The following is a 72089-nucleotide window of genomic DNA, read 5'->3' as shown; positions in this document are numbered from 1 at the left end:
TAAGACAGCAAGCACTGGCATCTTAAACCAGGGAAAATCACTTGGAAGATAATATAAATGTGAGAACTTAACGGGCATTAGTTATTGTGTTAAAAATATCACCATTCTTCTTGCATAGACACAGCTGTTGAATAAATGTACTGCTCAGCATTGATCATCCATATGACATGGGAAATGAAGATGGCATATTCCTGAGTAAGAATTATGGTCTTGTCTGCACAAAAAACTGCATCCATTTAATTTAATCAGTACAGAAATGGATGCAGCACAACCAACATGTAGACAAAACACAGGGGGTAAAATGACATTGCATGAATCTATACCGGACTTACAATTTTAGCAGCCTTGTTTTCTGCAGGTACAATGCTGGCATTTTTTGTCTGAGCACAACATATAATGATCAAGATTCTGGTTATGAGGAAGAACAGGAACAAGACTGTGATCCATGACCCACTGGAGTCCATGCTGGTCTTTCCGGGAGCTGCTTAAAAGAAGCCAAAGAGGATTGTTCATCTGCAGAATTGCACTGAGCTGCTATCCGAGACGCGGCCATTATTGGAATGTCCCTGGTGCTTCAGTTATACAAAAGAAATACACTAAAATAATTAATTGATGCCATTAAACTACTGTGGTGTTGAACATATATTGCACTTGAATGCAATGAATGTTGACAATTCATTATTTCATGTTTTATGACAATACCTCTGTGATAAATATTTCTACAAATTCTAAAAGTCAGATATAAGAAGAAGTCTGCACACTATAAACTGCCACAAAACTGAAGACTTGTCAAAACAAAATGAGCTATAAAAACAATAATATTCAGGCAACGTCACTCTCATTAAACACCTAATGATGCCACAGGCATATTAGTGGGGAAATGCTCATGAGGCTTATGAGGAATTAGGAGGAAAAAAAATAAATAAAAACCCTGCCCCTAAAACCGCTTGCCAAGCTGTTTGTACATTCTGCCGCAGGCAGTTTCTTGAAAAAGATGGAGACATGAATGGAGACAGTCAGTGACTATTAGATGCTGATGATGGTGAGGGCAAGCAGGAGAACTGATGCTGGAGATTAAGGGCTGCATTTTGCTTTCAGTTACGTCTCGCATGTCTCAACATTTCATAGTATTTAAATGAATGTGTTACATAAGACATTTCTCCTGTCTACGCTGCTCAGCAGCCATATTCTCCTTTCTGGTATGGATTGTCTTGGGAAACTTGCCAAGCTGTGACAGAGCAGTGCATAAAAGGAAATCATGCTCAAAAGCTGGGGGTGGGGAGAGCTGCAGGTGAACAGATTCAGTGCAGCAACATATAGTCTCCTGTCTCAAAAGCTGAGGGTTGAAATGAAATGGTAGCCAGAATACTTCTTTACAGAAGTGCGTAGGGCTGCTAGAGACCCCAAACCACCCCATTCATTTGCTCCAGGGAGGGTGCGAGCACAGTGCAGGAGAATTGCTCATCGCTGCACTGGCTGCTGCTTTAGCAGATTGGAAGAACAAACAAGTATTTCCTCTTAAGATGCTAGAAAAGCCCCATCTAGTTTTGGAGCCCATTCCTGCCAGATGCTGAACACCTCCTTTACAGTTAGGAGGATCTGGACCTTTTAATTAAAGACATAGGGAAATAAGGGTGGACCCAGCTTCTTGTAGGAGCAAGCTATTACCTGCCTGCCAGGACCTACCCAAAAGGTCTGGCATTTCCTATAGAACTCAGTGAATGCACTCATTATTGTTAATAGTCATTATTTTATTTATTAATAGCCAAGCTCTTGGGTAGTTGTTGGCTTTTCATCTCTAGACCTCAAAGTGCTTTACAAAGGAGATCATTATCAACAAAGGAACACGGACATCTCCATTTGGGCTTTGGCAAGTAAAGAGCATCTCAGTTCACCTGTAAAGTAGCTTTGCCAGTTGAGCTTTACTCTGGCCACCTGCCCTGGAAACAATCTCCAAATCTTAAATGATTGGAGGCAGGGGGAGGGATTTTCAGCTGATGTTCAGTAACACAAACATCTACAGGGGATTAGGCAATCCTGCACAATGCTGCGCCTGGTTGGAAGATGTGGAGGTCAAGGAGACTCTCATCTTGAAGACTAAGACACTGGAGCAACCTCCAGGCATCTCCAGATCAGACCAGTATTCATTACTACAAGGTACTGCTGTGGATTACAGCACTGCGCACTTTTAATTGCTTCATCCTTGAAGACAAGATTTACTGTCCTTTCGCCATCTTCAGTTATAGTAAAACACAGGTGAAGAAATGTGCTTGGCCTGATAAAGTTTTTGGCAGTTTTGCACTGTGCACAGACTAGGATTTTTTATCTTAATGACCTGCAGCTGAAACAGATGTTTTGCTTTACTGTTTTAAAGCACTTCACAAAACTTAACACTAATTTATTCTTTCACAGTGCAGGAAAAAAAAAGTCTGTTATCATTGCTCACATAACAGAACAATGTGAAAAATGGAAACAGATGTTTCTCATTTAAGCATGAATAAGAAGGAAGTGAAAGAAAAAAGATGATGTAGTAGTAGTAGTGATTAAGAGAAATATGGTGGCTTGGTTAAGTCAAGACAATTTCTTATGGATCTCTAGTCAGTACTGAAATATCTTTCTAACAACTTGGTCCCTGATTTAGCAAGCATGTGGAAAGTGCCTAACTCCAGCTGTGGAGGTTGTCTCACATGCTTAATTTATAATATTTTTAAAAGCTGTATAGCCAAATTAATGTTTTACAGTTAGGAGCTGAGGAATCAACGGCATTGTTCCTGTATACAGTAAAGCACAGTAAAGCACTGACTGTTTTCACAACCTACAGACATCTAAATTTGAATATCAGAATAGAAGTAAAGTCAAACTGAAAATACCTTGTTTCCTGAAACACGAAGTGCTTTGATCTTACTGCGGCACGGAGCATTGTGAGACCCAGAAGCAGCAACCAGGGACCCATTACGTGCTCCCCACTGAGAGCCCCAGCTTTCCCTGAGGGCTGTGTCACCTGGCAGGAGGGACCTGCTCTGCTTTGGCAACCGCCTCTCACCTCTCCCTGTCCCAACAGAAGGAAAGGTCCAACTTCAGCTGCAGGGCCTTTCCCTTTTGGAAACCTCCAGCGATGCAGGTTTCACTGAGAGAAACACAACCCTTTACCAAGCCACCACCAAGAAAAAAATTACTTGCTAGGGGGTGAACTGAACCTGGGGAAAGGGTGTATGTAACACGTCCCGATATTTCTGTGTCTGGTGGGATTTGGATGCAGAGCAAATAACCCATTTTTCAGTGTTGGTACTACTTTTTATCTTAAGCCTTCCTTGGAATGTGAAAGATCCAAGCAGGCCAGTGCAGACCATCAGGCTTAGGCAAGTTTGTTCCCTTTCTTCCTCCCCTCCCCCCTTCCCTCCAGAGTAAAGCCTAGGCCAGGAGACGTGTTCTTGCTCCAGAGCCACCCCACACAGCTTCCACAGGCCTCCAAGGTACCCTAGGGCTCACCTCTGTGGAAGGCAGGACAGCCCTACCCTGCCAATGCTCGCAGCCAGGAGAGAGGTGCAGAGATTTTCCCCACTACAGGAGAATCCTCCTGGCAATTCCATCCCATGAAGCACCTGCTCAGACAGTTTTCACTCTTTGTCACCCCTGAGAAAATGATGCTCACTCCAGCCTCACTGAATTATTTTTGGTCCATCTGCACCTGCACGTTTTGCCCTTTCCAGAGCAATCTAGCCCCAGCTGGCAGAAGTTTAACTACTCCTGATGTTCCCAACAAGGAGAAAAGTCAAAAGAAATGTTCAGATTCCCTACGGATTACAGCACTGTTTAAAAATTAAAAAAAAAAAAAAATCCCTTTGTTTCCAGATTGTACTAATCTATTAGGAACCATAGGGCAGAAACATAAAGCAGTATAAGATTCCTTTTACAGACAAATTCTTAGAAGGAAAAATTGAAAACTAAGTTTCAGATCCTCTTGTTTGAGTTTTAAGGACAATACTTCGGTTCTATGAAACTGTCGCTTTCCACTCAGCATTTTTAATATGAAAATAATGTTTCTGAAATTGTCACTGATTTCAGTATAGTTGCTGAGAGAGATTTGGCCCTGTATGCAGTCCACAGACTGTGCACGCAGAATTAATAATCTCGTTAACATTACTATATGCAAATGCTCCCAGGATGCAAAGAGAGATTTGTATTTCAGATTAATATTTCATGGGAATTTTGTGTGTACATGATAAATGAATAAATGGAGGGACACAAGGGGACATGCAGAACATGTGCATCATGTGTGAGAACTGCATTAATTCTTAAATGTTTGCAATGGCCACAAGATGGTTAAGGAACAAAAAGATTTATTATTGTAATTACATAGGAGGAGAGCCTAAGAGAAGAAAAATGAGAGATCAAGGGAGCCGTTTCATGTTACAGTTTCTCCAGCTGCAGAGCTGGCTTGAGAGGTTCTCCAAACCCTCCTGCCCCCATCCTTTCCACCCTATATGCCTTCCCCCGGCTACAGATTACCATCCCTTTAATTCTGCCAATTCATCCATTTGCATGTTCAAGCTTTAAATCAGCTCTTAATTACAACATGGAATCACACCTTTAGTCTACTTGGTGTCTCATTCATTTTCAGCTGCTATATAACGAGGGGCAATACCATATAAAATTTCAGCACCAATACAGTGCTATGGATAACTAGGGCTATGGAAAAAAAAGGCACATCAGGGAGACTGTGAACAGGTCTCAGAATTAAAAAGGACGTTTATTTGGAGACAACCGTCACTGGCTCCCCACTGTTTCAGCTTCTGGGTCACCCCCTTCCCCACCTCTCCAGTTGTCCTTATTCCATTGAAGTTTTATTGCTACTCTGGAATGATATGAAGCTCTCTCACGCTTTAACTATAAGAAATGTAAAATTGTATTTGTCCAAAAACCTACATGAGTGAAAGAAGATCCCTGAGGGGATATTATTAACTGCCTGCTACTTATCGTTGATGGTTATTCTCTGAGACAACTCTCCTGTTTAATCTTTATGCTCTCAACAATAACCCTTCTCTCTTTTTGATCAAGTGTTTAATTTTCTTGAAAGATTTTCTCCGACTTTAGTTATTATTGAAGGGGATTTTAATTTTACCCCAACTCTTTAATGGCTAAATCTTGCATATCCACTTTTTCAAATAGGGGTATTTCAGTTATTCTAAGTAAATAGTTCAAGGATTTGGTCTTGATAGGTAGCTGGAAAATTTCAAATCAAAACAAAATTGAAATTGCAGTTTCTTTTCCATTTCAGAATAGAGTTTTTAGTCTCCCTGAGTGACCTGTCAGTCTAGTGGAATAAGAAATGGATACTGCTAGACTGCTACAGAGCATACTCCCGTGTCAGCAGAGTTTCATCAGCATGAGTGGCAGCCCTGTATGGGAAATCAGTTAGCTGGTTATTTCATCTGCAGCTGATCAAAGATAAACAAGATAAAAAAGACAAACAAAGGGAAGTGGTGATGTAGAACGTATTCTTACTTTCCTAGTCTCCACAGGCAATATTATTGCTAAATTTCCTCTAATTGTTTATAGTAGAACTTTAAAGCATAACAGGAGAGAAAAATAAAGAAAAAAACAGTAGAGCTTCAGCAGAGCAAAGCCCAGAAACCCTTGAAACCTGCTTGCTTTCCCTTCTCACAAGCATCCCCAATCCTTCCCCATTGTCACTGCATCTCCACAGTCCAGTGGAAGTCCAGATAATGGGTAAATATCTAATAATATAATAGCTACATTGAGGGTAGCCCATAGAGCAGGGAAAGATTGCACTGTAGGACTGAGGTCTTTTGGGGAGGCTTGTTTTGTTTCGTCATACTGGGCACTCCCGTTTCCAACGACCTTGTTGTCCACGATAATTACAACAGTTTACAACAGTCTCCTGTTTCTGGAGCCAATAAATTATTAGATTGGGCCCATGACTTTGCAACTCTAGTCTGTATTCCAAATATTGGCTTATTGTCTTTGCTTCTCCAATCTGAACGTGTGTGAGTGGAAGCCCAGAGCCTGTCTGCTCCCTCCAGTGCAGGCACCCTCCTTTCCTGCTTTCCAGGTTCAAAATGGGAGCTTGGCGCATCTTACAGCCTGAAGCAAGATGGTCATTCACTCATCTTCCTCACCCTTTTTCCACAATAACCTCTCCTCACCCTCCCTCCCAGCATGGACTTGCTCACAGGATGCAATCAGAGAGGTGCTAGGAGCTGCATAGGACACAGCTGCTCCATGGCCAGGAGTTCAGGTGAGGAAAAGACTTGAGTGAAAGTGAGCAGAACCAAATGCCTGGTTAGCAGACAATAGAATATGCAGATCTAAATCTACACATCTGAGCCTTAAGTTTCCCCATCTGTAAAAACAATGTTGAAATACTTCCCTATTTCTCAAGAAAGTTACTAGGGTTAATAAATCAATTAATCCTTACATAACACCACATTGTCAGAAAAATATTTTTCCTAAATCAACATTTTCAAATATTTCAGTCGATGACAGAAATTGATTTTACATGCAGATACAACACAGACTATAAATGGTGGCTAATAACCTCAAGATGATACCCTTAAGATTAATCTAATATTGCAAAATCTTTCAGACTGAGTATTTATTTCCCCTGTTGCATTTCTGTTGAGGCAGTTGGACTCAGCAGCCCCATTTGCTTTCTCAGCATCTGATGCCAGAGTACACAACAGTACGGGTGGAAAGAACGCAGCAAGAGAGAGATGTAATCAGCAAAGAAATGGAGCAACAGACTTAAAAAGAGCATGATTCTCACAGCAGGTCAACTGAAGTGGCAGCTGTGCATTTCTGGGCTAGTACCAAGTGTCCACTACCACCTTAGAAGAGCCTTGTGGCTTTAGATTTTATCCCCATTGACTGAAATACATAAATATTTTCTAACAGTAACATTGCTTTTCAGAAAGTACTGGTTCAGCCTCAGCATAGGACAAACTTTCTCCAGTACTTCATTTTTCTAATTGCCAAGGCTCAAACAAGAGATGTGTGGAGAATCTTTGTGTGTTGCCCTTCACACTTGCATTCAAATCTTCCCTGCTTAATGAGCCATGGGCTGTTGCTCTGAAACAGAGGACATTAACAGTTCAGAAAAAATAAACCCCTGCAGATTAATCACCTGGCTTCTTCATGGGCCCAGTTCCAATCAGCAGCCAGTGTGAAAGCAGAATATCTCCGTGTACACTGCCTGACTGATAAGCATATTAGCTGATCGCTACGCCTGGCTTTGACAAGCGTATAGCATATTAGTCTTTTTTCGTTGTTTATTTCAAATGAATACCAGAGGTCTTCAAATGTCACTATACTCACAGAAACTAACAACTGTGCAGCCATTACATGATTCTCTTAGCATTCCCCCTTCTCTGTGCCAGTGAAATAATATCTTTTTCATGCTTCTTGATTTTTAAAATTAATGTTTCATTGCTTCCTGAACAGCACTTAACTGCTAGGTATCACTTCTGAGTCCACCATGCAGTAATCCTTGCAAAGACAAGGATCTCAATTTATCTTGAGAACAACACTTTACTAGAAACTGGTCACTGACTAATTGTATTCCTGCTCCCTGGTAAGCCACTAGTAGCTTTATTGTTACTTAGCCTGACCACTCCATTTTAGTACAGGAGAGATAGTATGAAAAGGAAACACAATTAAGTGTTGGCCAAAAGGATGGCAAACCCATCAAAAGCCCTTTGCCAAACCCTGAACATTGCATAGGCAGGGCACAGTGTTTAATTTTCTGGAAACACAGAGAAAAGAAACAGCCAAACAACCAGTTGTGCTATCGGCATGATTTCCACTGTCCCACAGCAAAGTAAGCTCAGAAAAGACAAATGGGATATGGCATTAAACAGTTAAACAGACCTGAACTGCTCCAATTTATGTAATGACAATACCCTCCCATCACCATAATCCACCTCTTCACCCCTGCCTGCCCCAGCTCTCCATGGTTCGGAAGACTTTTTGAACAGAGTGATTCTAGCATAACATGAAGGAAATACCAGCTCTATCTTTTGATCATTTCTTGTTCATCTCCTTTCTCTTGTTGGGTCAAATCTCAGTCTCACTGAACTCCTGATTTAGCCTATTAGCAGGAAACAGTGAACCCCCATCCTCATTTCTTTCCTTCACATATCTACTAGCTTGTTTTCTGTGTTTCCATTTTTATAGCCCTTAGAGGCTACAGGAGCATGCTGCTTTGATTGCCTTTACCTTATCCTTCCTAGAGGTCACGCAGGTCAGTGGCATACCTGGAATAAACCGGGACTGCTATTTCAACCGTCAGTCACGCTTCAGCTGGAAGGCAGAATCCCGTTAGCAGGGAGGCTGAAGTGCTGCAGAGCAAAGCAGAGGACAGTAGTGTCTTTGATGCCAACTGTGTGCTTCAGATCCCACCTGTTAACAGGTATCTGTGGGTGCCGCTGTTCCCCTGGCTCTGTTTCCCTTTGATCACATCGTGTTGCTATTGGAGCATTTCAGTAAACAGAGCCCAGAGCAGGGTGTATGTGCCCCTGTGACCATGCACCACAGGCTAGATCCTCCACAGATTAAAAGTCAAAAACAGTTGTGGTGTTTTCCTGAGCTGAGGATTTGGCCCTATATTCTTATTGTTCCTCTGCCACCAAGCAGGGCCTCATCAGGCAAGATGCTGAGCAGCATTTGATTAAGACTAGTGTGAATGGAGTGCACACAGCACCACAGATTCCCCAGAAATGGTCCTTTACAAAGAACCACCTGGATGCTACAAAAGAGCCACATGCGGAAACCCCATAAATACAATGGCTCTTCAAACCGGATGTCTTTGTAGACCTTCAGCCTGTGCTGGGGTTGCAAGCCCTGCATTTGGGGACGTTAATTCATGACTTCTTCAAAAAGACAAAAACACTGCTTAGAGGGATGCAAACATGTTTGCTTTATGATGACGCAGAAAGACTCTGCCTGGAGTCTCCCAAACAAGCCTTCCCTTTCCTTCAGTGGCATGTGAACAGTGCACACTACATGGTTTAAATGGGATTCAAGTCACTTTTTTCATTGCTACTAGAGCAGGTACTCCTGGAGATAAAAGCAACTGTCTCAGAAGAGCCAGTATGACATCTGGTACATAGCACCAAAAATAAATCTTTAACTTCCTCTCATACCTGCCAAACCTGCTCCAAGGAAATAAACCTGGGAAATATTACAAATACACACTTCTCTCTGATTTCAAAGGAAGAACTGACCTATTTTTTTCTTTGCCCATTTTAAACATTTCCTATGACAAGATCAGTTTGCTAAAACAATGGGTTATGTGTGGAATAACCACAATCATAAAAGAAAATTGCATGCATATGAAAAAGGCAAGTGGCCTGATGTTTGCATTGGAGGTAATTCACGCTAATACTGCTATTTATAGTGCAGCAGCACCTCAGGGACCCAGTCACGCTCAGCACACCTACTTGGTAAGCACTATAGAAACATGAAATCTGATAGTCTCTCCCCTGTAGTGCACTCATACTTGTGATTTATGGAAACTGGTTTTGTAATGCCATATAATTTGGGAGTGGCCCTTTGTTAAATTTTCTTTGGCTATATTTGTGTAATAAGTATTTTCCATATCCTTTCAATAGCTGACCTGCCTTACAAGAAAACAAGAGGTTTGTGTATTGGTGAAGATGACCTACTTAAATCAGGAACAATTAAAGACCCAGTTCCTATTTACAAGCTTGACTAAGGAACCACATACAAAAAACAGTCAAACTGAAGAAGCCAGGAAACGTTTCTCAGTGCTACAATTCTGGTCATATGGGAGGGTCTATGGGGGGATCAAAAAAGGAAGTGCTTGTGATTCATTATTAGCAATGTAAATAGGACACATTTGGAGGCTGTCACCATCCTGATCGCTCATCTGCTTTTATTAGTCCTCATTCTTTATTCTTATTGTCTTTGGTTTTCCACGCTTGTCGTTAAAGTTAGTTACGTTATAGGCATCTGTTTAGCATATTCTATATGAAAATGCAAATGGAGATGAAAAACAGTAAAATAAATATATGCAGCTTCCACGTCATTATATATTTGACTGCAGCATGTCAAATACAAAATAATTGTTTATCACTTCAAAAGTCTGCTTGTTCATTATGTGCATTACTTTTTTACCAGCAGATGGCAGTTTACCATTATTTTAAATAGGTTCTTTTGTTAATATCAGATGTTTTAAAGTTCTAAGTGGTTGGTAAAAAGCCTTGAGCTCATTTCAAAGTTAATTTTTAATTCAATTTCCTTCTGCATCAGCCCCTCTAAAAAAAGTAATCAAGACTGAGCTATTTGTTTCAGTTTACAGCCCTGCTGTTGACCGAGGGTAAAAATTATCTACACAGAGTTACCTGGCAGCAAGTTCATTCAGCAGCAGTGGGTATTATATCCAGCCTCAAACACTCAGTGCTGCTACCAGCCCCCTGAGGTGCACTTTACACTCCCAAATTCCCAGTCTGCGCTTGGGGAGTTGCACACAACATTATTAACACTAGTAGCAGGGGCAACATGAAGGATGTGACTGTACAAAGGGGCCAGCAGTTTATTTACTGCTGCGTTGATTGGACGCGGTCTGAATTTTAGGTGACAAAGAGTTAAAACTACCATCCAGGCAATGCTGCGCTGCCTCCCCCGCGTCCTGCACTGCAGCAGAGCAGGACCAAGGGCACGGGCAGTCTGTGCCAGGAGATGCAGCCTGCAGGGCGCTTTCAGAAATCCTGCTGCTACCCAAAGCCATCCTTTAACCCAGTCAGAGATGCAACTACAAGACTATCTTCCTTAGCCTAACACAGGGCTGAGAATGAGAGCTTTCCTAGCAAAAGAGTCCAGCCGGGAGCACAAGCAAAATGAAGGGATGGGTCTCAGTCCAACGCTGCTTAAACACCTGGGCACAGATTTACCCTGGGCATCACCTGACACGTGCAGCTCTCACAGGCACAGCAGTGCTATCCACATCCTAAAATCAGGCACGGGGGAGAAACTCATGCACTAAGTGCCTCACTCTCCACTGTCCCTTTGATGACATTGCTTAGTCTTGTGTGAGCCCATCTTCCCTTCCTGCCCCAACAACTCCCTCCTTTGTGTCAATACTGGCATTCAGGCCGACCTGATGAGGCAACATGGTAGCTCGCAGTTGGATTTGTTCCCTCATTCAACTCTGCCACCCACCACAGCACACAAACGCTTCTTTTGGCAGCATCAGCCGCAGAGATTTTTGCTGGATTAAAGCAATCACGTGACCCCCAGCTTCTTGCAGGAGCAGCACCAAAATGGCAACAAAAAGCAGAACCTCTCACCTCACACCACAGGCACGCCACCTCGGCCTTTTACTATGTGATGGTATTTCAGGCACACATCCATTTCTGCCAACTCTCCAGCCACTGAGCACAATGGTGGGTTGAAATAGAGTGCACAGGGAGCGGGAAGGAGGGCTTCCCTCACCTGCTCACAGCCTGGGACAGACTGGTTTTGTTGTTGGGCTGGGATTTTGTTCATTTGTTTTGTTTTGTTTTGTTTTGTTTTGCTTACATGGCAAACTGCCCTTTCCCTAGGGCTGCACAGGTCCTTTCAAGTCCTGCAACTCTTGAATTTGTGTTCCTTGTATTCTCACACTCAAGTGGCAAACAAGAGATCCAGAGATCATTTTGCATCTGTTCAAGAACTAAACAAAGCTAAAAGTTCCAAAACAAAGAGCACTGACACAAACCAGTCTGTAACCTATCTTGGGAACGCAGTGTTTCCTTTTACAAGCAGTCCCACACAGCCTCTTTTTAATGATCTGCAGAGAGGCTGAGAAATTCACCAGTGGTATTAAATTAGAAGCTGAAAACAACAGAGAGCGCAGATGTGTTATACAAATGGGCAAAGAGAGATGAAAAACATGGGAAGGAGAAAGGAAACATTCTGGAAAAAAAGGACATTCTGGAAAAAAGAGAGCATTACACTGTGGGGAACATGAGGACACATATACATGGTATCAGGCAGAGTGACCAAGGGAGATCAAAAATGTGCCAAGGCAAACAGTTTAGTAGTAAAGGGGGAGAGGGTGACTAACAGGTCTTTTCTCTCTAACGCTGAAGATTCATGAAGATGTGACATGCTTGGTACCCATTGTGGTGATGTCCTCATGGGCAGAGCTGTGCTTATAACACCGTTACAGTTCCAACAGCCTTTTGTTGGAACAAATAGCAAATGGTAGCATTTAAGAATCACATAATGACCTTTTAGCCTTTGATAGTTCCAAATGATCATATAGCCAGAAAATACACGCTGATCAACCTCTCTTCCTCCTATGGGCAACCACATAAGCAAAGCAGATGTCCAAGTGAACCTGACACCATCCTATCACCTTTTGTTTCCATCTGAGAAATACTTTAAATAACATTCAAAGTAGGTTTAACATCAGTTATTATTCTGTTTGATTACTACATTCCTAAGATAATGGATTTCAAAATTGTATTTCCAGTTGAAGATTAAAGAGCTTCATCTAGGCTTCCTACCTTCTTTAATAAAGTAAGATTCAATCTAGCCTCAAAAGTTGAACATTAATATAGAGGAGATTTGCTGTCATCTTAGCAAGTGTTAGCAGCAATCATTTAGCATTCCCATTGCTTTCCCACCCAAACCTCACCTAGTTATTTTGAGAAGCAAACTGGATTTCTTATACCCATACACCATCTTCATCTTGCAGATACTCAGGGATACCTAACACTGTTGGACCCCAGCTTTTCCACTCTGCTTCACAGAGTGAAAACAGGTTTGTGCCTCAGGCAGAAAGAGGGCAGCTTTTCACGCCTGTGATGCACAGGTACCCCCCTGACCTTCTAAGCAGCTTGCTCCCCCTCCAGGGAGGTTGCTGCAAACAGGGGAGAACACTGCTGGCTCACCGCACAGCCAACGTGTAAATAGCATCTAACTGCATTTGATGCTGTGGTATATACTTGGCATTGGAAAGCAGCATACATTCCTTCAGAGTGCAAAGCAAGAAGTCAATCTTTTAATTGTCAGATCATGCACATCAGCAAGCAGTAGAAGTCCATTTAGCTAGCCCTGCATTTCCTGTATACACACTGTCACCTTCATACTGCAGGCACAGAGCCCCAGCACTTGCCTATGACTACAGCATACATCCCCAGAAAACAGGGGTGGAGGGAAGAAGAGAAAGAAGAGACGTATCTCTTGGCAAGGTGCAGAGCTGGGCCCTCTCCATTGCACCTTGCAGAGCCAAGAACAGGTTAACACCTGGCCCTGCTGCTGGAGGAAACAAGAAGGAAAATCCCACATCCTGATGAGAATCCAGAGCAAAACTATGCCCCACGGATTTTGTCTGAGATACGGCATTGCCTAAATCAGGCCTAATTGCCTCACAATACAGGATGGAGAATCTCTTCATCCCCCCAGCATCTGTCCCAAAGGCTGAGCACTCTTAGCTGCTTGTGTGCTGAATCATATTAAATCAGTAGCAGGCCTCAGCCTAGGTTTGCCACTCTATGAATATGCACTGCATTGGGAGGAAGGAAGAGTTGCAATCTGAGCCTAAAAGCTAGGGTGTGCATTTCCTCCCCCCGCTTTCCCCCGGCTTTATGCCAAAAGCAGAGCAGCAACCAGGTGATTTACCTGCTGTCAGCACCTTCTATTTTTTTAAGTTTCCTATAAAGGCACGGAGAAGCCATGATGCTGAAGAACTACATTATCTCACTTTGCACCAGATTTTCCACCTCCCTCTGTGACTTACCATGCCAAAATCTTTGCCATTTGAGTGATACGGAAAGACAGGAGATGAAGGTTCAAAATCTGCAATTTGGCCTCCAATATGCAGCAAATGTCTAATTAGAAATTAATACTTATGAGCTATGTTCCTCTACAATAATTTGTTCTGGCCCAAAGAATCACTACAGTGTCACTTAGGAGACAAGAAGGGTCGAGGTGAAGTCTCTTAATAGAGAAACACAGCAGAATACCATGTAGGGAGCAGGAGCAGACTGGAGGCTGACAGTACTTGGCTCTACAGAGACACCCGCCTGCAAGAGACAGGGACAGAAAAGCCTACAGACAGGAGAGCTTCAAGACATTAAGTACCTGGTGGCTGAGAGCTGGTGCAGCTGCAGCAACCAAGAAGGGTTTTGTCTTCATCTGCTGAGCAGGGCTGTGGGCTCCTTCCCGGTGGAGGCGGACGTGGGTGGGTCACGTGCGGCCGTGTCCCTGGAGTCCAGCTTCCTGCAGCATGCTCTGCAGAGGGCAGCAGCTCCGTCAGCGCAGGAACTGAAGCCACGGAGCAACACCCGCCTGTCTCACCAACACGTCTCACCTGTGAGGATGCCCCTCAGCAACATCTCTGCCTTTGCCTGTTGGCTTCTGGGCAGAACCAAGCCCTAGAAACGAATGTCTCGAACCTGGCAGCGCAAAATGGAGCTTCCAAATAACTGGATGCTTAAAAAAAATTGCCCTACGATGTGTATAGCAAAGTTGGGAATTAAACATAAGGCAGAAATGCAGGATTTGACTGTGTGCGTAAAGGAGGGCATGCGCTATCAGAAGCCAACCTAGATTAAAACCAGGAACAAAACAAGGCCTGAGCACCTACAGAATGGCAAATACCCTCAAACGAAACAAAAAGCTGAAACAAAAAGAACCATTAGAGTCAAATCCCCTTTCACCACCTAGCCATATGTAAACACCTGAAGGCCAAACTTAGGCAGAACTGTTGGTTTTGCAGTAAGTTTTCTCTGACTAAGAACTTGTGGTTTTAGTCCAGCATCTGAGATCTTTGGACAAGCAGCACAATACTACATACTCTGCAGTTCTACTTGGCTGGGGTGTGGGACAAATGCAAGACTAATTCTTCAGCCAGGACTCATCTACTGTGGCAAGTAAGATTAATTAAGAATATGCTCACTAGGTCAGTGGGTCCTATAAATTACAAGTGTTGCAAGGGTTACTAACAAAAGAAACTGCAGGATATACTAAGTTTCATTTACAGCTTGTACACTGAAAGTAAGGATCCTTACCCAGGAGTGAATTTTGCTCAATGAAACTCAAAGTTTAAGTAAATGCAAATAGCCTATACTGAAAATGTGAAAAATAAACAAAATATCATTTAATTTAATTTGAGCACCCAAGCAAGTCATTCGCAAGTCTGTTTAATGTTTAGGAAGAAAAAGCCTTAGTTCAGTCCCTACAAATGGTTTTAGTTACTTCTGTGACTTTCCATCTCTTGAGAATAATCTACTCCTAATAAGGACAATTGCTTAGATTTATTACCCCATTGAGGTCTTGTTAAAGATCTAACAAAAATCCTATTTAAATGAAAAGGACAATAGAATCTTTAAAGTCAGTATAGAGTTTAATTAAAACCCGAAAGAGAATCCATGTCTTTATACATAAGAAAAGCAAAAACAGATTTCAAAGTTATTAAACTACGTGTAATTGGCATAAACTATCCATTGAGCCAAAGTAAAAAAACCCAAAAGAGTAGGCTATCGTATGGAAATTGGAGTCTATTAATAAATAACAAACCTGATACATGTGCATAGTGCCATATTTTTGCATGCATTTTTTAATTTGCCTAATTTGCTAGGCATATCTTAGAGCAAACATGAGACATGCTAGCTGTTAAGTTGAACAAATCCAAAAGGGATAAAAAGACTGATTGAAATCAATGCATTAACATGCACCAGCATTTAAAAACGTTTCATAACGTTCCCAAAGAGAGCCTGTAAACTGCAGCAGTCTCAGTGCAAAACTGCTGTAATCTGTGTTCCCATGTAGTCATTATTCACACATGGGAGTATACAGTTCCTACAATCATTTTTCACGCACGAATACTTTAAAACCCAAAATCACTGACATAAATACACAAGGGGGACCTCCCTTTCGAAAGTTAACATCTTATGAACTCTGAAAGGGAACGTGAAGATAGATACCAGTCCACGTGCTGACACAGCTCTCCTGGAGGTTAGGGTCTGCATGCAGCCCCCCTGCAACTGCAGGCGCACCCAGGCCTTACCCAGGCTGGGAGTCACCACTGGCCACTCGGTCCCCTGCTACAGAGCCAAACCCAGCAAGGTCAGGACAGAGCACACCAAAGCAAAGTCTTAGTACTTTCCTCCCCCCCCCCCCCCCCCCCCTTCCCACCAGCATGCAACTGGGGCCTCACATGTCGGGAAGGGAGGTCAGCCCAACAGCTGCTTTGGGCATGCAGTTTCCTTTTCGGGAGATAATAAATTCTGAGACCAAAAAAAAAAAAAAAATCCCATAGCCTATTTCTGCATTAAAGGCACTTTTCCTTCTCTGCTTTTCCACGCGATCAACTGGCTGGGGCCAGCAGACACACAGATGGGCTCTGTGCAGAGGCAACGCACACGAAGACATCTCTATGCAGCAGCGAGTGCAATGCAGCAGCTGGAAAAGGAGGTGACAAAATGGTGGCCCTCCCCTGCTGGCTGACTCGGTTCGCACCCCATCGGTGAGAATGACAAAGCAAAACAGTCAGCTGGGAACTCCAGCTCTGAGGTGGGTCGGTCACACGCCTCTCAAAAAATCTTGTGAGGATGGTACGTTAACCTTCCCTCTGCAGCACGTTAGTCCCTTGTTTAATGATTTAATCAATTTAATCTGACACATTTCAAGCCCACAGTTAAGTGGCCATCTTGCTACTTAGGCTTTTCCACAAAATCCTCTTCCTAGTGCTATAGTATAGTCAGCACCTTTGCTGTTAAATTGCATTTTTGCATTTTCCCTGGTGCTATGTCTGACTTGGGCAGCAGTTGTGAAATTATCAGAAGGGCTAAAAGGCACCTCTTATCAACAGCCACCTGCATTAACCACTTCCCAGCTCACCTCTCACAGACTTCTGTGGCTGAACTGGTGGGATGGTGCCTTTTTCAGTAATTAGGGCCACTTCTTTTAAGTCCAGAAAAACCTGGCCAAGGATAGCTGTGTGCCCAGCCAGCAGGTCCCTCAGCAGCCTGGAAGGTGGTGGTGGTGGCCCAGGGTCCCTCCTGGCAAGTCCCTATGGCACCCCTGCCCTCTGAGGGCTCTGCTACCGTGACCTGAAAGGCCTTTGGATAAACACGGTGAACTGCACCATGGTTTCGCTACAACATAAGGTCTGCAATACCTCACACTCACCTTGCACTCGGTGCCACTAACACCAAGGTGGAGGGCGCGGTAACACGCCAGCACCATCGGCTAATTTAAACCCAACAGCGGGACTGAGGCGTACCGCCCGCCCCGAGCCCGCAACCCCCTGGCCGGCGGCGGGGAAGATGGCTGCCGCCCCGGGCCCCGCCCGCACAGCGCCAGGCCGGGCCCGCCCGTCTCCATGGCGACGGCCGCGGGGAAGGCGGGGAGGGCCTCAAGGAAATGGCGGTCGGCCCCGGGGCGGGGGGGGGACGGACGGGACGGGACAGAGACCCTGAAATGCGGCGCCGGGCCCCGCAGCGCCCGTTCGTGTGCGGGGAGAGGGCGGCGCGGCACCGCCGTAGTCAGCCATGGCTCATTTCGGCGCACAGCGGTCGGAAGGCAGACGAGCGGCGCCTCAGCCTCCCTCAGGCCGGCGACTGTGAGCGGAATGAGGGAGGAGAAATGTCCAATATGAGGCCGGTGGGAAAGCCCTATTAAAACACTTAGCGTGCGGTGCATCCTGGGGGTTGTATTCCTCAATGACCTTTTTAAAGAAATATGTTCTGAAATCTCTGGTCAAGAGTCTGTGGGAAGGTGCAGATGTTTGCAGATGTGAGCCAGTCCTTCAGATTGTATTACCAATCCCACTTGGTGGCAGAGAGCTCGTTTCCCGATCTGTCCGCATAGCAACTGGAAATGTAAATGTAATGCTGCTCTTTTTTCAGCTTTTTCACCAAGACGCACGAACCCCAGCCCAGTCTGCAGGCCAGGCAGGAGGCCGTGGAGCTGGGGTGAGATCTCGGAGCATCCCCAGCGCTTCCAACCTCCTCCGACGCTAACAAGCAGGACTATGCCCTGGCAAGGTATTACTAAGCTACAAATAATAAATACAATTAGAAAGTACATTAGCAGCTGCCAGTGGCAATTCCAAGCAGGATTTAGGGCCTCTATTTTATTAACATTATGTAATTTACTTGTCATATACATGAAACAAAGGCTATTTTCCTATTTAAGGATGAGTGAAACATAACCGTGACAGGTAACATCAGAGTCTGCTTCGCCCTGTGCACGTGTGCACTTTTTTCCTAGCAATGCCAAGAGGTAAGAGGCAGGCTTCTCCAAAGGGGGGTGTGGGGTTACTCACACATTTGTTTTAGTTAATTTCACAGAACAGCCCCACAGAACAACTGGATCGGCACAACCGCTGGGTGGCACCGGGCGGGAGTGGAGCTCAGCAGCATCAACAGCTTTTCTGCCACAACACGCTTAGCGCAGAACTACAGGTGTGAAGACCCCTGTCCTCACAAGCACATTCCAGTCATACTAACTTCCAAAAACATCTGTCCAGTCAGCACAGCCTCATCTAGCAGTAGGAAACGAGGCATCTGCATGAAGTCTGTCCATGGGAGAGACAGGGCAAAATTCAGGAAGTGAAGGTGAGGAATGTCCCCAAATTAAAATGCCCACGTTGCTCCAGAAGCCTCAGTGCTTTATGTAAGCAACAGACGGTTCCTAAAGCTGTGCCTCTGCAGGAGGCAATACTTTGTCCAGTATTTTTGATTCCTGATGGTTTCTTTTTTTTTTAGTTACAAGATGGATTGAATTAAAAGCATTAGGCCAGGTGCCGCACTCCTACATTAAAAGTTACAGGAGGGACTTTTTCGTAGAAACACATCTATGAGAAGGTTCCTTAGTAATCTTACCCTGTTGGGGCAGTGGATTGTCGTCCTTGTCCCAGGGACAGCTACTCTGAGGAGGCTGATGCTGGACACAGGCTGCTCTGTGTCCCTTCCCTGACCCAGAGTCCCCGGACTCTCCTGTATCATGATGTTTCCATGTCGGACACCAGCTCTACCTATGGCCACAGTCGCAGGTTTTTCAGTGAACACTCATGCAGCCACAGCACCCGACGCTCTGTCAGCCTAGCACTTACAGAACATATAAAGGGTATGGAGAAATACAGATAAAGTACTTCCTTCCGTGCATCATCCCACCCCAGGAAAGGAAACTATTTCTCACGGGGCTTCCAGTAAGCAAAAGGTGTCACCTACAATTAACTGGGGCCACAAATACAAATGATTTGGTAATTACCTCCATGGATAGTTTCAGTGCTAACCCCCTAAACCTTGAAATCGGATGACACATTTTAAAATCAGCCTCAGAGTGACAAAACAACCCAAAGGAGAATATATAGCTACTTTGGAAAGCGTCAATGCAGATTAAATCCAGTCAATAGCAGAAGTCAGAGTTACTCATAAACTCTTCTAGTCCTCAGATCTCTCTTCCAGAAGAAAAGCACTTTAAGAACGCAACAGACGCTTTGCTTTTGAGCACACTCCAACAGAGCTGATATATATGATATATACCTGAGTGAGCAGGAGTTCACTCGAGGGAGTGAACAGGTTTGTCCCACATCTGTTACAACTTACCCACTTGCAGAACCAGCACCCAATTATCTCTGTAAAGCTAAAACCAACCAAACCAAACCAGAAAAAAGCAAGGTTTAAGAGCAGTTGGCTCTTTTTGATCCTATCTGCAGAGACCCTGAATTAGCAGTTGTCTTTAGGTAGATTTTCCTTCTGATAACCACACACACATAATCCAGATTTCTAAGAGTAGGTGTTATTAGAATGGCAGGACAGAATTATTCTTTAAATCATGAGATGTCTGATCTGTTGGAGAGCTAGATTAAACAGAAAAGCTTGAAAATTAACCTCCCCATTGTGTCACTGTAGGGTAAATCTTTCTTCCCAGACTTACTTCCAATCTGAAAATTCCCAAATGATTCACAGAGCACCACAGACACCCCCCAGCGCTCTCTAGGGAACTCCACTTTCTCCAATCACTTCTAAAGCAAAACCCCCACAATGCTGCCTACAAGATCTTTACTGGCTGCATTTCCCTTCTTTACCCGACTCAGGAGTGCCAGATGTCTCCTCCCCTAAGAACCGCTCAGTTCCCCTCAGAGGAGGAGGCATCTGCCTCTGCCTCAGTAACCCAGTGCGCAGGAGGCAACCGGGCAACCTCCTCACAGCCTTCCTCTCCATGCCCTGCCCAAGCCCCAGCAACAGACTACACGTAACAGGCCCTACTTCTAGAGTGAACAAAATGTTCATCACAGACACGTGCAGGGAAAATACAAGACAGTGGTTTACACGAGGAACCACCGAAGAAGGACTTGGGTTTTTCTTTGAGACAATCCTTTTTGTTTACGCAGCCTGTAGAAAACTCAAGTTTTCTTGAGCATAGTTTTTTTTTTTTTTTTTTAAAGTCAGGAGGTATTTTCTTCAATCAAAAATCAAAGGGACACTCAATTGCACTGAATATAAACACACTTTTAGCATTTTATTAGGCAAGCTTCTTCTACTGTCGCTATGACTAGTCCTATCTTACTGTCACCTTTGCCCCGTTACTTGCTAGTGCTGCACTTCATACGCATGTACATGCAGATACACCCATCTACTAAAACAAAATGCAACAAAGCCTCTACCCAACCCAGGGGGGTAGGCTTAAACTGACAGTGAAGCCATGTGGGACACTAGGAACTACCTGTATGTATTCTCAAGAATATACAATTAAATAAAACAACAAAACTAGAAAAAGATGGCAGGTCCTGTAAGTGTTCAGACAAGAACTTAAAGTAATACCTTGTTTCTTTTCAGGTTACCGTTTGTTTTGCATTATGTTTAGATACTGAAGAATGCTGGCAGGAAAAATGCATATGTTGGTATTCTAGTGTTTCTCTAGGCACCATGAGACAGTCATTCTCCAGCAAAACTTCTGCAGAGGCAGGCTCTGGTGATAGAATGCATTTAAAAATGATGGCCAGATGGTGGCACAGTAAACACCCTTCTTTTGAAGGGCTGTACGCGTCTATTAGAAATATTCCTTGTTCCATATGCATATCACAGAGGCTTAGACACATACACTCCTCACACGGAACCACCACCTCCCAAAACACATGTCAGCTGAGTATTTACTACCAAATCCAGAAGGAGTTTGTGATTCTAACATTGTCCCCATTAATGAGAAAAATGTCACTACCCAAAAGCGCTTTTTTTTTTCCTCCTTCTTATCAAATCCTTCAAACAGCTGATAACTAGCTTTTATAGATTGGAGAGTCAGATAGAATTCTGAATCTATTATTTTACTAAAACCCCAGGGGTCAACTTATCACCTAGAAACCATTTTACATGGACAATTTGACTTTCATGTGGAGTGTCAGAACATACCCTAGATGGAAATCTAAAATAAATTATATGGAACACTGCCTTCTTTGAGCTGAAATTTATTGGTCCCACACTACAATAATTTTGAAAATTGTATCCCTTAAGCTACAGTGCTGAGATATTATTAACTGCTTGAACTGAGAGCGCAGTTCTGATTGGCTGCTATAAAGTCCATGGACAGAGACTAATTTCTATTGAACCACATGCTTATCCAAAGCTGTTTTCCACTATTCCAAGCTGCCAACTTTATTTTCTCCCAGAACACACCGCCCATTTTATTACTATCATCCTCAGTATGCACTGTCACTTTGGTAAATCTGTTCCAGAAGCTAACAATGCGTCTAAGCTTCTGCTAATATGGTTGCCTGAGACAATCACACCCGAGAGAGAGGGAGGAGAAAGATCCACTTGTACCTCTTATCATCCTAATACAGGTTATTTTCCTTACTAAGCAAGCCTCCAGTCTCTGAAATGGATCTCTGTGATCTATCACAAGATAAGCCGATCTATTTCATGGCCCACACATTCTTAATCACTTCTACTGCCATACTTTTGAAATAAAACTATTTGATAACGTGTTGATGCTTTGGTGAATGCTCCTTTTACATCTATTAGTACAATTTTTAGAAACAACCCAACTGACCTCAGAGCCTGAAAATCCTTATAATTGAGCAGATGCTGAAAACGTTAACAATCCAGCTGCTGGATGACTATTCTTTGAGTAGAAATTCCCAGCTAGGCAGAAAAACCTCCTCCAGGCTTAACATGTAAAACACAAGAATGGAGCCCTGGGATAAAGAAGTTTATTTCCTGCATCCAGTAACCTAACAAGTCTGGACTACAACAGCTAAAATGTTACACCACAAACAGAAAAAAAAAGTAATAATCAGAAACCTAGTAATAAGCTCTACTGCCTCATTTTTATTCAGAGAAATTAACAGCTTTTATAAACTGAAAGAAATTGCTAAAAAGGAAGCTCTGCTGCACATCCAGGTTTACAGACAGCACTATTCTCACTTTTTCTTTACTAAACAGTATCAAGCCTCTCCAAGAGGCATTCAGACTAATGATGATTCACTGTGGCTGATCAATCTCTCCAAGTAGACAACCTATTGCTTCTGGCAATGGCATTCAGCTCAGTACGGCCTTTGCCAAGCAGGGATTTGAAAACCAAGGTTTGGCAGTTCTCTTCCAAACCCCTTCCTGCCTGGCTGTCCAATGACTTTCTTCTATATCAGGATATACCTAAGCAGCAGCAAGAGCTGTCAGTAAACAAACATTCCATTGCAAGGTCACAGTCACAGCCTTTCAGGGAGGGAAGTGGCTACTCGTTGACTGGAACCCCGTGTTCACTTTCTCTCACGCTAGCTGACTTCCCAAGGGTATTCCTCAAGGATCCGGGGGAGCTCTTCCAGCTTGCCTGAGAGTGGTAGGGGTCTGCTCTGCAGAGCTTGGCGTTGCCGCTGCCTAAGCTCTGTATGAGTATCAGTGCCGAGGCCACACTGAATGCTGTAACATCAGAGTTCAGCAATTAGATGACTACTACGTTGAAGACAGTTCATTATTAAAATCACCTAGAGTTATATTTCTACTGAAATAAATATGATATTTTTATATGATATTTATATAATATCATGACATATCACATCACATCATATCATTATATGATATATTTTTGAATTTGTGCAGTGAACTGGAACAACTAGGATAAAATGGCATATATAGCTTTAGCTTTGAAACACTTGGTTTTTTTTTGTTTTGGCCAAGCATCTCAGTTGGTCAATGATGGCCTATGTCAGGCAGAAATTTTAGAAGTATGAATTTATCTTTAATAGAAAAGATAACCGTAGGAAACTATTTGGGACAGTAAAAGTAACATCCCTATGTCTGCTTTAATTATATCCTACCATTTATTAAAGTGTTTAGAGCAAGTTAGCAGGACTTTTTCTGTCTTACCCAAACAACAGGAATTCCCTCGCATCACAAATTCACAGTACCAAAGATAAGGAAAAGTGCCAAGTTTGGAGTTGTCCACTTGTATTGATAAATATTCTGAACATTTTAAAGTGCTTAAACTGTTGACATAAATGTTTTGGAATATATTTCTACAAATAATATCTTCTTCTGAGCTAATTAAGAAATTCATAATTGCATAGTAGGCACAACTGATAGAGCCTGAATCTAGCTGGAAGTGTGATCAGGTTTCAACATGCAGCAGCTTAAAAAAAGTTACACAAGCTGACCTTAATATGTGTGACTATCAGGTTTTCACTGTAGAAATATATATTTTTCAATATCCTTTTCTGAGCAGAAATCATGTCATTTATATGCAAATCAGACTATATTTTGCAGCTGTTTCTTCTGTGCTGAAGCCATGGGAATTATCTGCACTTAATAAAGCCTCATAAATAGGTTTTGCCTCTAAATGGGTGGGGGAACAGCAAATATATCATAGCCGTTTACAGTTACAAGCATCTTTTTATTTTGAAAGTTATATGCATCCTTTAATAGGAAGTTTCACAGTTACAAAAGAAACATTGTTTCATTTATATAAACAAAATACCCTTAACAGCCTTCAAAACAAAATATTTTGCATCTTTCCCTACGCTCAGCTATCTAACATGTAGAAATTGCCATGTAGCATCAATCAAAAGGACTGTCGGTATCATCATTCCATGCCAGCTCCATGTAGTATATGTTAAATACAGGAAGAAATTCCTTGCTATTGTATCTAGGCACTTTTTTATTATATTTGAAAGAACGTATACCTGCTTTATACAAAGTATGTCCACCCAGTATAATCTACTGCATTTCTGCAAAACGTAACATTTTCACTCACCAGCAATCAGATGTGCCCCACAAGTCCTGGCACACAGAAACTCAGAACACTCAAAAGCACATCCCACAAGACCCGAATGAAAGCATAGTGTCTTAGTGTGATACGCAGCATACTAAAGCTAACTGGGAAACAACTCTCCCTAACTGGTACAAACTGTCCGGATTTGGACCTTGTGTTAAGAAGAGGACATGCGGCGCAGGACTGCAGGTTAACAGTAGCAGTAGCACAGCTTTTCCAGCCACTTCACAACCACAGGGAAGAGCAACAGTGACCAGCAGAGCCCAGAGAAAGACAGGAGACAAAAGGGCCTCAAGGGCCCCCATCCCTTAGGAGGATGCAGTCCTTACCCCAGCCCACTCCATCTGAAATACCCGTCAAGAGCACATGGAGACCAAGAGTTACAACACAGGGAGAAGAAGGAGGGCTTGGACAGATACAATTTTATCTCATAAAGGTTTAAAGACCAAATAAAGTAACATGGCTCAACCGCGGTGGCCCTTACCTCTGCTGAACACTGTCAGCCAATAAACCACTGCCCTTTTTCTATCCAATTTTTTTTTTCAGTCAAGCCAAACTTCATCACTGCAAACTATCAGCACACTGTCTGTGCCTCAATTTATTCTCATGTAAACCTTCAATAAATTCAAGGTGCTGTCTTGCAAATTCCCCTGCAGGAAGTGAATTTTACCCTGACTAGTACATCCTTTTCTGTTTCCCTGTTAATTAAAAGAGCTAAAAAAAAAAAGAAAAAACAAACAAAACCACAACCAAAACCAGGCTTTCATGGATCTCATTTCATGGATATCATTTACCGATTCTGTCAGTACAACAATTGACATCTTACTGCTCTCTTGCTTCTACATAAAAAGCAGATGGGTTGGCAAACAGGTAATGCAAGATACCCTTTCTTTTAGAAGGGATACCACTGATTCTGTCATAATGACACATTAGAGTGGTATCATTTGTGCTCTACAAAATGACTTATTTTAGCTATTTTTCAGGTGCATATTGGTTCCATACGGTGACTTCTGTTCACTCTTTATCATTATGCTGACTGCCTTTAAGAGTACCAGCTTTTATACCTCATGTAACTATTCTGTGAAGGTCTACCTAAGTAAAAATACACCCAACTAACAGGTCTGCCTTATTTTAAGAATTACTGTAATGTTTAACCCATGAAAGTCTTCAAATACATGAATAAAGTCTACATAATTAAAATTATGAGATATGCTGCATACAATTAAAATGATGTCACAATACATTTACAGTATTCTATAATCTATAATCATAATTTACACACAAACATGTCTGGCAACATGTTTAAACACTATACTTATTTTTCTGCTAACAATTTTTGAAGATCATGGTTTCTGAGTGCATATTGCATTTTCTTCAGGCACAGATACGGTTGACCTCTGTATTTTGAAACCAATATACGTGACAGGACAAGGAAGCATATAAGGAAGTTGAAGTTAAATTAAAAGCAGGTATGAGCATGTATTTTATTACAGAGAATCAGACAAGTAAGATAGTAAAATCTGACTTCTTGTCACATTGAATTTTCTTTCACTACTCCATTATGGGAAACGGTATTTTTATAATGTAAATTTTATAGAATCATCCACAGACTAAAGTCTGTGGCATTCTGCTGTATCCCCAAAGAATTACTTATACAATCCCACTAATTCAAATTCAAGCCACTCATTTAATGTTACAACTCTATGCAGAATTAAGGATCCTTTCAGAATTTAACAATGTTTTCTATGTATTCTAGTCTATATTTTATCTATTGGTAGTAGCTCAGTGAAATTGTCTCATGTTATCCTGTTGAATTTGTCTGTTTTTTCATCTGGGCAGCACCTGAAAGGAAGCTGCATGCAGCAATATCAGTGGAGCACAGCCATCTGTTGCTCTATACAAATAAGAAAAGTTGGATCCTTATGTGGATAAAAGAACTCAGGCATCTCATGTGCACAAGAAAGGCAATATGCAGGGTGCCTGGCTGTGAATTTACAGCACACCAGCTTCCCCATGCTAAATGTACGTGGTCACTTTCATCACAGGTATTTGGTGAGTTCCACCAGAGAGCAATTCAGCCCACTTAGAATCTGAATCATCTTCTGACAGTGTTTGCCTCTTCCTAGTGACTACACAGGGAGTCCAGGTAAACTCAGTTTACCGCTTAAGGTTATTCAGTTAAATGACTAAAATTGGACAGCTCTTCATAGCTATGTCTATACTTACCTTTTGGGGCATGACCTGGGATTTTGGTACCCCGATCATTCATATAAAACATCTGGGGAGAAATACCACTGTTCCTGCCTGGGAGCCATCCAATTTCCATGGAAAACAGAAGACGGTGATGGGCAGGAGGCAATCTGCATTCTTAAATATTACCATGACAAGGAACTGGGATGTGACTAGGATGTACGTGACTAGGACTGCTGGGCTAAACACAGCAGTAGTATAGTAAATCTGAGTTACCTCAGTCTGGAAATTTAATTAAGAAAAATATTCAGATTTGACTAGGTTTTTCTAATTCTGCAGTCAATTTGCTTTTTCTGCCTGTATTTGTTTTGAAGTATATTCACTGTGTATCTGCAATTAATTATTGCCACAGAGACCTACTATGGTTATCACTTTTGATCCTTCAATTATTACAATTTGAAAAACAGTAACAAATGCTACCATATGAAAAGTCATTCCTTCTCCTGAGATAGAGAACACTTCAGCATATTAGTACTTCCAAATTGGTTTTATGAAAGTGAGACTTTAAAACGTCATAGAGCTAATACGAATAATAAAGCAAAATAACAATGCCAAATAAAGCATTTATCTCTAGAAAAATGTTTTTGCTTTTGTTCAATATTACTGTAAAGACACTGTGGTATTGAAAGATTTATATTCTGAAATCTGTGAAATGCTGTCAGCAGCAATAGCACAATTTTGTAATTTTCCAGGGATGATACAGGATGCTGATCTCTTGTGAAAAACAGAGATAGGAAACGATCTTATAAACCACCTGCAAAGCACTTGGAATAGTCTTTAAAGTACTAAAATGCATTTCTTATCTTGAGTTCTGACTACGGATCAAATTGGAAATTAAAGCCTTTTACAAAAATCAAATGGAAAAAATCTTAATACAGTATCAGAAAATTAATCAGCCTTGAATCTTGAAGTAACCCAATAATAACTACTGAACTCCTGCACTGAGGAAAACTAAGAGGAAAATAAACCACCTGTCTGCAAGGATAATTTTCTTTGAAGTAACAGTCTAAATATAAATCTACTCTGCTTAACTACCTAAGTAAAACCAAGTAGTTATATTTAGACTATATGAAAAAATGAAGCAAAAATGGCAATAATGTCAATCACTTTCTAGACATCATATAAACTACCAAAATATTTCACAGAAATATAGAAATACATCTTCAGTGTAGAAATGGGGCCAAAAACACCTCAAAAAGAGACTTCCTTAGTAGAAAGAAATAAATAGAAATTTACCTTATGCATTCTTACGAAGATCTAAGCACAATCAATTTCCACCAGAGTCACTACCTTACAGTTCAGAACCTTTAGAAGCAGCTTCATGCAGACTAGCAGGAAAAAGTGCTGCACCTGCCATCAGAAGCATGCCTGGTTTACAGGTAAGGCCTGAGCAACCGGCAGATCACTGAGGTTTTGGAAAGTTCCAAGTCGTATAATCACAAGATTATATAAATTATATAATCACAAGATTATATTAATTGTTTCCTTTCCCTCTATTTTTCCATGTTTGAAGCTCAGCTTTGTGTTGCTGCTTAAAAGCTTTTGTCAAATTTGAAGAAACAGCTCAATTAGTTGTTGCAAGCTAAAACCCCAGGGAAAGGTAGGATACAAAGGCAATTAAAGAATGCTATGTAAATATGAACTATAAACTGGAAAAAAGACTTGTGTATTTCAAGCAGCAGGGAGACAGTCAGGTGCTTAAACATTGTCATCAAGTACTACCTTAGATGCCCTAGGGGACCTGGAAAATCTCCACGTGGGAGACCCATGCTCTTCTGGCATGGTAGATAGAGCCGAAGGAAGATTCTCTGGGGCACCTAAAATCACATTTGGCACTCTGCATTCTTAAATCTCACCCTGACAAGGAAGTAGGAGGTGACTAGGATGTACAGGACTAGAACTGCTGGGCTAAACATGGCAATAGTACAGTAAGTCTGAGTTACCTCAGTTTGGAAGTGTAATTTAAAAAAAAAAAATTGAGACAAGAAGAGATCTGACATACTACTAACTTCCAGATGGTATGAAATATTTGAGGTACAGCAAAGTTAGTTATAAGCTTGGGCCTGCTGGAATTTGCACAGCCAAAAACAGTGTGGTGAGTGTTGAGACTGCTTGTGCTAGGCCATTCTTTCATATGGAGAAAGAGTTATACCAGAAAGTAACTCAAAATTGTAAGGAAAAACTGGAGTGAAGTAAAATGTTATTAGCTGAAAAAAATACAACCAGGTAGTGCAGCAAAACATGGTTGCATACGGTTGCACCACAAACAATGTTGCAAGAACAGACAGCTAAGGTTCCATGAGTGATTTCAACATTTTAATTCCACAATTTTTTGAATAATTAACAGTGAAAATTAAATTCTCTTGGATTTTAGGCAATATCATGTATTTTCACAACCATTGAACTTGCAAGGTCTACTGTTCAAACACTAGAGCTACAAAAAGATATCCAAATCCAATGCTTGGTTGCCTAAATCTGTGCTGGGACACATAAATGTCCATTTTATGACCTCAGGTGTCAAAGTGAACAGCCAAACAAGAATATTGTTTATAGACATTTTAAAACTGGTTTGTTGAGAGTCTGGAAACACATTTGCTTGAAGGAAGGTGCACTTTTTTATTAATGAGTTGACAGCACTGTCAAAAGGAATATAGTCTAGAATAATTTACCATTCTATTACTTTTACTTGTAAATCTAATTATTATTAGACATTTCTAAGGAAAGTCTTTCATTCATTTAAAGAGTACTTGTGAGCAGGGCATGTAATACACAGCTGGCTTTCCCTTATGTGATTTTTACTTTGTCTATAAAAGCATTCTCAGTTTCAGAATTAATCTCCTTTAACACATTCCAATATTTTTCTTTGCAGTCCCGAAAACAGCAAGGTCAACAAACAAATATTTAAGCATTAAGATAATATACCTAGAATTCCGTCAATTAGACATCAATTTTGTTATTATCTACTCTATGCAGCAATTCAGATACTGGTAAATACATATATAACAGAAATCAAATTCTCTTAAATGGTTTTGAAGGCTTCACTCTGTAAAAATGACTGTATTTTTTTTCTCCCAGCACTTACAATATATTTACTTTATGTTTTACAAAATGCCATCAAATATTCCAAGAAAGGGCTTGACATCATTGATTTCATCATCAAGAAGATATCTAATGAAGATTAAGCAAACAAAAAAAACTAAATTAGGTATAGTACATCAAAATCTATTAAATCAGGAACACTACACAAAGTATAGTCAAGAAATACCAAGATAAGCAAAATAATTTTCAAGTCTTTTCCTTTTTAAGAAAATTTAATTGCTACTATTATTGTGAAAATTCACCTTTTAAAAGTGAATGTTATAAAGTAACACATCGCCTAAAGGTCTGTGTTCCATGGAGACCTAAGCACTGGAACACTGAGGCAACATAAAAACATGCACTACTTTTTATTACCTGGGATCCACTTCTTTTTCCTGTTCTTTTGTGAAAATAAAAAAATCGTCTTTCCTAGTGAATTTAGAAGAGTCTGAGATTATTTTTGAGATCGAAGAACACTGCATGTCTTTCAGCTCTTGTGAAGGATCTGAACGCTCTTTTTCTTGGAAACTGAACTGCAATGTAAATGTTGAAAAGTGTATATGGTTAAATTAACTAAGCAAAAGAGAAGCTGCCAGATTGTTGTAGTATGTAGTACAGATATTTATATTGATACTATGGTATTTGAAAAGGACCAAGCACATGATAAATATAATTATATACTTGAATGACTTGCAGAATCACAATCAAATTGAGTAAGTATTTTTGAAGTCATGCTATATAAAGTGAATTCAAACCCTAGTTCTTTGTATCATGAATATCACCCTGCACGCAGGACGCACACATGTTTGGACAACACAGAAAAGTTCAGAAATTCAGTATGTCCAAACTGATTCATAAGTCAGATATGGTAAATATATCTACACATGAAATACTCTAATTATATAAAATTTTGTTATCAAAATATTTTTACTCACCATATTCATATTTCCACTCTGTACAGATAGATTCACTTTTGATGTACTATTAACTGCAGAAAAATCTGAGTTCTGAATACCAGTTTCATCTTGTAATGTGCATGAACTGAAAATATCAAGTTGAATAATTTAAGTATTTTTACAGAAGTGCAAAATTATTTACTTTTCAGTTCAGGATTTTCTACTTATTTCCCTCCACACAAATAAAAAAAAATATCAAAATCATTCAACAATTCAAACCTTTTAGAAGTTGAAATTTCACTCACTTTTAGGAGTGAACAACCTTCTATACATTTAATTACACAGATATATGTGAAATACAGACAATATTTTTAACTGAATAAGATAGTAATAAATTACATAATGCTTACTCTTTTGAAATGTCATTTGTGGCTTTGCTTCTTGTATACTGGCAAAGTGGTTCACACTCATGTGGAATTTGAAGACAGATATTTCCATCTTCCAGAAGGAGAAGAATGAAAGTTTTAAAAACTGAGTCACAAACCAGCCAAAACCCCTTGTAAATATTTTACATAATAAGATAAGTAATAGTTTGAAAATTACTCAAATGTCTTTAACACTTGAAATATTTCTTCTGTGGGTTTTGTGCTACTGTAAAGATAAGCAGACATACGCAGTCAGATAAATTAACAAATACACAGTTGCAGGCCATCCAAAAAAAATTTAAGTTACAACTTTCTCAGCTCTCCCTTTTGTATTAGATTTGTCTCAATATAGGTGACATTCAAGGTGGAGTAATAAACCTGGCAGTCAAGTCAATTAACCAAAAAAAAATCAGGTAGTTCTGTTCATTGTATATTGTAATAAATTATTCTCAAATAATAGCCTGTAAAATAATTCACATGTAGTAAACAAATAATTTTGTTAAAATAACCTTACCTAATTCTTTACTGGCAAAGTTGCTAGCAAGTACTAATTTCTCATCATCAATATCATCCCAAACATCCTCTCTCAGTTCAAAGTCCACATCCAAAGCATCTGAAAAACAAGATCTGCTTTTATCTCTATCAGTCAAGTTATGCATTAAAGATTATTGAACAATTTTTTTTTTTTATGCCATTGTAGCTTGGCTATTCTCACTCACAAACACTGAATGTTTCCAAGAAAAAGCTGTAATACATTTATAATGGATAACTACAACAAAAAGTCTTATGTTTTACAACCAGTTGTTCAATCTATTACACAGACACACAGACTTTAAATAAATTATATGTTTAGGTTACTACAATTTCACAGTATATTCCTAATTATCTACTTTTTTTTTTTTTTATAGAATGGAAAGATACTGTAAACCCTGTAAAAATCATATTAACTGATACCTTACATCATTTGAACTATTTTTGGTGCATTTTTTAAAATAGAGCCAGCCCAATCAATACGGCCAAGGTTACCTTTTCTGCTACTATTCAACGGAGATGTTTTTCAGTCAGCAATATCTACTATGTCCCCTTGATCCTGTATGATTTGCCTCAAGATGTTCTTGAGCATAGACCATAGCTATGCTGGAATATCCATCTGTCTTCCCATGACTTTGTTCTTTTAACAGAATCATACCATACACTAACTGCCATCCCCCAGCAACTGATGATATGGCTATGCAACAGTTCTTCCACCTTAAGACTAGGTAACAACTATAGCAGGTAAATTGGTATGGCAGGAAAATATGAAGTGTCAAAAGAACAGGATTACAATCTCATCATCAAAATATTAAGTAAAAATGAAATTATGCACTATAGCTGCCAACACTTAAGGCACTATGAACTAAAAAATGTTTCAATTTATTTCAGCACAGTGTTTCTTGTATGTCTGAGTATGATCTAAACATTGTAGCTGCTATTTATCAGCCAAATTAATCAAAACCTGATTCACCTGATTCAATCTACTGTCACTGAATACAGTGGCAAAAGGCATGCAGTGAGGAGAACATCATAGTTATATACCGATAATGAAGACTGATCATTTAACACCGAACATAAAAACAACCGTGGCCTTTTCAGTGCAAAAGAAACAGAAAGAGGAAATTTTTGTCCGGCTAGAGATGTTTTACTAGTTATGAACTCAGTTATTGAATGGTCACATTTTGTCAACTACCAAACAAAAGCTCGTATTTCACTAACATCTTCCAGCAGAAAGGGAAAAGAAGTAAATGTATAGGTATGGGGTAAAATACCTCTTGTATTTGGCTTCAGTGGAAATACACTACAGTCATACCTTTCAGGAAGTATTTATAGATTTGGACCCTCATACATTTGATTTAGTCATTACTGTTATATTGAAAGGTACATTTAGATGCTTAGATATACATCAGAAATTCCTACCAACACCAGAAAGCAAGCCAATTAAGAGCCCTATACATTCAGTGTTCTATAATGCTATACTTGTTGCTGTAGTGATTTCAGCAAGTTTGAGTATACAAGTATATTCAATTCAAAACAGTGAAAATTGTAATTTCAAGCATTAACAATAACTTACGACTCTTTCCATAATTCCAGGAGTGCAGTTGTTTCTGAGATACTCCTAAGCTATTATCTACCTGGTCCACTGAAGGTGATGAAGATGACTGTTTACTGTTAGACCTATTTAAAAAAAAAAAAATAAAAAAAAAATCAGTGACACGTCAGTAAAACAGTTGCAGAAAGTTGCAAAATCATTTATTCAGCAAACAGTTTTTAGTTTTTACAACTTAACATACTATCTAAAATAAGACATTTCTTTTTTGTTACTTATATTAATCAGTACCTTGGCAATGCTGTCAACGAAGATTTAGGTGTAAAAACAAATTGTTTGAGATCCACATTTTGAGCTTGATTTAACATCTGCATCTAAAGAAAGTAGATTATTGTAACTGATAAGACATAAACATATTGAAACCTGTTGGTTTTTAGCAATCTTAATGACATCATTAATACTGTATCAGTTAGCATACTTTTTAAAGATAATATATAACATTTTTCTGATGTCTGCTTATCTAATGTAATCAGTTAAAAATATTTGAACTACGTGCTTCTAGTGGAGTTATCCAAGTACCCTGGCAAAGTCAGACTGCTTATCACTAACTGTTATCTCTATTAGCTATAGGCTAAATCATTCTCTATTGCAAACAAACAAACAAAACTGTGAGGGGGAAATAAAACACTCCAATATCTCAAATGCCATTCTTGCTGCAGAAAGCATAAGTCATGAAATCTTTCAGAGATTAAAAACTAACATGGTTTTCTCATAAACAAGTGGATCTACCTGTCGATGCAAAAAGATCTTTTAGCAGCATTACTCTGATAAACATCATAATTTATTTTCACCCAGCTCATATTTTGCCAAAACCAAGTCACAGTACAGTACCTTCCAAAGATACCTCTGTACCTCACCCACCACAATCTAATGCCAGAAAAGTAAAAACAGAGTTCATGCACAGAAGTGGATCACTGGAAGGGTTCCAAACAGCACCAGAACCTCTTTCGAAGATTCCTGCACCTTTGGTACCTTTGTACTTCCTTGCTTTTTGCATTCCGCACAGAAAAGACAAACTTGAATGTTCATATTTAGATATGAAACTATCTCTGCAAACAATATATACAAATACATAACAGATTAAAATAAATCCATTCAATGGCTAACTGTATCCAACTGAACCTTTAACCGTTTTACTGGGGGTACAGATGAAATTGAGTTCCTGTTCCTTAAATCAGCTAGGTACAAAGAAAACTTTGAATCTCCATTCATCTCAGACTTTGGAGGTACTCCAGTTTTACCTGAGAAAAGGAATTAAAATAATCTTCAGATTACTTTAGAAGGGATAAATCCTAATTCCTTCCAGATCAATGGAAATTTTGCCACTAAGCTTAGTACGGCCTGTTAAAAGATCCTAAAAGATTAAACACACCAATATTTATATAAAAGTGTAACAAGCTTGACATTTCTCTTAAATCATATGCTAGATGTTCTGAAAAATATTATGAATCATTTTAGCGCCTATAAAAGTATTATCGACAAAGCTTTTCATTATTGCTTTTATGACTGCATCATAGCAACAACTCAGGCCTGACTTACATAGCTTCTGTTAATTTAGCTATTGGTATAAATGAAGCTATTCTAAATCATAGTTGTCTAAAAGTAACAGAAATAATAGATTTAATGAAACTCACAGCAGTCATGTCCACACATATCTTTATTTTTACAGCGATGGCTGCATTCTCTGTTTCCATATTTCTTGTAAGTAACCTCTTGTTTAGATCTGCCTGCTAGATAAATACAATACAGAAATGCTCATTTTTTATTTCATATGTACTGTTGACAGAGTACTCATGCAGTAAAAGATGGCGTAGAAGTAATCTGGGTCGATAGAATTTTGTTGCTTTCAACAAAGCTTTGGGCTGTTCAAACAACATAATCGGAAAGTAATTCATCAATGCTACTGAAAATAAGAGGCACTATCACATTCCCAAATTCAAGCAGTAATATTAGATACCAAATACCCATGATTTTTCTTACTTTCAAATTCAAAGAATTGCACTGTAGTATTTGAGCAGTGGTAGCAGCAGCACTGTATTTTTATTATACTTGAGAAAGAAACAGTATGGATAAATAAAGATCTAGCTCTCTACTGAAAGTAAAATTCCATTTTATTTTGACTTTGGTATTAGCCAGATATTGTGATCTGACCGTTTACCTGTATCTACTTTTGCTGCTGGCAGACTTTGTGGTGAGCGATAATACATATCAAGTGAAGACTCGGCTTTCAGTTTTTGACTTGTAACCACTTTACTTCCCACTGTTTTCTGTGTTAAGTAAAAGGCTGTATATGCTTGCTGTATATCAAGGCCAACTTTGGAAAAAAAAAAAGACAGAAATATTTAAAATTGCTATAAAATTTCTAAACTACTGATTACCATCATTTTTCTGAAGAGTTTAAGAAAGTATAAATATTATTAAAAGATCATGGAAATTTGTTAAGACAATGTACCATTAGAAGTATACAATTATATGAATGGATTCTTTATGATTGAGATTAAAAAATCTAAACATTTTCAGAATTAAAGACATGGTTACTAGATGAGAACCAAAATTAGTCCCTTTAACAGAATTTTTCTGTATTGTTTCAAAACCACATTTATCTATGGCTTTGCACTACTGATATAATTTTAATTTTAAAATTGTACTACAGTCTGTTACAGGAGTATCAGCAGCTCTGTATTGGCACAGGTGTAAAATAGTACTTTTGAAGTTGAATGCTAGTAAAGCTTCCAGTTAAACCAAGATTCATATGAGACTGTGAGAGACACCATTTGTAAAAACAGTATTTTTGTCTTTTATTAGGCAAATACTGCTGGAAAACCAGAAAGGCTTTTAAAAAATGAGATATTTCCTTCAAGTCTGAAACAGAAGCAGACTTTAAAATACGTAGAGACTAGGAAGACCTGCTTTTAGTCTAACTTTACTGTTACCAATTTCAGCGAAATTAACTATGGCATTGAGTTTTACTGAATTCACTACAATATGTAGATAGCCAAGAAGTAATAAAAGCACAATTTTTTCTTCATCTCTTTTTGGTTAGAAAACCCTCCTTTTTCCTGAGCCACAGGCTTAGTCATAGGAATACAGATTATTCCAGGCTTGATTATTGTAATAGTCTCAATATTCAATGTTTATCATGGAAGCACCAAATATACTTCCGTTAATCTAGCACACAGCAATCTTCTTTACAGGTGGAGCACAATGTCAGAATTTAATACAGCCAGTCTATTTTTAAATTGTATTTCAAAGTTTATGTTTCAAGGTCATCACTGCCTCTCCTCATCTGCTGCTATAGTTCCAATTCTATGGAAATTGACACTGAGGGTACCAATGTTTAAATCTACACATGTTAAGACACAAAATTTTCTACTGTAGAAAATTCTTGCTACTGAAGTGGAGATGAATCCATATCTAATACTTTATTTATCACAATGCAAAACCTAACCATTCACAAAGGCAGCTCTTCCCAGCATAAATAACCTATCACGCTGATACATTATCCCTACTGAAAGTTAATTCAACCTGAAGGTGAAGGGCAAAAGACAATACTAATCTATATCAACAAAGCAAAATACTATCTCCTAGTAACAGTTTTGATATTTCCCAGTTCATTAGTATGTTCATGAATGAAAAACAGACACGTAATTTGGACTGTTAGGTAATACTCAACCCAGTAAAAAACGTGTAATAGAATTTTGTTTCCAGATCAGTCCATTTTATTATATTTTTGGCTTGATATAAAGTGTTTTAGTAATTTATTCAAAATTCTTATGCAGTTGTTTTTGGCTTAAAAGCATACCAATAAACCTACCATAATCAGAACTAATTAAATTTATACTAATGTCTTCTGATTTAAGAGCTCTGTTTACTTCAATTTTCTTCATCCAATTTCCAGTTTTCAGCAGCACAGAATCCCTGCAATGTATTGGTAAACTTCTATTACACACGGACAATGAAAACAGGACTGTATACTGTGGCATCTGTAACCAAGTGAAAGAGCCTTTATTTGGTTTTAGTTCTTGGATTTTGCTTGATAAGTGGCATAAGAACAACCCTCCGATAATATATAATTTATGGCCATAAGAGAGCCAGGATCCTGCAGATCTGTTTCAGTTCTGCAAAAGTGCCAGACTTTGGGCAGAACTCATGTGAAAGTCACGCAGTTGGAAAAGATTTTGCTTCTCTTTTCTCATTTGCTCCAAGCATATCTTAGCCAACTGGAGAATTTAATTCCATCTCTGAGTGAAAAACAACTTTGACAACATGACATAATTAAAGAAATATAGGTAATAAGTAACAACTTGAGAATGTATCTTTTTAATAGGTATTTTACTTGTTTTATATTTATGTGGGAATTATTATGACTTCCATAATATGACACCAGTGTTGTACAGATATTTACACATACACTCTATACTGAAAAACACACTGGTATGTTTTTAGGGTTTTTGAATCTTGTGCAGCATTTAAAATTACAGTGACTAGAAAATGCTGTAGGATAAAGAATAATTTTGTACCATATGGCATCCGCAGAAAGTATTGCAAAAACTGCAAGTCACAGAAAGGATTAAAAGCCCACACCCTTAAAAGATGCGAGGCAGAAAAACCTGATCATACATACATAATTTTCTGATTAAAAATGACTTGGTTGTCAGCATCTCCTATGACCAGTGTAACATAGTGAAAGTCTGGTGCTGTTCTCTTTGTCTGTAGCTGCTCATAGTTTGTTATTTTGATGGTTACTAAGATTTCAGCCAATGTATCACTGTATTTTGGAAGCTAGGAAAAAATGATATAGAAGACATAACTGCTAAAATATGCAAAGTAAAATATATGCCCTTCCATAAATTTTTAACTGTTGATACAAGCACAAAAGCTCAATTCAAGCACTTTAAATTAGCGGTACAATTTTTATTTGTTGATCTGAGACACTATTATACAGTACTAACTTGCTCATAGCTGAATATCCTAAATTTGATTAAGTGTTGAGAATAAAATACAGTCTACATTAAGCCCCTGAAAAATTCTCCTCTATCCAATGTAAAGAGAAAGACGCAAGAAGAAAACTAGGTATATTTTACCATCTCAAAGGTCCTCTATAAGATATTCATAATTGTTAAATCTTTCTTCTGAGAATAACTTTAGAGGTACTCATATGGTATTATATCAAATGAAAAATTAAAATATAACTGATCGTAACAACAGTGTTTCAGGCATTTATTGATTTTTTTAACTTCAAAAGAGTCTTCATTTGTACCAATTTCACAAGACACTTCAAGGCTTTTTTTCAAATTTTGCATTTCAGAAACGTAAAGTGGCTATGTGACCTGTTTAAAGACAAAACACATATCAGAATCTCAAAGCTCTTGATTGCACATGGAATTGCACCTTTCCTTTGAGAGGGCACCAGCTAGGTTGATGTAATAATTTACTGTTTCTCTATATTCCTAGGTGTGGCATAGAAAATAAACATGAGTTAATGCTTCTTCCCTATGTTTTATATGGATGTTTTTCTGTCTCTAGGGTTTGTTTATATTCAAAACAGAAGAGACCTCTCAGACTAGAATATGGAATATACTGGTTTGCATCTGTAACATAAAATGCTATTAACGGGGGAGGTGGGGTGTCAATGTATTATAGGGAATGTCTATTGCAAGGCTCTCCTTGGAATAGTTCGATTACACATGCTAAAGTGGAAGGAGGCCACAATATTCTGTGATCTTCTATCAGCGAAGGCTCAAAATTTCTTTGAGTCAGTATTTGCTCTTTCATTTAATAACATCAGCACAATACCCTGAAATAAACAGAAAAGCATTTACCTGTTCAATGTCAAGTTCATATTTTGGAAGGTGCAAAACAGATTCTTTTATCTGGTTTCCAAAAGGAGGATGTCTGTTTAAAATCTGCAAAGATTCAATTTCATTTCTGATACATTCAGCTGATCAGAGACGCCAACAGAATGTAAACCCAAAGAATCAAAGTCACCAGAGTAATTATGCTATCAACAAAAGCCCTTATCACTGCTGGTTCTCTATTGTCAGTGATCCCCAGAATAGCAACATAACCAAAAGAAAATTCCAATACTTTTTCAAGTTGCTACCGCTTCTGTTCAAGTAACAACCAGTGAACTAGCTAGTGACCCCAAAACCTGACTACTCAGGTATGATCATGAGATGATTCTTGTATGTTGCCTGAGCTTTAGTCAAAACAAAACAAGTAACAGGATAACTGCAAAAAGGGGCAGAAAAGAGAAATCAAATTCCTAAAGCCAAACCAGAAAAACCTGAGTAAGATCGATTTCTAAAGGAAATACATTCTATCTTCCAGAATACTGGAAAAACAGTATCTTCAAGAAAAGAATCTAAGAGCCAAAAAACTTGTCCTGGGGTAAAATCTAACTTCCCTAAAATAAGAAGTGCTTTATAGATGATTCAGAAGAGTTTTATTCTGTAACTACCTTGAACTAAAATTAGCAGTAATAGTAATTCAGGATTCTCATAATTTACACACATTAAGAGAAATTGTAAATAGATATTCCCTTTTATTTTTTTTTCTAACACTCCTAAAAGGGAAATGCATATTATCCTTTGTTTCAAAACATGTTAATGTTGAAATGCTACATATTTAAGGAAGTGCTTTCCAAAACCAGCCAAATCAGTTAAATCATCCGCATTAAATTTGCTCAAACAAACCATCATACACGTTTTCAAAGAAAAAGAGCAGTAGCCACATTTTTTTAAAAATTCAATAGTATAAATGAATAAACCACTTAAAATACTCAATTTTGTTGACAATCATATAGCAGATATATTAACCATACTGCTTTTTCTAGTAACAGTATTAATACACAGTAATTTCCTTATCATATTTATCTGTGTACAAGATAATACATTACCAGTTCAAGTTCCCTTGCATTTGTGTCTTCTATTTTTTTAAATGATGTCAGCCCAGCATTTACCATAGCATTTGACAGTGATAAACCTGTGAAAAATTTAAGTTTTGTGCTGTTAAATGACAATCACTAATCATCTCAAATTATTCTCAACAACTGCATTATAGCAGGTAAAACCAAAGCAGAAATTATTTTGTAGTATGTTTGTCCCAGCTTTTTGCCTAGCAAATCACTATATCGCTTTTCAAGTTGATAAGTATTTTAGTATTATTTAATTTCTCTTATCCATTAGTAAAAAGAAATGCAATAGAAATCAAACATTAAAACAACATTTCAATACTGACAATTTTTAGTTACATTTTTAAGAAAAAAAGAGATTTTAGATTATTTTCTACAGGAGTCAGAAAACGTGTTCTGCATGTATATGATGAGAAAAGCATGTCACGCAGCATTCTTTGTCTCAGATTTTTTTTCCCCATCCAAGGAATTATTTACCTATGTTAAAGTCACAAGGATCTCAATGTTTTTGAGCAAATGAATGATGAAATAAAATTAACTTAAAAATTATAATAAATATTTTGCACCACAATCTTTGCAGATTTAGCAACACATTTTCCTATGGCTTTATCTGCCAGAAAAGCAGACTGGCAGAGAATTCCACATGCAATCTTATTCTTCTTTGTGATTCCCAGTTCTTTCACTCTTCCAGTGAGATTTAGAGTCATCACAGCATATGAAAAGGCATTTCCCTTATTTGGAACTACAGTCTACTACAATAACTGCAATAATTTCAGATAAAAGATTGTACCAAATCTTTAGAATGAGTATGTGGAATCCACATATGTAATTCTGTAGAATCAGTAAAAGAACTGAAAATTAATTGGGAAACCTCTCAAGAGACTCTTAGGTTGCTTCTTAGAAGATGTTACAGCAGTCTTATAAGAAAAGACTCATTTCAACTCAAGAATTTAATGATTTTGAGACAGAGAAGATCTTTCATCCTTTCACATATATTCGAACACCTTTTGGGTCTGACTTAGGGAAATCATGTTCTACCATTTCCCCTCTCTTCTGCAAAAGCTCTGCATCTACTTCAGTCAGAGCAGTTGCCTTGTTTCTTTGTAAGTGAAGCTGAAGACTAGTTCTTTTGTCATAATTCCTAAAATCAGAAGGGTTTCCACCAGTGAAGAAAATAAGAGATAAAAGTAAGACTTTGCCTGTCTTTATTTCTGAGCAAGAAAAAAATTGAGGTGGATATCAAACTGAACTAGTAAAGGTGATAAAATCCTGGATGGTAACTGATCATTATCCTGTCTGTCAGAACAAGCAAACAGAAATCAAGCATCTCATACAGCAACAAAAGGGGGCATCATTATTGGACAAGAGTAACAAATTGAGATAGTTGTAGAAATGCAGCAAGAATTCAACTGAGTCCTCAGTCTCAGTAAGGCCAAATGTCAGTTAAAGAACAGTTACTCTTACAAAGGAAATATTGATTACTAAGGCTTTTTTAAAATACAAAAATTAGCATTCTGAGATAAGAGTTTAAAAATTAGGTATTTCTGAATATGTTACATGGTATCAGTAAATTACTGTGAGGTCAAAAAATTCACTTCACAAAGACAAAGAATAGGCTTAGCTGCCATAGCATGACAGAGGTCAAGAATCAGACATCATAACATAGGCATCAATTCAATATTTGATTCAGGAAAAGAGAGTGAACTGTCAGCAGATGGTTCAAAAGAAGCCTCTGAGCAGAACAAATGGAACTGTGAAAGTTAGCAATTCTTTGTAACATATGCTGCAAGAACAATGAGAGCATAGGAAAAAATAAAAAAAAGAAAAAGAAAAAGGAAAACAGGACAGAGATGTGTATATATAGCACTTCTATTATTACAAAACTGAAACTGAATTTATTCTATTGAATACAGTGTACAGGAAAGGATTTGTCTACTCTGCAAATGCCATGTTTATTCCACTTATCCAAAACCCTAGAAATGTTGCTGAACATGAGGCAGACTCCTCAGATGACCATGCGCGCATCGGCACAAATCCAGAAGTAGTGGAAATGGGTTCCCACCACAATGTACTGTGCTGTGCACAAGCTAACAAGCCCTGTGCCTTGCTTTGATTCCACATGAATGAAGCGATACAGCTTCTGCACTTGAGCTGGCAAGGCTGTAATGTACTGCACCACAGGGATCTTCTGCTTAGCTAGTCTCTAAGTTGCAGGTCTCTGTACTATAGTGTTCTGTACAGTGTAGATATATCTTTAAAGAAGAAATACAGAGAACATTACAGTTAATTCTGAAACCATGAAGGTATGATAAGACCAGATATCAAAGCAGGAAGGTATACTATTACTTCAAACAAGTATAACGACATTTTTTTAATACAGAGGACTCCAAAATTTCTGAATTCCTTTTCAAATAATTATGACAAGTCTGTACTTCCAGCCAATACATGCAGTAACACGACACAGTGATAGGAAGAAGACTATTAGAAACTTACGATCCTCATGTGTGTAAGAACCTCATGCACAGTAAATTTATTTCTATTTCATGATCCCTATCTATGTCAATGCAAATTAAAGGGCTTTTGTGCATTTAAGTAATAGGACCTACAGTGACAGCTGTTTGGAAAGGAAGACATAGCCCAGTCAGAGATACGCAATCACACAAATGTGGAATATGCCCAAGATACTGAGACAAACAATAAGAAAAAGGAACAACTCTGAAATACTTTGAAAGCCTAAAGAAAATTACTAAACTGATTAATTTCACTTTTATCATGACAGACGATGCTGACAACTGTGGTACTCAACTGTGGCACATGAGTAATTAGGAGACTCATTTAATTATGTAAGCAGACATTCCAGAAATTAGCAGGCTAATTATGAGTTTTGATTCTGTATCAGATTGCACCTTTACAATTTCTGACTAGTACCTACCAATTTTTTCCAATTGTTTAGACACATGAAGTGAATTCTCCCAAAGTTTGCACCTGAAACACTTTGCTAAAATCAAAGAGTTTAATAAAGCAGAAAAGTTGTTCTTACATGATGCCAGAAAGTCAGATAACCCTGTAAAAACAAGATTGAGCTGTATTAATAAAATGAAACATAGCTTATTATTGTATGTACCAAAAAAGGGTTAAATTTTACCATACATCTAGTAACTCTTAAGCCATTTCTAAATATTCTGCCAGTATCTTGTGTCAAAGTAAAGTCCTGAATAGGAATGCATCCCAGCTGAGCCTGAATAAGACTGGAAAAAAAATAGGTATTGGTACATAAGCCATATTGTAAGCGAAGTATAACAACATAAAAGTTTCTACTGGAAAACAAAAGAAAATTCAGAATAGAAACAATGAAATGCAAGATCTGAGTCTCCATAAAATGATACAAATTTAAGCAGGGACTTCAACAGCCATAAAATGACAACTTTTCAATAAGCAGTAACAACACAATATAGTATTTACCAGTTTATTTTCATTTCTCTTGTTTTTATCTTCCCCTCCATTGGAAACCTATGCATAAAATTAAACATATTTTCTGCTATTCATTTTATTTATTGTTAAAAAGATACTTTCCTTTTCCAATGTATTTACTTTTTTATACCTGATAGTTATTTTGTCCTTGTCTTTATTCAAAGCATTCAGTATTTTCTTTTCATTTGTTCTTAACTTGACATCCAGAAATTCTGCACAGTTGGAGATCATTGTAATCTGTAACAATTTAACTTTTTAATTGTTTTTCTTTGCCATTTTTCTACCACTTATTCCAACCTTTTTTTTTTTTTTTTAAGAACACTTCTAAAAAAATTTGATTTTCTCAACACTATGACCATGAAAAAATGGTCACTCAGTTCTTTCTAATACTGATCAACTTTCATCTTCCTATAAAGGCCATTATATAACAAAAGGGGAAGATTTTTCTGTCAGTTTTTACATTACTATTCCACTAGAAATTATCCAAAAATCAACCACACCGCTAACACTTTATGACATACAAGGCAAATACCAGTAATTTGATGATAATACATCTGTTACGCATTTCCCTTTACTTTCTCCATACTTTGATAACAAAGGTAGCCATAGGAGAACAGGCATTCCATTTTTTCATGGCCAAACTGTTCTACCATAGTATTTGCTTGAAAACAAAGCATCTTTTGTGACTTAACAGCAGCCATAACAACCTGTTACCTGACAGAGGAAAATTACTTAAAACAGAAAGACAATAACATTACTTTAAAAGTAAAGTCTGCTCTGCATGCAGATTTTTTTTCCAATAAAAAATAACTACTAAATCACAAACCAATACAATGTTTAATACATAAACAGAACAGCTTCAGCAATTTTATATCTTCATTAGCAAGGTTAATGAGGGGAGAAAGACTTGGAAATCAAAAGATCTGAGTACAAAGCATCAAAAATGCCCCATATGGATTTATTTAGATGGATTCTCTAAAACCTTATCCTTTATATAAACAAATCCTGAGCTCTTTAAAAGAAATGAAAACTTCTGCTTATCTTTGACTCTGTTTAAAATCAATTTGAACATATGTAAATTGTCTTTAAAAAGTTAAATTACCAATTCATTTATAGTCTCTGTTCCCTTAATTGTGAAAAATTGTTTGACTGTATCAAATGCAATATAATACCACGCCATTAATCTTCCAGTCTCTGCAAAAGAAGAATATACTTTAAAAAATAAATATGCTACATATTTTTTGTGTATTTTTTAAGTCACAAAATTGAATTAATTTTCTTATTACAGTGTTCTACGAAACTTATCACCACTGACTTGTTATGTTATTGACCCCAGCTGTCTGACAGATATTACTGACCCCACCAGAATGCAGAAAGAAACACACACCAGTTAGTTTTCTCTAATGGAGTTGAATTTACACTAAAATACCAGACTCTGAACTGTGGTTGCTAAGAAGCCAGACACCTCTAGCAGAGGACTGTAGAGAAGAGCAGTTATTGATAAAACCTGTCCTTCATTGCACTGTGTTACATCCAACTATCCTGTGATAATATTCTGTATTTTTTTCTTAATCTGCAACAAAATTTCCAGCAACAAGAGAAGATCCATTCATGAATCAACATTAAGAGAATGAACTTCCATGATTTGTTAAAGAAACTTGCTCATATATTCTAGGCAAACAATCTCTCAGATTCTACTATCTACTATATTTGTGTACTAATGTACACAAATGTAATTGTGTATTAATGGGTCACAAAAATAGTTGTGACCCTTTTGTAGTTCACTACTATCTCAGATCACTTCTGAAAATCAGTTTATTTTTAAAACGTGTTACCTGTTGGTTTGAAATTATTTGCTTCATCCATCCTGATTAAATCAAAAGATGATAAATCATTTAAGTTCTTCAAACACAGTTCTGTCAACAATTTGAAAATATATGTATTTTTAGAACATGCAGAAAAACTTACCTATGTACAAACCACAAATATCATCATCAAACTGCAATGAATGTATGCCAAAGCAGTTCCAATGAACTCAAGCAAAGGTTTTAGAATATGGTCCTGCTTCTACTAAAGTTGGTGGCTAACTTCTGCCTGGGGAAAGCTCACGCGATATTTGATACAGCACAGCCCAACTCTTTTTTAGTAAAGCAAAAAACACAAAGTAAATGATACTAGATGCACAGAGCACAGGCTGCCATATTCAATTCTGAATGCCAGACCAGAAAGCCCACAGTATTTATGCAAAAGTTCTCCGCTACAGTGTTAACACTTAAATGGTTGAAATTTCAAATATCCACAGGTATTTATGAATCCTTCATCAGAAATTTTCATTATGTATCAGGTGCATTTGTATTTACTTCACAAAACCTATTTAGTTGGATATCTGCATCAGGATGAACAAAGTGTTTTGTTCTTCTCGCTTTCAAAACCAAGGTAATTAAAAGGCAAAAATTACATTAATTCAGTGTTCAGAATTTAAAAGTAAGTCGAAAAAGCACTCAAAGTGATAGTTCCCATCAATCAGAAATCATTCACATTGCACATGAAATGTATGAAAATATAAATAGCTATAGACATTACTAAAAACCATTTCATGTGTGCTGGGAAAAGGAGTTAGTTTCTGTAAGAACTTTAAGATAAGGTCGTTTTTAAGATCAGAGCACTTCAAGGAAATATAATCCCCACCTAAAAAGCATTTGTAAGTGAAGCCTTCTACCCTAGCACTATCTGCAGAGGTGATTTCAAACCACACCTTCTCCCATAAAGGCTTATTTTAGGTAGTAACATGCTTCATTCCCCCATTCCTTTCAACTTACATTCCAAAAAAAGAAATGTCCTGATCTAAAAGACAGGAAAAGGTAGAAAACAACCGAAAAAGCATATGAACTAGGTAACTTTTCGTACAGATAAGTACTCCTTTTTTCTTTTCCTATCTGCAAGTCACAGTCAGTCTCTTGTATTTGGAGACTTCAAGCAGTAGTGCATATACTAAGTGCATTCCTGGAGACATGCCTTTGAAACTCTTACACAATAAACAGCCTCAGCATAGGTCCACCAAGCCCAACATCAATCACATATTTTCTACACAATCGTGTAAAATTTAATAAATGTATAAGTGGAGTCCAAGTATTGGCTCTACAAATTTCAGGGCGTATGTCAGTCTATGTTCTCATGTACTAGGCCCCCCTCCAGATATTTAAGTTTTGAATGGTTTAGTATACAAATATACAGAATTATGATGGACATGAGGACTTTCACTAAAGAGAGAAAGCTGCATTTTTAGATTTGCGGAACTCCATTTACAATCTTAGCAAGTAGTCTGTTATTAATATAGTTATTTTGGATTAACTAGAAAACTTACATTAAAATAAATAAATATTGTTGTATGCTATTTCCATATTTAAAGATGACAGGCACTGATTTCCAAACTATTTAGTCAGCTGTATGTTTTCTGATGGAACTGTAAATAACTAAAAAGCAGTATTTAAAAAAATAAAGTAAAATCAATAAATGGGTTTTATTCAAGTCTTAGCAAAAAAAGCCTCTTAAACGTAGTCTTCCAGTAATTTCTACAGTATCACAAGAAAAATATGGTGCTGCCTTTTTTTTTTTGTATCTCTAAAGTTGCATGCCTCATTCTCACATTACTGCTCACTTGAAACGCAAATGGAATTTCTTCATTATGTATTTGGATTCTCTTAGTACTTTGCTATTATGCATTTGCTATTCATATGAAAATTTTAACACTAAATTTGGAATTAAAATAGCAAAATAATTCTCAACAGGATCTACTGAATCCATATATCTGAGATATTACTCGTATTCTATGGAATGCTTAATGCACAGAAATCTTCGAAAGACTGCAAGTCTTCCCTTGATGCCCCTGAGCAAAATGAGTAATTCAGTCCATAAGGGCCAAATTCCAGGTAACAAGCAGATAATACACTAGAACGTACATCTCCAATGCAAAATGTCATGGTCAGAGAGTGGAATTCTCAGATCATACCAGTCCAGATGTCGGAATAGCAAATCTATACAATACGAGTACTGTGACTTACCTGTACAAAACCAAGGATTTTAAGATTTGCCCCTATCCCCCAATTCACTGAGTCCATGACTGGACAAGATCTGCCACACTCTGGAGTTCCGTTTTCACATTATTTATGCATTTTTGAATGACCAATGCAAAAATATCTATCATAAAATATAATGTGTTCTCTCTCTCCACCTGCTCTTTATTATTGCTGCCTAACATGCTATAATCATGCGATTTTTAATTTGTTTCTGAACAAGGTGAAGATGTTTACATTTTACATCCTTTGTTTTCACAGCTAAATTTATGATAAAGGGAAGATGACAATTTCTGAAAGGGGCTTTTTTGAAAGTATAGTAACAGAAATTAATTAAAGCAAATGAGATCAATCAAAGGAAAATAAGGAAGAATGACAAGCAATCAAAATTAAAGTGCTCTGCTTTGTATTTCTGAGTATATATATGGAGATGAGGTAGGTAAAGGCATTTGATATTTTTCCTCTATACAAGAAAAACTTTTCCACCAGTCAAAATGTAGTGTTTCAAAAGTATTAATAATTAAATAAAACCAATAGCACAACATAGTAAATTACACTTGTTCTGTGAATGGATCTATTGAAATTAATGGAGATGTATAATAAACAGCCACTTACCTTGTAATTTTGCTTCAATTCCAATTTTATCCAATCCAGATGAAAAACCTTCATGAAAAGACAAAAGGCTTTTTAACGTAATACAATGATATAATTCCTTCTTAATATCATTAACCATCAAAACTGATTTGCTGATTTTTGGGAGCCAGACAAATACCCCAAAGTGAAACATTGGTAAATATTTATCATACTGGGAACAAGTCAAAAGCCTTACATAGTTCAAGTATCTGAGTACCAATATGTGGCTATCGGAACAGATGTGCAAAGGTACAAGGTGCAGATATTCCCCTACGTAACATATCAGAGTCCTAAAAGTTGCAGAAACACCAGTAAGCAACTTCACACATAGAGTATTCCTATTTTAGGATACAGGAAGCCACCTAAATGGTAATATCCATTCAAGTACCAGATGCACTATGTTCCAGTCCCATCTATAAATCCTTAAAAAAATTTGTCTCTAGCAAGTGCCCAATGACTTCCTAATCAGGTGTAGAGCAAGTGGCCAGGAAAAAAAAAAAAAGATGCGGGCAGGGCTGGGGACCAAGAGGCTGCCCTGGACAAGACAAATTGAAGACACCAGCATTAAAATTATTGAAATTTTGTTTTAGAAAAACTATGAAATATTAGACAATTTTTTTTCTCAGCAGAGGATTACATACTCAACACTGAAAAGTACATTATGGCCTGATACTGCATTAATACATGGTCCAGTGTATTAAGATCAAAAGAAACAGATCATTATGAAGCTATAAATGCCGCCTTCGTAGTTTTTAAATGTTATACCATGCTGAAACCCCTATTACTTATATTAAAGTAACTGAAACTATTGTTCCTAAAAATGTTACAGGCCATATTACACATTTTGTTTTCAACTCCTTATGAAATAATAGTCCATGTGAAAAAGAAAGAAACACATAATACAGATCTAACACATCCTAGTGTCATAATTTAGCTCAATTAAAAAAACCCCAACAAACCATAATGAGTTGGATTTTTTAAGGCTCTAATGTACAAGAACGTTGATCGTATCCATTCCAAAGCTACAGTAACATCTGTGACAGTATGTAGCACTATTTCTGCATTTAAGTGCTCGACAAGATGCCTGTGCAAGCTAGCAAAAAAAAAAAAAAAAGTAAGTACATTTACCAGTTAGTAGTAAAAACATGCTAAAACTATTTTTTGGGGAAAAAAAATCCCAAACAAAACAAACACCAATTGTGTTTTGTTTGGTTTTTTTTATTTTTTTTGTCAACTGTTCACTTTAATCAGTGAAATCAATAGAAAACAATAAAGAGGATGTAAATAACCAATAATGTACTTTGTTTATTATGGCTTAATGTCCAGCAAGCAAAAATAAAAACACTCTGTCAACTGTGAAGTTTCACAATTATTTAGCAAAGTTATACACACTTAAAAATTACAGCACAGTGTTGATATCAGAAAAATTAAACCTTAATACAATTACATGACCAAAATTTCCTATTTTACCCTTTAATGTCTTCAACTTTCCTACCTATTTCTCTTGATATTCTCTTCAAATCAAGTGAATTCTGTTGTCTGGTATTTTCTAGACTCTATCAACTAAAAGTTCAGAGACATGATCTGGGTTCAGTTGTTGCTTTTTGGTTTTGCAATATGCACTATTGCAGTTTCTTCAGTTTTCTAGCAGGAATCTACAACTATTTTATTTTTTGTTAAGTTTAAGATCTTCTAAAGATGCTTTTAGCTGATAGAACAGAGTCTGTTAACTTCTGCATAGCTTGATTTGATTTTCCTTAAAATTGTCCTAAATTTCTTCTAAATAGACCAAAATAACACCCCAAAGCCCACCTGAAAAAACATGTTCTGTAGAAACTATGAAACACTGCTACCACCTATATAGTCTTATAAAAAAATACTTAGTTACCTGCTCTCTATTATATCAGCACCATTTAACATCTGTATATACTTCTCCCTTGTACTCCAACGAGTCATAATAACTGCTGTAGCTGTAGTGTCAAACTGAAAAATAAAAGCACGAACAAAAACTGCTCTCTAGCTGTAGCTCTTAGCAAAAGAAATTCAGTTGAGTATGCATCATACGTGTGCTGAAACGATTAAAACTTTTTTCTTAAAATCAGTGTTGAAATGGCTGTTGAATGCCAAGGCCTCTCTAACTCATTTGGACAAGCAGGACTTGGGATTCCAGCCACTGCTGGCAGGCAGGTTGGCACACCAGCCTATATGTGCTGATGTACATTTAAGAGTCATGTCAGAAAAAACACAAACGTAACGAGTTCAGTAACAGTTCACAGCTAAGGAAAGGATTCCTAACCACAACCACAAAAAATAATTTACTGACACAAATTCTCATTAGTAATCCCCAAACATTGGAAAGTCTTGAATGAACAGTCTAGCCTTTTATAGTAATTTTTTATAATCTTTATCATCTACTCTCAAGCCATCTCACTTGGATTATTTTGTTTTGGAATGGAAAAAATACTGTTAGACTGATTTGTTGGTTTTTGCACAAGAATTTTCCTGACTTTTGCATTTTTAGATCAGATTAGTGTATGTAATACTGAAAGGCAGATCTTGGTAAATATTTCAGGTCTTGACTCAGTAAGTTAAAGTGGTTTAGGATTGTGAGTCACAACTTTAAAAATCTTACTGAATTACAATCTCTAGCAAAAAAAAAAAAAACAACAACCAACAATCAGTTAAGAAAGCTATGAGTATCAGAATTTCCACAGTAGTTTAGATCTTAGATCCAGATAAAATACTGTCATGTACACAACATACCACAGTGATTAATATAAGCAGCCTCTGCAGACAGATGTGGGGTAAGCTATCTCCTGTATTAGGCTTTATATGTATTTCTAAAAATTAATAGACTTAAAAGTGTAAGATTTAACATAAATGATTCTGAGACTTTAAAGAGGTATAATTAAAATAACCATTTTTAAATATCTCCCCTCCCCCCCCATTTTTTACAACTAAGGCAATGTGTAAACCTTTTCTAAAACGTAGCATTCTTGGCATCAGCAACCTCTTGTGGAAGCAAAATGAATTATAGCTTTCTGAAGGCAGTGTTTCTGACCCTCCCCTTCTAACTTCTAACTTAATTAGATGTTTTCTTGTTCCGATGTTATAAGAACAAAAGCACATTGCTCTCTGTAATACTCAACATTCCAGAATTTTTATCATGCATTTTATAAATTGCGTGCCAGCTTCATACTTTTTCTCTAATCCCCATTCGTTATGTAACCCAAATGTAATCTTTAGATCTTTTTCCACAGCAAGGTGAAGGAGTACTTTTTTAGAGGACAGTACAAAAGCAAACAGATTTCTTTCTCAATTAAGAAGTTACCCATAGTAATTTAACTATCAATAACAAACCTTTAATAACCAAGTGCTGCAGTGAAATTGTTGGCATTGTAGTTTCTTTGCCAGGAATAGTTTCTACTGATCTGCCTTTAGATAGCATCAATATAATATAGCATTAAACTTACTTGAGGCCTTCCTGCTCTCCCAATCATTTGCAGAATATCAGTTTCACTGTACTCTTGGAACACTCCTCCAACATAGTGCATTGTGGACTTTATAACCACCAGATGTGCAGGTAGATTGACTCCCATAGCTAAGGTGCTAGTAGTAACTACATCAAATTAAAGTATATTGATTGCAAGATGAACACCATTGAAATGTCTGGCAGACATTAAACAAGTAGCAAATAAGTGACTAATTCTTCATTCTTAAAAGCTCCTATTTTCTAGTAAAGTCTGTGTGTGTTCTGCACCACAAAAAATTAGATGTAGATTACAGACATGTATTTGCATAACAATTTCTGTGTATCTGATCATCATCATTCATTTATTATCAAGTATTCTTTTAACAAATTACATCACAGATATTTTTATTTAAACATTTCTCAACATTTAGAGATAAGCCAGAATCCAATACGTCTTCAATGTAACACACACACTCTCTGAAGAAACATTATTTATATTTCTTCATGGATAGATATTTCAATATGGCCATGACTTCACCTTGCTTTGTAGTGATCAATATCTTTAAGACCTGTTTTTTTTTCAATTCATCAGTCATTAGCATTGTTTATATCTATGGTACCAAACCAGAACCATCACCAATACCATCACAGTACTTTACCAATATATACTCTCACACGGAAAACACCAGTCAAGTTTGTGGCAAATTATCGCACACTCATGTTTTCTAATTCACTTGCTCTAACGAATATATGGGGTGGCCGTAATTGAACACAAAGTCAGCTATACAGGCCAACTGATATAACTATTCCACTATGAAAACAAAGAATTAATTGTCCAATTCTTTTTTGAAATGAATGGGGAAATAAAATTAGAAATTATAGGTGAATCAGGAAAGAAGAATATAATATAAACTGAAGGCATAATCACACCATCTTGTGATAATATTACTCTTTTTCATATTGTTATGGTATGCAAAGTGGGAAATTTGTCACATTGCGAAGAAAGGTTACTTACCAGCGCAGTCAGAGCTTCTGTCCATGTATGTGTGTGGATATATATACGTATACACACACAGTGAGTAATGTACACTGCTTCAAGACCAAAGAATTTTTCCTCTTTGCAGTATCTGTGAAAGGTGTGTTAAAACCCTACCACGCATTGTGCTCACAGACATATAAGTGGAATACACCCCTCACTCTTTCAGTTTCCCCTCAGCTGTAGAATCATAATTCTAGCATCTCAGATGATTCTGAAATATTCATACAAACTATAAATTTCAAAGGACTTATGTACCAATAAGCAACTTTGCATTCTTTCAGTGACAGTCCACTGAAATGTACATTCACATTGTGCTCAGCTGTGGCACAGGGTTTCAAAGTTATTTTTGCAAAGAGCAATTGTAGAACCACAGTCTCCTGAGATTTCAGAAATGGCACCACAGTTGACAAAGCCATACAAAGTGCACCAGGCAGCCATAGTACAGTAGATTGTAGGGATGCAGAGACTTTTTAATACCGTGGACACAGCAACTCTAGCAAGATCGCCAGATCACAGTCAAGGTACCTACCTTAAATTTTCATAGCAACTCATGACCATTGTACAGGAAAGAAAAAAATCCATGAATCTTTCGGTGTTGTACGTGAACCACACAGACAATTCCCCATAGGGTTTTAATCTTTTTCACAGTAAATAAATAAAAAAAAAAAAGCCTGGATGAGATGAGACCATCATGTATCAAAGAGATATCTTTTCATTTCAGGAAACAGCAGATGGAATATTCTTAGGAACATCCCCATCAGTCAAAACACCTTGCAAGAGAGTTTGAAAACAGTATCCTGCCCATCTAAGAAGCACAAATGTAAAGTATCACCCTCAGGGAAGCCCCTGGTGTAAAGGACACAAAGAAAACATCATGTGAACTCTGAGGGAAGACACACTAGCAGGGAGTTCCACCTCAACAGGATGACTCAGTGGTATGAAATAAAAATGGACACGGCCAGATCTATACAGACACATGAGGGAGGATGACCTCCGTGTATGTTGAGGAGAAGAAAAGTTCTGTGGTCTTTAGTAACAGTGTGTGTGTATACCCACAAGGTAAAAGTGCATGTGAAACACACACCTTTATCTGGATTTCACAAAGTAATTCCAAAGGTTAAATGAACATAAAATCATAAAATATTACCACTTCCAAACTGCAAACTTCTCAGGATACATTAACAACATTTTGACTTTCAAAGTTAAATTTACTTACAAAGTACTGGTAAGTCTCCTATAGCAAAAGCTCCTTCAATTATTTTTCTGTCAGATATTTCCATACCCGCATGATGATAAGCCACACCGTACATTAAAAGATCTGACAACAAAATAATTATATCCATCACTTGACTAAGTTTACTCAAGCAAGTATTAATTCACAGAGCGAGTAGCAGTAGGTTATATTTACCTCTCAGTTTGGAATCTTTCAATGAATTTGCAGACCTCTGTAATCTATGCAACACACACAAAAAGGTAAAAATGAATACTTCAAGATCACAAAACAGATTCACTACTGTAAGCGGAATAGACAAAGTATGTTTTTAAAATGCAAAAATAAAGCTTCACATGAAATACACCATTACCCCACTAAAGATTCTAAGATGTGTTCCTTGACATGTACCTTTTTTACATACTTTCCCATAGTTCTACTGCATTTAGGGTTTTTATGGATGTTCTTAGTTTTCAACTACATGTTAGACTATCAAAAGGACATAGTCTTAGAAGTATTGTTCACACAAGGCAAAGACAACCATGTTTAAGGTCCAAAATCAGGAAGTAGCTTCTGCAGCTGCCATGACTAGACAACCCTGAAGTAAATAACAATTAATACGGGTCAGGGCTGTATTTATTAAAGATATCTGATAATGCAAAAACTTCTTACAGCTTAACTTAAAACACTAGTAAGATCACATCCAATTCAACTATTCATATCTTAATCTTTGCACTGCAAGGCCTTACAGGTCCATAGGAATTAACATTTATATGCTTAGAAAGCAGCTTTTAGAAACAACTTGGTGTTTGTGAAAAATATCCTAAAAATCTGAGAAGCAAGTAAAACTTCTAAAGAAGAGTGCCAGTTTACCAAAAAGAATGTCAACTGTGATGATGATTTTGTTGCAGACACTCCTCTGCTAGAAATTGTATTAGCTCAACAACTTTCTTCACAGATGTTACAGGTGTACTAAAACACAAAAACACATATTAACAATTCAAATATAAAAATACCTCTGTTTCTGTTCTATACTTAGTAGAAATTTAGCATCTTTTGCAAGAACAGAAGCGGCCTGCTGTACTCCTTTTCTTGTGGCACAAAACTATAAACAAGAAAAGATTTTTTTTGAATCAACACTTTTAAGAATGAAACAATTTCAAACGTGATAAAAAAAAGCTGTTGTACCACAAGTGCTGGTTTCTGTTCCGAGTATGTTTGTATAATACTAGCTATCTTGTAGTTCAGAGTTAAGTCAAATTTGAATTCTGTTTGATTCTCACTGCAAGGAAAACCAAGAACAATTTTGCGTAGCTTCACTGGTCGTTGATCCTCATCTATTTTCAGACATACAGCAGGCGTCTTACTATCTGAAAGCCATTCTGCAATCTTTAAAAAAGAAGAAATAGAATGGAAATGATAAATTTCTGCTTTTAATCACTCTCTGCTCTAACTGCATCACAGAATAATTAACTTGGCTTTTGTCACATGGAAACTATTGACACATTTGCCATTGCTTTTCTCCTTAAAATCACAGGTGAAGTTCTGCTTTGTACAAGACCAATATAATTCGTAATGAAATGTAGAGTCTGTTGTGATTTGTACTTGGAGACAAAAAAATCACGAACAGAAATCTAAAAATTAAGCATGTTCATATTTTCCTGACAGTTCCATATGGTTGTAGGTCATTTGTTACATTAACATCAACCTCACAGCTGTCTTCAGCTGATAGTTTCAAAATGACAACTTTGTTATCAATCTGGATTTATAACCCAGGTAAATTTTATAAAATACAACTACATTAATTAAAATATAGTTAAAACGTAACACTTACATCTTCAGCATTTGGGATTGTCGCAGAAACAGCTACAAATCTCACAGGAGGAACAGTGTCATGATTCTCTAAAAGACGCCAAAGAGAAGACTGAACAGTCTTCATTCGACTGACTACAACTTCTAATGTTGCACCACGGCTTTCATCCTTTATAACATGCACCTATTAGGAATTTTAAAAGATTTGCTAAATAATTCTCCAATTACGATCTATAGAGGTGTTAAATAAGTGTTATATTTCCTAACTTTCCTTTTATCTTCAAAAACAAAACCAGTGCATATAAAATATTTTTTTTACCTCATCAATGAGAAAGAGTCGTACAAGTTGGACTATAGAGTTGTCTCGCCACCTTCTAGTCATGCTATCCCATTTTTCCTAGAAGAAAAAAACAACGCAACAAAACAACAGAAGGTGAAAGATGTTTCAGAGACCAACATATATCAAAAGCACAGTACAGGCAGACATGCCTAAACTTTAATAAATCTTTAAATAAAATCAGTTAAATGAATTGAAGCTAGTGCCATGTATGTTTTATCTGGCACATTATTATATTAATTGTTGTTTATATGAACTAATAGTATGTACAGCAGTGTGCAGGCAAGCATAAGGATCATAAAATTACTACTTATTACAAAAAAAGGGAGCAGTCCTAGTAGCATACAATTAGTAGACTACTAATGTCTGCCTATTCTAGCTTTTTGTAAGAATTGGGATTGAAACCTACAGGTGTAGTGATAATAATGTCAGCATGATGTACTTCAAATAAATCATCCATCAATGTATCTCCTGTCAGTTCCTTGCAGCTGAGTCCTATAGGTCCAAATTTTTCTTTCCAATCATCAAAACGCTGACTGCATAGAGCTTTTATTGGAGCCACTAAAAATAACACAAAATATTCAGAGTTATATCAGGAAAACCAAATCTTCAGCTGTATTGCTAAAGATGCTAAATGCATACATTTTTAAGATGTCTTCTTGAATTTAATTTCCCCAATTATCAGCTTTGTTCCCAGAACCATGAAATTTGTAAATGGTATTATTAGCCTTATTATCCATGTCCACAGATTGACGTTGAGCTTTGGGCTCTTCCCTATCAGCAATCAGAAACAGAACCCTTTAATTAAGATTATTTATGCCCTCTCTTAATCCTGTTTTTTTCCTCAATCCCACATGGAAACAATCATTCAGCTATCAAAGGTTTTCTCACAGATGGAAGAAACCAAAGGAAATACATCTTTTCTAATGGAAGATCATACAAATACCAACCTTTTTCCAGTTCAGAATGATTTGAGCACTCTGTATTCAAAGGGGCTATAAATGAGAAACCATCCACAAACAAGAAATTGAGTAACAGCAGAAATCAAAATCTATCTAAACCAAATGTACATTTAAGTGTAGTCAGGGTCATACTGAGCAGCTAACACAGCAAGCAGCTGCTAACACGGCAGGTAACATTCTGATTTCTAGAAATCAGAAGTAATTCTCTACAAGGACTGATACTAGTAAGACATGTAAGTTTATATTGGATAGGTAATCTACACAGAAAATGCAGTGATTTAAGTGAAAGAAGAAGTGATCTATACACGATCCGAAACCAGCACTAATAAAATAGACCTTGCAGTGATTCCATTCTAGGCTAGTTAGAGCCACTGGAATATGAACCATTTCTGCATATCAGCTGACAACTGATCCCTAAGATGAAGACATTTAAAGAACCAGTTTCTGCTTCAGAAAAAGGTGTAAAATCTCATAAGCATAGTAGTGGCCTATAAAACAGGGAAAATCACTAGCTTCAGAAAACTGATTAAGCTACCAGCAAGTAACTCACAAAAGTGCAGAAGTAATAATCTTTCGCTATGCAAGAAGCTAGTGATTGCTCCCAGAACTTCGGTCACTATTCCTCAGCATCTGTTAAAGCTACTGGGAAACAGCCCTAATTCAGACAACTGCAAGCTAATTCATATATATTGGGCCACCGACAAACCAGGTAGCAGAGCGCACTCCAGCAGTACATAATCTGATTAACACCTCTGTTCCAACATTTGGAAAACTGACATGTCTCCTCCATCACTGTTGAACCTGGAAATGTCAGCAGATCTAGTTCCACAAGCAGGTAACTGCTTCCTAACTGAAAGTTCCGACCAGCCAACTTGTATCAATTCTACCAAGGCAATCAAAAACATTACAGTACACTGAAATGCTTCACCTCAAATTGCTGACAGAGAAACTATAACACATGCCTGTTTATAAAAGATCTGTTTACAATACAAAGTAAACTTTAAATCAACACTAGCTTTATTGTAAGAATTTGAACATATTGAAATAAAAAAAATAAATAAATTAGGCTGAAACTTTTGTAAATATAAAGATTTACCACTAGTACCAAGACTGAAAAATATATTACTGTATGAATGAACTAAAACTGGGACAAACCCACCAATTTAATGTGATTTACATGATATGAACTCAATTCTCCAGGAAGGAAAGTGTAATTGTTGTGTCTATCTTCAAGTATTTTCATTAGTTCCTATATAGATCAATTAAACTCACAAAGACCACAGCTCTGTTGCCTCTGAACTAGTAGACAGAAAGCAACAGTTAGCATGAAACCTTGCCTGGTAAGTGAATATTGGGAAATTTGATCCTCATCTCAGAGCAACACACAGTCATACACAAGATACTGCACGATTTCTGGCTCTGCCACTAAGAATTTGGTTTAGTTTCCTTTGCTTCCTTCTCCCCTTTTTGTGTACATTTTGGCTTCTTAGAGGACAAATTCTTTACAAGATTTTTAAATTTTTGTGTAAGGCAACGCTGAACACCACAATTACACAATGCTGTTATATACTAATAATAGTGACAATAGTATCACAAATAAACAAACCCTAAAAAAAATTAACTTTTTAAAGAATAAGGTAGGTCACAATTTCTTAACATATTTAGTTTCTATATTATTAAAGTACTACTCCAGATCTCCACATTTACAGAATAACATTTTCTACTGCTGTCACCAAAATGTTTAAAGCTGTATAATACATACTGTAAACAACTTTAATATTTAACCAAGGCAGTGGGGCTTCCATGAGTAATCTGGTAATAGCTAGCTCGAACATCACAGTTTTTCCAGAGCCAGTCGGAGCACAAATCACAAAATTCCTATCTGTGTAAAGAAGCTAGGAAAGAAATGCAAAGTAGTAAATACAACACTGCTATCCATTGTACCTATTCATACATTCCAAAAGCATTGTCTAGGGGAAAACGACACAAAGAAATTATTATTACATTGATATACACAGTCCTCTAAAAAAATTTGTATTAGATGCAAACTTTAAGTTACAGCAAAAGAAAGAATATTTTCTGCTAAACATCTGCTACAGAAATGTAAATGAGATATTGTTCATCTAAGGTTATTATGTAATGAAATCTACCATTCTGCAACAAACAAAAAACCCAGTATCTAGCCTTCAATGACGTTAATACAGAATCACTGCCAATGTCCAACCGCAATCAAATGTAGGCTCAGCAGAAAGAGGTATTCTGTACTCAAAGTGTAGTTTGTTTTCCTTCTGTAATTCAATCTGCATTCAAAATTCTAACATTGTTGAATATATATCATTTTAATAGAATGTTAAGTTTTCTATAATGATGAAAGCAGGTTTTGTATGACTATGCTTCTTCCTTCCCCCACGTTCTATTCACCATCTTAGAAGCCAGGTATGTCCACACCAGGTTCTTTCATTTTCCTCTGACCACGTTGACTCTACCCTCCTTCCTCCTCCACAGTGTCACTCACCCATCCTCCCTCCATGCAGCATGCTCTGTGCAGCTTCGTTTCCTTCCTTCCCTACCAATTCCTCATGAACTCTACTATTCTCTTTCTTTTTTCCTTTTTCTGGCTATTAATGCTCTAAAACTAGTCTGTGACTGTTAGGCGCTCACAAGGATTAATGGGAATCACCTAGTACTTGATTTATAAATAACTGTAGCAATGACTGAGACTGACAGTACTGCTGAACAGTTGCAGGCATTAGCTGTGTTCTTCATCTACCATTCCCAGTTTTCCAATGTTCACAAAGATTAATGAAGTATGAATGCTGTATGAATACAAAATTTTCCCTGATTTTTGTTAAATAATCCTCTGTAACATTCACTGTGAATCAACCACAGAAGTTCTACCAAGCTCAATGCCTACAGCTAATTTCTTGGAACCAGCGAGTTGCTACCAAGTTGAATTTTGCAAGCTTAACCAATAAAAAAAAAAACAAACAAAACAACACACAGGATAATTATCTTTTTAATAGGCTAATTTATCTTAATTTTTAACAACATGTCATGTCCTACATGAGTGAGAAGCAAACCTTGTCCTTCCTGGTACCTTACCAACAAGTTTATATTTAGAAGTACCAATACATAAGCCATTAAAAAAAATTAAATTAAAAACTATTGCCCTGAGAACTCTGTTTTTGCAACTTTCATGGAAGTAAATCTTGCTTACAGCTGTGTTTTTTGATTATTCTAGGAACAAAGAGTCACACAAGATTATTTTACAGGCCAATATGATGTAACTCTCATCAGAAAACAAACATGAATTTGAAAGTAAGGAAAAATACCCAAATCTATGCATAAAACTAAAAATGTAAGGGAAAAAAGAAAAAAATATAGATTCACATATAATTTAAATACAAGATTATTCTGCTCCTGTAATTCTGCTCATTCTTAAAATCTTCCCTTTATAAAACATTACTTAGTGGATAAGAAATTCAAACAAAAACATTTGCAACATCGAAAGTAGCTTAAAAAACATGCTTAGAGATGTTTGTGAATGACACTGGCATTTCCCTTAGAGCTGAATAAAAATTTCAAATGCTCTGTTGAAGATTCTGATGGAACCTGTATCTCCTCTCTGCAATACCTATAATACAATCTTTCTCAAATTGGTTGCTTTCAAAATAAATTTTGGATTTAAAAGAAAAAGCATAGCTGATAAAAAGGGCATGGACAAACATCACCTCTCCAAAAGGACAACCTTCTCTAAAGTTCTGCTTTTCTTAATCTTCCTGTGAAAATTATTTAAAAAATATTACTAATTTGTATACATAAATACACGTATAATTCGCATCTTCACACAAATGTATTTGTGAAAAACATTTTTAAAAGCTATTCTGGTCTCTTCTCCCAGCTAAACACAACTATTCCAGGAAGAGGTTCTAAATATATTACAGTTTTCTAACCCCTTTTCAGTTCTGAATATCAAAGTAACATTTAAAAGTAAACATAAATAGTACTATCTGCAGCTGCAGCTAATGTTTCATACTTACATCATCCAAAGCTTTAGACTGTGCATAGTTAAAATATGGGAACTCCTTAAAAACACTTCTAAATTGGGTTGCTTGACAGCGTTAAGGAATTGGAAACAATTGAGTGAAAATTATAAAATTTGTTTTAGAACTGTAAATGCATCTCTTTCTTGTAATTTAAATATAAACTTAAAACACATGCAACAATCTTTCACTGATATAGGCTTGTAAAAAATTATCAAAAAGAGAGCATTTGCCATTCGTTTCAGTGGCCAGTCCGGCCACAACACTATTAAATGATTTAGTAGCTTTATTTAGATGCTTGATGTACCATATATTCCATTTCACCTAAAAAACACTACCTATTTGAGATGTCTAAGGATTATACCAATAATCAAGAACCGCCTTCCTGGCATAGACTTCATGGAATGGCATACAATTATAGAACGCAAAACTGCAAGGGACAAAACCTTTATTCTACACTTCAAACCAAACACAAGAGCAAGCAGAGCACTGCTGTTAGCATATCTAAAGTGTCAATGGTCACATTATATCTGTAATATAACACAAATTAATTAGCATAATAATATCGTATATCTCATTGTAACAGTAGCAAAGAAATTCATCTACGATCTCTTAGTGCTGGCAGTCGTTTTAAAAATATTTTCAATTGCTGATTTTGTGTATTCTTCAGACAACAACATTCTTATCTAAAATGTGAGTAAGAGGAAAGACAGTATTGTTACACTGCAAATCCAAATGAGTGAGCTGCCCCTTGTCTGGACTTGTATTGAAGCCACACAAGCAGACAGACTGTAACCATCCAATCAGCCTAAGGATGCGCACAGTCAGACATAAACCCAACAGTAACAATAACAATGAATTGCTGAGGTCTCAGACTGACGTTACATTAAAAGACTAAATAAAGAGAAAAAGAAAAAGGAGTGAATCAAGAAAAGTAGTTAGATATAAACATTAAAAAAATGGATAAAGATAAGCAAGTAATCTTAAAGAAAATAAGGATTTTTTTTTTAAAATGCTTCTCTAAAATTACCTCTCTAAGTAAGTGATCTAGTTTCAAAATGCAGAACATTGACTATCTGTAATTGGCAACATCAGAACCACTAAGTACTTACTTATTTTGGGAATTATGACACCTCAAAGCTATTCACATGAATTTAAGTTGCATGAATTCAGACATTTCCTCTTCCTGGTATTTAACCTACCATTTGACAGGTTACTAGAAACAAAATATTGAAAGCAGTGTAAAAAAAGAAAAAAAAAAAGTTTGACAGATATAGATGGATGGTTAATCATGTTACACGTTCAAGGCAGGGGCAAGAAGGAAAATTATTGTAAAATCTGCTTAAAGAATTGAAATATACTGTATGCACACTACAACATAAATACAGGTCTGTAAGGAATATGTGAAGTTTATTTTCTCCTGAAAAAATGGAACAAAAAGTAAGATTCAGTTTTCCTAATAAGCCTAAATATTAATTCACTTCTCTTTTATTTAAAGTGTATGGGGATATATGTGTATACGTGTCTTTGCATATAAAATCTGGCCTGAAATATATTAGGCAAACTAAAAATTTTACATTTTAAAAATAAACAGTTTTGAGGATAAAATCTGAATGTTTGAAATAAGAATAAATTTTCTTAGCAATGAATGATCTATACGTTGTCCTGTTTTCATTCTAGCTTTGGAAAACCAAAGGGTAACAACCTATTCATCATTTGATTCCCAGCATTACGTTATAAATCAAAACTATTACAGTGTAATGCATGAGTTCCTATGGCTACAAATTAAACACTATAATTTTGTAAATGTAAAAGTATTGTAATAAAATCAGTAAATCAGATACAGCAAATACAAGGATACGTATTTCTGTGACAGCCCTCAAAATTTCCAATTTTCTTCCTGTAGTTCCTAAAGAAATAAAAGTAGTAAATTTATAAAACCAGATTTGTTTTCAACCAATAACCATGAAAAATATCTTCCTGGCCCCAAGCTATGTGTTCTGTGAGGAGCTGCAAGGCTATAACAAGGTCCAGGTAGTATAGAAAGAGCTGACAGGACAGGAAGGACCATCTTGGTGGCCCTTGGCTGAACTCACTCCAGTTTAAGGATGTCTTACCTGTACCAGAGGCTCAAAACTTGGGAATATCTAGACATGGTCTCAAAAGTAACAAAAAGAAAGGGATAATCTCTTCCCTCAACTTCCTGGCTTTGTTCCTGTTAACAAAGCCCAGGATGCTGTCAGCCTTCTGCTGGGACATACTGCTCGCTCATGTTCAATGTGCTCTTTGCAAAACCCCAAGCACTCTTCTGCAAAGCTGCCCCCAGCCAGTCCATGCCAGAAGAACCCCAGAGGCTCTTCTTCTTTCCAGGGGCAGGAATCATCCCTACTGAATTTCATGAGATCCCAGTCAGCCCCCTTGCTCCAGGACAGACCCCTGCAGTAGGCATGTGGGCAGAGTGTGACCCATTAACCACCACCCTCTGAGCCTGACCATCCAACCATTTTTTTACCCTTGCAGTTGTCTATCCATTCCTAATGTCCTAACTTGGATACAAGAATGTTGCAGAAGACAGTGTTTCTCAACCATTCTATGAAAAGCCTTGCTGAAGTCAAAGTAAATGACATCCACTGCTCTCCCCTCATCCAGAAATCTAGTCACCATTACTTAGAAGGCAATCAGACAGGAATCACATTTTCCATTCCTGACCAGCCTCCAAATCCCATCTTAAGTCAAAGCTCTGCCCTACAATTTTCTGCTACAACTATTTCTATTCTGTATTTCTGTAGCAGTTAGCCAGGTATACAAAGTACATTCCACAGATGCAATGAGTCCCTGTCCAAAAAAGCTTAAAATCTAGAAATAAACAACACACATTTAAAAACTATTAAAAAAAATTTCTAATACAAATATTTTATCATTTCATCAAAATTCTCACCACTTCCCTCAATTTTCCAGATTTTTCCTATTAAAAATATCTTTCTACAAAGATACAAGTATGAGCCGCATCAAAAATAAACATTCCATTTTCAATTTCTGGTTTCAAATGAAGATGACACTATTTACCACATGAAGGGATGAGGCAGCTCTTCTTCAAATTATTTAGGGGACTGATTTTAAGTGACATTTTCAAAAAGGTCTGCATGACTTGGCACTTTTGAAAATGGGACTCTTCTTCATAAATTGTTTACCCAGCTCATATTAAATAACAACGCAATTAAGTTTCATAGAATTGCAGTATCTTCTATCAAATTGAGCCAATTATCTCTGCTTGAGCTAGTGGGGAAAATGTTCTTCACTCTACCTCAGATCACGCATATCCATTATTATTATATACCAAAGACAGACAGTGGACTATTTTTCTTGAAATAGAGTAATAATAATTACCTGTCATATCCAGACTCTCAGAAGCATTAGAAAATGGTTTCATTTTAATTCCATTTTTAGACGCAATGTCCCCATCATTTACCCCATGCAGAGTAAAATCTGAGTTTTTAGTTATTGGAGCATGATGATTATTTCTCCATAAACCTTCTTTTTTCACTTCTTTCATGTTTTCACTTGTATTTAAGTAAGTATCAACTTCTTTCACATCCACAGAACTATCTTCAAACTTTGTATTTTTATACATATAACCAGACATTTTAAATAAGCTGCAAAAGATCCAGGATTTTCATTATTTCTTGTAATGTTACAGTTTCTCTAATATTTGAAAAATAGACATAGTTTGTATTAGAAGCAGAACTAGTATGACACAACCGTAAGAAAAGTTTGTATCTAACTTTATTTGATCTGACACATTTCTACCTGAAGACGACTCCTTTCAAGATACATTTTAACTTTACTTTCATTCCAGAAAGAACCTGAAAGAATAAACTGCCTGTCCAGATGGGCTCTGAATCCCAATAGCAGATTAACTGTCAATCTCTGCTTAATTGAAAACAATAGACACATACAGGTTCTGAGGAATGCGAAGAGCTGGGCATAGAAGAAGAGTTTATTTGCAAAACCTCTCCTCCCAGGCAGCACTGAAATCATGTTGAGAACTGCTCAAGGTATTCCTGGCTGGCTGACCTCTGCTCTGAAAAGCAAGTGATGTTAGCGCTCTTGCTCGCTACCATGTGGATAAAGAACTCAAATATTTTGAAAAACCTTTGTTATCTAACAATTTACTTAACATGAATGCAACAAACCTCATCCTTACTTTTCTCATAAAAGAGACTGAGCTCAGGACACATTTAATTACAGTACTAAAATATTGCCAAAAGGAAACATCTTTTTTCCTTATACCAAAAAGAATTAGTGTCTGGAACCCTGTTAAAATATCTTCAATTGAAGGATCCAAAACTCTATGCTTAACAAATGTACCTAAAATAATAATATGATTCTGACAGTTGATAAATTATCAGAATTGACTAGAAATGTACCTTTTTCTTAATGTTGAATGGACACTCTCATCATCACTGTTTTCGGGAAAATTACTTAAGATTTTATTTTGTGAGAAATCTGCACTAGGTTGCTGAGAAACCCCTGTTCCTGTTTTAGATTTACCTTGGTCAGAAGAGAGAAACAATGAAACCATTTTCAGACTTTCATGCCAAAAACTAATTTTATCTCTTTCTCCTACACCTAAGTGAAGCACTTCTTTTTCAGAGGCTATGCCAAAATGAACAGGTGCTGGTAATCACTATCATTTACTTTCTCAGTGTTACTCTTACATTGTTGTATGACCTTCTGGTGCTTTCTCCCTCCTCCAAAACCAATAAATTATTATTTCTATTAATATTCATAGTCATAGTCATTGAATTCAGTATGGAAGATACTGAATAAGCAAAATTCACATATATTATATGAAATGGTATTTCCATCTTACTGCAACTTTAGTGTATACTTCATGACTCATGCTGATGAACGTAATGCATCTGTTGTCAATAGTTATAAAAATACGGTCACTTTCTATGCTTCCTATACAAAGTAATGGAGCAAACTATTCCTCAGAACTAGAAAATATTTAGTAAGTCAGAAACTCTTCACCCTGTTCCAGAATAAAGACACTCTTTTAAGAAAATGACACAATGACCAAGCTTGAAGTACCTACTACAAACAGCTGTGAGATAAGCCCTGCAATCTCAACAGTCAAAATTTGTAATGATGTCAGTGACATCAGGCTAGTTTCAGTCATCTTGGTTAATTATCACATTTTGCAGGGTTAGTTCTCAGTAGGATGAGTGTCCTGATCTGGCTGACCATACAAGCATTGCTGTCAGCAAAAGGCAGGCAAGAGCAGAAATAAACAATTGAGTGCAACCAGATTACAGAACAGCTCTATTCCGCAGCCTATTACTTTCAGTGTTATCCATCTAGAAACTTAAAATTACAATGGACTATTTGTGACATAACCCAAGCAGTTCCAATTCTACAAACACCGGAAAGCTTATTTGAATGAGCAGTTCTTAATGGAATTGCTCTTGCATAAAGTAGAAAAAAACCCTTCTGCCTTAACAATGTAATTCCTAAATAGAGAATACCATAAATCAGCACAGCAGCTAAGAAATGCAGAAAACTAGTTGACAGAGATAAAGCAACCGAATTCTTTAAAATAAATGTCCGTAAGGCGATCCTGAATGTCTAAATGGAAGGAATACTCCACTTAGTAGCAATCAATGGCCAGATTCAAATTTGCCCTCCTGAATAGCACTTTCAAAAAGCCCCGAAAGGGAAGAAGAAATTTAGGTTCATATAAACTCTCTGCTCCTTGGGTAGGAGACAAGTCATCAGATCCACATGTTGCATTACGCTTTTACAGCTGCCACCCACTGTGTTATGATGCTTCATGAAACAATGTGGATGGAGTACCTTACATTTTGATCACGCTTCTTACCTTGCCCACTTCTGCACAGTAAAGTTGTAGCCTGTATATGCCCAAACACGACTGCTAATACTCCAAACACATGTAAGACCATCACTCTCAAATAAAATACATTCTTTGCATACCTAGAATATTTCATATTTTACAGCAGTAAAAGAGAGGAGGAACTATCTGTCAAGCTAATTATCTGTTAAGCCATTTAAAATGAATGTCAAATATTATGACTTAATGGGATCTGGCAGCATTAGGTTTACAGTCGCACTCAATGATCTTAAAGGTCTTTTCCAACCTAAATGATTCTCTAATTCCATTCTATGATATTTTACCCATATAAGTGTTAGCTGTGTTTTTTTCCAATTCCTTCTGTAACTCCTCTGCAGCTGGAATTTCAGCAATAGCTGGAGCAGGTGCAATACACCAAATCTTAGGCTCTTCATTTTCTAGATACCTATTTTTAACATAAAACGTAAGGTAAAAGCATTCTTTAAGCACCCTCCACAACTTCTCGCTCAAAATCACCAATTATAAATAACCTACTCCGTTTCTCCTGATAAAAAAAATATTCTTATTCTGTAAGTCTTCTGATTTTTAATCACAAAAAATTTAAGAGGCAAAACTTCTAACCTCTATTTCTTATAGCCCTAAGATATACGTGCATCATTCAAACTTCAATGTGCTTGGAAATACATTTCAAAGTATGGGTTATGAACCTGGAAATTTCTATTGATAGACAGAAAAGGGAGTTACAAAAAAAATTAATTCTGCTGTAAAATGATTCGGTGCGGAAAAACTTAGGAAACGATTATATATTTAACAATAAAGACTTACCTTTGTCTTTTATCTGGTCTTTCATAAAATAAATTATCCAATGAAAAGACCATGTCTGCAGAGTTGAACATTTTTAGATCAAATGTGAAATCTCTTATTCTGCAAAAGGCAGCACATGGAATGGTGACACTGAAGTTACTAGAATTGAACCTGTATAACCAACAGAAAGCTTATTAGTTAAAAGTGCCAATATTTAATTTTGAGATTTTTGTTCTTTTAGAGCTCTTGCCTGCATCCTTAATTCTTCTTCAAAAAGAGAATCTCTCTCCTGATAAAATATGGTTCCTATTACTTATGACCAAAAAATCCTGTAGGACAGCACTTTAAACAACCTTTACATTACCATGACGTGTCAGGAGGGAAAAAGTGGGTAAGAGTGAAGATCCAGATAAAATTTATGTTAAATTAGTTAATTTCTAAGAATACCAAGATTCTTTTATCCAACTGCAGACCATGTTTTTTTTTTTTGTCAGACTGTTTCTGTTCTGATGGAAAAATATGATCTGTTTTATGATCAGACTGTCAATTTTTACAAAATAAAATGATTCTATTATCTAAAAAACCCCAACAACTATTTTAATTTACAAGCAAATCAGATTTTTTTTAATCTACATGCAAACTGCTTACCTGAATAACTACAGTATGGGCCCAACTCCTTAACGCTGCTAACAGGTTTGTTCTGAAACATCAGGACCAGAGATTATTCCTATATTATTTATCATATACACCAGTTTTAAAAGTACTCAATTTAAATGTTTTTCACTCAGCACCAACTCTAGGCATTAACCATGTTTCTGTGTTTGTGTTGAGAAGTTTCACAGCTCTTAATTTTGTTTAAGGACAACTTTAAAAAGCAAAAATCTCACTAAAAGAACACCACAGAAAGGATTTTATGAGTAAAAAAAAAATCTTAGATTCACTGAAACAAGTGGTAAAATACCAAATCAACTTCATCAGTTTATTAAACTCAATAAAGACCAAATCTAGTGATAAAATAACAAAGCAAAGCTATCTCCTTTACCTACAGAGATAAACCAAAGGCGACACTTCTTTTGTACTCCAGCATCTCATTAGTAACATATGAAAAAAATCTTTTAGACTGCTTTGCAAATAGGATTCAGGTTTACTTAATTACTGTATACTGTCAGCTGTGAATCAAAATTTTTAAAAAATATTTTTCTTCCACAGAAGCTGAAAAACTTCAAATATTCCAGACAAATGTTTCAAATTTAAAACAGAATACATTTCACAATACCAGCAGTATATAGAGCATGTAATCAAAACTGTCTGTGAACACAGTGAAGAAGATAGGGTTTAGAACTTCAAACAAGAAACCTGTCAATGCCCCTTTTTACACTCCTTTTCAGAGTAAGTCTGCAACACCTTTTCTGCCAATTTCTGCCACTCCCCCACCACCAGGTTTTGCCGCTTTTTCCTTCATACGAATACATCTAGAATTTAGAAATCACAATACTGATCATTAGGATTTTCTATTAAGGTACTGTCAACAGGACAAGCTTTCCTTCAAGTAAAAAAGTTACTGTTTATACCTATAGCATGATCCCACGTCTGTGATCTAAAGCAGTTCTCAGACCTGGGTATAAGCAGTGGCAGCAGCAAGCATCTGTCAAGAGTACTATCAAGTTGAAGCTATTCAAGTAGCAATTATCGGTGTTAAGGGCTTATCCAACTGCATAATCACCATTCCATCAGCTCCAAGGAGCTGCAAACACTGCACACCAGTATGAAATGGTTTTCATACCTCAGTTGGGGAATCTTCAATCTACGATTATCCAACTGCCATTTAAATAATTTGGATTTGTCATTCCTACCCTTGAGCAGTCTTTGTCACTTCCAATATTTAATCTCCCAGGCCCTTCAGGTCCCCGCTCTCTGTGTGTCCTTTATTCTTTGACTGGCTCCATTAATTCCAATTGCTTAATGACGTACATAAAAATGATAGGAGATGTCATGGCACAACACTTCTCTATGCAGTTCTGCATTCTTCCACCAGCTTGCTGGCTGCCAGCTAGGACATCCCCCTCAAAATCCCCAGCCAAGAAAAAAAAGGCAAAATACGTCTCCAAGATGGACAGGAATAAAAGGGTCTTTTCAGTAGTCTCAATCCTGTTTGATACCACAGGAAAAAAATGTATATTTCACATAGAATGAGAGAAATTAGTAGGTGTTTGCAGGAGCAGCACAGGTCACCGATTCACACTTACAAAAATGTGTTTGCCCACCCCTCTAAGCAAAGACTTCTTGTGTATCTTTTACAAAACTGCTTACTACAAACACCGCATGCCTCAAGTGGTTCTGCTGTGGTTTTAAGCCCCTTTGCTTTTCACCTCCCTCCTAAAACCCAATCCCTTCCTCAGACCTCTACATTTCACCTCAGTGCTCTCTCCAGGGAGCCCAAAGCAAAGGCAAAAAACCTCAGGGGTGCCAACCCAAACGAACTACAACTGCTCGCTCCTGGCTGTGGACCAGGTGCGCAGAAGGGACAGGGGGCATCCCCACCTCACAGCGCTCCTTCCCCGTTCCTCCGAGTCCGCAGAGCCCCCCTCACAGACAGACTCCCTTCTCCCGGACTCCTCCCTCGGCTGGGGACGGACAACTTCACAGAGCAGCCTTCACCTCAGAGACAGCGCCGCCCGCCACCGCCGCGCAAAATGGCGGCAACGGAGCGGTCAAGGCGGTGCCACAGCGCCCCAACCGCGGCCCGCGGTCAGTGCCCTTCAGCGTGGCCGGCCGAGCGGCGATTGCCACCCGGTCCTTTGCTGAGCACCGCCCCAGAGGAGGGCCGCCCTCCAGAGTTTGCGGGAGCCGCCCGGCTCCGGCGTGCGTTCACCGCGGCGGGGGGCGCGGGTTCCTGCCGGCACGAAATGGAGGGCGCCGGGCCCGCTTGTCCTCTGAGGCGCCGCCCGGCCCTTACACCTGACACACCACCTACACTCACAAATCCGAAACCAGTGGGAAAGGAAGGAGCGAAATCCTCCTTAAAACAGTAAAAAATGAATTTGGAGGGACTCCACTGGTGCCAGATTTAGAGCTTGTCCAAACATGGATTTATCAGGAATTACTCTCTGTTTAAAAGTCCTTATTCACTTTTACACTGGTACAAATTAGAAAAAGCGTCTAATCTCTGTGACATATGACTCTGTTGTCAAAAGGATTCCCACAGGAAGAAATAAATATACTGAAAATATTGATCCTTAAAATAATTTCGAGTGGATTTCTGAAGGTTATTTTCTTGCTGCTGAACTAAAGCAACAAAGCTGCCTCAAACAATTAATACGAATTGAAACAATATCACGTAAAGTATTTGTAAAGCGCAGAGTAGGCTGCTACTTTTTATTCCACAGAAATACTGCAACTTATAATTCTGGACTCGCCATTACAGCATAGCTTTTGAACTAGTAAATTTAAAATAAATTGCAGAACTGTCTCAGTAGGACTAAATTTTAAGCTGGTTCAAAGCTTCATGCCATTCAACAAATACTATAGAGGCAGCTACTGTAAATATGTATTTCCTCATACATAAATAGATGAAAAGGAGACAAGATTTTCTCAAATATTGATTGATTTTAACATAAATAATTTTTATTTAATCAACTTTTTTGTTTTTCTTTCCTGAAAAATATTGATTAATTTTTAACTTTCCATTTCAAATTCGTAGACATTGTGTGTTTACATAATGTGTGTTCATTCAGACTGTGCAAGCCCAGGTCAATTAAAAGCATGTAGTAAAGGTTATGCTCATTTTTACAATTCTGTGTATGTGAGGTCTTCCTTTTATTGTTCTTACCTTTATTGTTCTTACCTGAAAAAGTCTTGCATCAGAACTGTGTCATATTTCTATATTCCAAAATTTACATCACGTGTTTAGATGCTTTAATCCACCTCCCCATCTAATTACTGGGGCTTTAATCCACCTCCCCATCTAATTACTGGGCAAACAGCCAAGGGTGAACAGCACTTCATTCGTACTTCCAACATAACAGGATCTTGGCCAGCACAGAATAACAAAAAGATTTTATGATAAAGATCTTAGAATGCAATCAGGATTGCTAATGAACCGATTGTCTTGAGATTAAATTCTGAAGCCACCAATTCAGTAATTTGAATACAAGTGGGGAAATGTGCTTGTAAGTACACAATAAGCGTTCATTTTGTGCTTATAATAAATTCTGAAACCAGAAAGCATTTTTACTTCTTACTATTAGAGAATGCCTTCTTCGATTCTGGCCTCAGGCAAGTTTCCATCTTAGTTCACAACATCTGCTTTTAGCTGACCAGACTTTAAAGTTTAAAGCCATAATACAAACAGTTCATTTTTTAAAGCTATTTTTTCTTCGATTCCCTTCCCTAGGTGACATCTCCCTCAACACACAC

The 72089-nt window shown here is 37.4% G+C and overlaps 1 protein-coding gene across 1 annotated transcript; it reads right to left on the bottom strand.

The window, feature by feature from the left end:
- Positions 1-29150: 29150 nt before the first annotated feature.
- Positions 29151-67765, bottom strand: HFM1 (helicase for meiosis 1; the record flags this gene model as incomplete). The annotated part of the gene is given in 40 exon segments (XM_082484053.1): positions 29151-29658; positions 29944-30101; positions 30504-30609; positions 30875-30962; positions 31404-31502; positions 32997-33100; positions 33264-33346; positions 34155-34273; positions 34667-34762; positions 35191-35346; positions 36847-36950; positions 37657-37814; positions 38855-38938; positions 39931-40016; positions 42878-43009; positions 43096-43193; positions 43408-43455; positions 43547-43653; positions 44519-44610; positions 45252-45332; positions 48105-48152; positions 49082-49215; positions 50011-50105; positions 51596-51741; positions 53850-53951; positions 54042-54085; positions 54860-54948; positions 55032-55232; positions 55678-55839; positions 55923-55949; positions 55951-56052; positions 56402-56553; positions 58717-58849; positions 60995-61065; positions 62859-62906; positions 64385-64650; positions 65425-65678; positions 65681-65748; positions 67193-67314; positions 67695-67765. Coding segments are annotated over 40 exon segments (4401 nt in total). The 3' UTR covers positions 29151-29591.
- Positions 67766-72089: the final 4324 nt, after the last annotated feature.

The sequence above is a fragment of the Vanellus vanellus genome, assembly GCF_965231255.1.
Source record: "Vanellus vanellus genome assembly, chromosome: 5".
Classification (NCBI taxonomy): Eukaryota; Metazoa; Chordata; class Aves; order Charadriiformes; family Charadriidae; genus Vanellus; species Vanellus vanellus.
This window is presented reverse-complemented; position numbering and strand designations above follow the sequence as displayed.